At 40.1% G+C, this 72,089-nt stretch overlaps 1 protein-coding gene across 1 annotated transcript; it reads left to right on the forward strand.

The window, feature by feature from the left end:
- Positions 1 to 12,672: 12,672 nt before the first annotated feature.
- On the forward strand, positions 12,673 to 53,544 carry LOC141767635 (BMP/retinoic acid-inducible neural-specific protein 3-like). The gene is made up of 8 exons (XM_074635130.1): positions 12,673 to 13,031; positions 28,700 to 28,890; positions 31,477 to 31,667; positions 40,169 to 40,274; positions 40,506 to 40,742; positions 44,369 to 44,591; positions 50,566 to 50,908; positions 52,238 to 53,544. Exons 1-8 carry the CDS (start codon positions 12,814 to 12,816, stop codon positions 53,006 to 53,008), a joined length of 2,280 nt encoding a protein of 759 aa, XP_074491231.1. The 5' UTR covers positions 12,673 to 12,813; the 3' UTR covers positions 53,009 to 53,544.
- Positions 53,545 to 72,089: the final 18,545 nt, after the last annotated feature.

Consider the following 72,089-nt stretch of genomic DNA (forward strand, 5'->3'; position numbering starts at 1 on the left):
GCGTTATAGCAGCAGCCAATGTAAATAATAATTGTAAATATGTTTTCTTTGTTGTGTGGCTTCAATAAAACTTATTTACATACAAAGAGGATTATGAGAGATAAAAAAATATTGCAGCCAAAATGCAAATCATCCTAGTTTAAGTCAGACTTTACAGTGATTAAAGCAAGAAGTATTAAAAAAAAAAAAAAAAAGTTAATGTGCTTGAAATTATGGTTCCTGGTGTCCACTTATTAAAGCTCAATTTAGACTTGAAGACCATAGTATTTAAACATTTTTTGGAGATTAGATCTACAACATCTCCGAGATGCTCAAAAGTAAATCCAGCAGTCCACAAAACAACACCCACACACACCAACACTGTATACACACTTCCATTTGACCTTCCAAGCAGCAACCTAGCGCTGTCGTTCATGTACTATTGCTTCTTCATGTGTGACGCTTATATATGCATGTTTGTACATCGGTACATGTGTGCGTTCGTGATTGTGCGTGTAAGCGCTTACAAAAAGACATTTTTCTGTCTTTGATGTCTTCTTCCGAGGACACCGCGGGAGCTCATCCTTTGTATTTGTTTGTAAGACAGCCGGATGAGTGCAACTGGCAGTCATATTATAATTTTCACAAAGGCGGTGTTTTACCCGTGGCGCTGGTATGAGAGGTATTGTTGACAGTTGTAGGAGGGAAGATAACTGGGTTAATTAGGGCCAAAAACCTCATTAGTCAGCACGTAGGGGAAGATGTAAAGTTTATCAGTTCCTGTTTCCCTACTTTGAGGATGGTTTTGGGGTTGACTCGCAGACAAGTTACAAAGTGGATCTTAATTCTAATGTAGTGTTTTAATCAACGCCCCCCCCCCCGCCCCCACCTACCTCTGCAAAGTGTGCACCTTCCCTCCATCTCTACCATCATTTTCCTTCAAACGTGTTCAAAGATATCACAAAAAGAGACTCATTTCAATTTGCATTCTCACATTGCCAACAAAAAGGATCTGCTGCGGTGAGTGTTCCAATCACAGATATGCACTGCAAGAAACCAATCACACATGCATCCATCTACACACACACACACACACACACACACACACACACACACATACACGAGAATGAGGTAGGTGACCGTTACAGCTCTGGCATCCCACAATAAGCGAGCAGATGTTTAGGGTCTGAATGCTCCATTTTGTCCCGGTCTCCAATGAAAACGGCTGCTGAAATCCTTCAAGAAAGATTAGGCTTGGGGGTTCCCACATCTCATCAAGCTTACTGTATATCCTCCAAAAGACAGGGTGAGAGTCAGGATCCAACACTGCAGTCAGTAGCCAGTATAACTCCGGAGGGAACGTGTGATTCTGGCAGCCGCACCAAGTTAACAGGAAGTGCTGCAGAACGGCCTTTGAGATGTGTTCTGAAATTTTTGTGAAGACGGTTAAATCTTTTCATCTCCAATGCCACAGATTAGCAGAGAAGGCCAATAAAATTAGCTTGTTTCTGATGTTTCTCTTTAACAAAATCAATGGCGATATTAACTCAAAGTGGCAATTTGGTTAATTTAGCTCAAGAAGTCTGTGAATCAATCACATCGTTTCTTGAATAATGTCAAGAATATCAGCAATCATGGCGTCTATGAAATTATCTCATCCACTGAATGAATGACAAATTTGCAAACATTGTATTTAACTCCAGAGGCTGCCGATTCATAAGATTTCAACTCCAGTATCAGTTGAGGACCCAACATAAAAAAAACATCCTTCTTGATCGTTCAGAGAAAAAAGTGGAAAAACAAAGAGTTGTCATTTCACGCAGAGCTTCCAAACAGCCGCAGGACATGCCAGGCCCACACTGTGGACGTCATACCTTAATGTAACCACCAGTAGCGCTCGTAATGAAAAACACGCCTTTGATTCACTGTCTCATCATGCCTCAGGGAAGCACATTTCAAGATATGACTAAGTTATGAGCATATTCCTTTTTTGCTTGACTGGTGGTCTTCCAACACGGACTCCTGTTTTTCAATCTCAAGTTGGTTTGGTTCCTTGAACAAATGTATTTTGTTAAGTTGTCCGAATCTCATAGATATTACCGAGTCATACTGGGTCAAGTAGAAAATCGCTTGTCTTTGGTTAATAGAGAATGTCTTAAATCTCTTTCAGAGACCTTTATTTTAAAGGGGACATATAATGCTTATTTGCAGGTTCACAATTGTATTTGGGGTTTCTACTAGAACATATTTACTTGCTGTAATGCTCAAAAAACAGATTGTTTTTCTTATACTGTCTCTCTGAATATACCTGCATTCACCCTCTGTCTGAAACGCTCCAGTGCCTAGTTTTCTTTGATTGGCTTGTGAGAAAAATATGGTACACCTTAGGTAGCCAAATCTGAATGGCTTGTTGAATCACATTTTCTGATCTAGGCAGCCCACAAAAAACTGACTGGGATGTCTTATTTCACAGTTTGTGGGTTGGTAGGCACTCCAGATACACAAATGTATGCACAAGCACTATATGATATGTCCCCTTTTAACATGTTCTCATACAACAGTTTGCATGACGAAAAAGGTATTCCTCTTTTTTTCATTAATTTTCCTGCAAATGTCGAACAAAAAGGTCAATTTCTGTCTTCACATGAAACATTTTCCTTAGGTTTAGGCAAAAAAACTATGGTTAGGCTTGGGAAAAGATAAACTTGGTTATGTTTAGGCAACACACTTTTTAGTTGGGTTAAGGAAAATATTGTGGTTTGACTTAACATAATTCCGGAAGTGGCGTTACTTAAGTACGTAAGTTACGTGACAAGTACATCAACGTTGGTCTTCTGGTTCAACCTGATCTCACAGCAAGGCGTATAAATGCCACAACAATACACGGACATTCCGCGTGTCATGAGTACTCATTTTAGCATTTTCGAGTGTCATTTGTGCGTCTTGCAAAGGTCCACAGTTACGTTTAGGTAAGAAAATCACTAACTCAGGTTCAGGTAAGAAAACCACTTAGTTAGGGTAAGGGAAAAAGTCATGGTTGGGCTTAAAATAAATAATTAAACTAAGTAAAACATGTACGGAAACAACTACAGAAAACACGTCACAAACGTCAACAAAAACACATGACAATTATCACATGACAAATGTCACTAATGTAACTTACAAAACAAAACACGGGTCTCAAACTAGGGGTCTGCTTGTTAAAAGTCTGGCATTTGTTGGACACAACCACCTCTCCACCCGCCCATCATAAGAGGTGTTTCTCGCTTTTTATATTACGGCATTAATTCTTATCATTGCGTTTATTCGTGGATGTGTTTACATTGCAGTCAGTACATGATACATGGCGTACAAAAGACGCGGAAATCAAGAAAGGTGTTCTTATTGCACGCCAAACGCCTTTTGCATTATTGTGGCATTTATAAGCTTTTCCGTGCGAACGGGCTGTCTGGTTTCACATGGGACACGAACGCCGATCTCTTGGGTGAAAGTCTGGTATTTCTTAACCCACTTGTCCACCTCGACCTCTTGCCTTCGCGGCGTTTGCCGCTCTTTATATTTCTTGGTTCATGATTACGTGAATAACAACCAAATAGATTTCGTGGGATATACAGAAATTGCAGTGCATTACTTTTCGTAGGTATAGCTACGAAAGGTGTATGAGAATAGCCTGCCCCTTTAAAATGATTTGAGTGTATAAAACTGCTGTGTTCTAGTTAAAAACTAAATGGCATGAGGAGAAAACAGCAGGGTAACACAGCACTCGTTGCTCTGCCATTGAACTGGTGCGCCTTTTGGTCAAGTAATGACCAGACATTAAATCTTTACAGATGACAGGAGTCATCACAGCCGACTTGTTAAGCATTTTTTGCAGCTGAAGTATATGATATTCAGCGGTGCTTACTGAATATAGCCTGCCATTATGACGGGCAGTGGGCGTAAAAATGGTGTAGAGTTTGATCCACTGTTGGCTTTGCCTCACTCAAACGGCCATTTGTTTGACACCCTCCTTTCTCTATCGAACTGGCAGGACATAAAAACGACTTCCAAAGGGATATTCCATCCCCGCAGAAATAAACACGACCTTGTAGGTGTCGTCTAAATGATAAATAGCAATACCTGTGCTTTCTCTCTACTCAAAGAAATGTTGTACTTTGTTTCCTGCGCAAATTTGTTGGGGCATTTTGTTGAACATGTGAAAGAAAAATTGTCCATCATGGCTGAGGTGATTGTGCATGCGGGGACACATGCTGACTGTTTATTTCGCCCAGAGAGCCATTTCTAAACCGTGAGGGCCCCATAACGGATGTTTTCAAAAGCAGGAAAAGATGACAGCTCATACCATTTCTTTTTAAATTTGACTTAAAATTATGATTACCTTGGTGCTCTGAGAGTCTGGCAATGTTTTCGTAATCAGGAAGGAAATTATGGAAACATTGAAAACAAAGCAGTCAATTATGGTATAAATCAACATGGTTCATCAATAATTGTTAAAGGGCCGTTTTGATACCATGTGGTGCCTTTCACCGATATTATTCGTTGCATTTTTCCTGTTTCCAGGGAACGGAAGTCCTCACTACATTCGTGTGTGGGAAAATCTTTTCCCCCATCATTTGCACTCTGCTCACAATTCCATTGAGAGGACCTCACAGGAACAAACAGAGCTTTCATTTCATACAGAGGTTTCCAAACAGCCCCGGGTTATTGGTGGCCCACGTTGTGCAAAATCATATTTGAGTGGATTCACTGCAGCCTGGGCACTTGCCTCCCGCTCGGAGTGAAAATTCCTTCTTGTTGTATCACCCAACATTTGATTTGTTGTTACTAGATTATCTGAGGGCTTCCTGCCTCGAGGAGGAGGCATTTTCTAACATCGTTTGATGAAAAGCAATGTTTGCATGAGGTTGGAAATGTGACATAATGCCCTTGTAAGTGAAAATGCCATGTATCGGATATCTTCCAGGCAGCTGATAACAAAAGGCTTAGTGGATGGCTTTGTTTGGGCGATAATGTGATTATAAGGCTGGCGCAGACCTGTCGGAAAACAATGAATGCTTACAGACAGGACTTGTCATAGCAAGTTTGTAGAAAAAAACACCGATGTGAGTCAAAAGTGGTATTTGAGAATGCAGAGGAGGAAGAGAGTGGGTTGTTTGAGGAAGGAGAGACAAAAGCAAAAAAAAACAAAGGAGTGTGAGAGGAAGGAAAAGAGAGCGAGTGAGCAACAGGGAACAGAGAGTGTTCTACTGCATCAGCTTTTTGGACAGCTGCCTGTAGGATGATAGGATTAAAGAGTCTTTTAATATGACCTCTGTGCTCTATTTTGCTATTAACACACCGCACACTCCCCTCTGAGAGAGGTCACTCCATACACAACACGCATCATGTAAAGCAAGGCAGTGTTTCACCTATAACATCCAGTCAAAGTGGAAGAGGAGGGTAGTTTTACAGATTACAAAATATGCACTTGTAGCTGTTTTGAGGCCAATTTTACTGCAGCGTAGACACGTCGTCATACATTATCAAACAGCATTGTATTCCCAACCCTGATGCTTTAAGATAACAAGCCACTAGCCTAGTGTCAGATTTTGTCAAACCACACACAAAGGGCGACTCTGCTCGCTGTGCGGCCCCCTTGCTGCTGAAGGAATAAAAAGATAAAAAAGATGGAAGAATATGAGAGTAAAGCCGGAAATACAGCTCTTGTCTCCGTGCTTCTATTCAACACTGCTGGAATGAGATCACTAACTGCTAAAGGACTCATTTAACTTTAAGAAGTTAAAGTCTAGCTAAAGCAAAAAAAATAAATGTGTTCTGAGTTTGTCACACCGTGTCAATAAAATTAGGTTCCGAATCGTGAAAAATAAGCCAACTTGTTTTCAATTCCAGGGCGTTAAAGGTGTTTCGTACTGCCACACAAGTCACCCTTTAGTGCCGGTATGGAACGCACCGGGCATTTCCATTAACTATAATGTAAACCCATTTGCTGAAACACTGCGCTCCGAGTGCGCCGGGAGTGTGTTGACGTAGTAGAAAGAGCAAAAGAGACACAAACCGGGCGGGAGGGGAATGTGGATGGGTCCAACACAGAGCTTTCACCCAGGAGACCGCTGTTCGTGTCCCGTGTTCAGTGACATTTTCACAGTAATTCAGTGTCATTTTCACTGTATAAGTTTAGTAGTTTTAAGCCCAATCGTGTAGTTTTTTCCTAAACCTACCTATAGTGGTTTTGTTGTCTAATCCTAAAGTGATGCCAAGGCTAACTATAGTGGTGCCGAAAATAAAGTGACGCCAAAGGGGGCGTGACAAAGCATTGGTAGGTGACGAATTGGGATGAGAACATGTTGAATAAGCAGTATTTTCTGCTCTGAAACACTGGGGACGTGTTCATTGAAGGTGCTGGCGCAGGTGAGGGTTGATTGCATACGTACAATTACAGTATACAACACTTCTTGTTGGTCATCTTACTGCTGCGCGGTACTTAATGTTAATGTGTTACTCTATGGGCAGAGCATGCACATCAGAGACTTCCGCCAACAAAGCCAGCTGAATTCCGGTTTAGCCCTATGCTAACTTGAATAGAGATAAAATAATTAAATTGTGAGGCTCTTTTAAACTTTCCAATTATCAAATTATCAAATTCTGATGGTGAAACGACTTATTTTGCAGGGATCGTGATGCTCAAAACAATTTATCCACCATTTTACAGCCGCAACAATAGCGACAGTAGGCTACAGCAGAGCATATGATGTAAGCACAACTTAAGTAACGTGGTTGTGATTGGCCATTGAGCCTAGTCCTTCACTTTAAACTAAAACTTTAGGGCTTTTTTGACGGCCCACTGGAAGTGCTTCATCAAGCCAGGATTTCAGGCCGCCCAAAAAATCCAAAATTGACAAAAACAGTTAAATGGTTGTAATCTATAATTCACTAAAATGTAATTTCCAGTCTGTTTAGCAATTATTTTCTAACATTTATAGTGTGTTTAGAAATAAATCTCTGATTTAACTTTATCCGGACTTTAAGAAAAAATTGGGGAGATTTTCTCCGCTTCAGTGATGGGATCCTTGCCTCTATTTTACTGTTAGTAGCAGTGACATGAGATAAAGTGTAAGAACTGCACACTTGAAACTGGAGACTTTGATCTGAGTCAGACTTGAGGCAGGGACACACATTGTGATTATTTTGCATATAGTGTGACTCACTAGATGTAGACTGTGGGCATAAGCCTGCCATTGGCCGCATATTTTACACTACGCTATCTATTTTGCAAGTGCATCTTCGCTTGTGATTGGGTTTAAAGAAATACAAATAGAATATGAATGATAATATGTGCCAGACCTTTCTTTAGCGCTGATACAGCGCTGTGGAGATCAGGTCAGGTCAGGCTGTGCAAGACTGTTGTGTCGATGATGATTTGGCAGGATGACCATATTGGAGCCATCAACAGTCTGGACCCGTTGGTGTTGACAGTTGGGATGTAAAATGATATGGTGTTTGATTTTTATTTTTTATTACAATCATTGGCCTTCTGGTCAAGTCTCTGCCCATTCTTCCCAATAACATCTAAAAACGTGTGATTTTTACAACTGGAATCAGGACCAAGGGAAGGGTATAAAAAAGCAGGCCAAGCAAATGGTGAAGTAGTGGGGTGCAATAAGTGATAATTATTATGTGAGTTAATTCATGCTGCACTGAAAAGGCACATACACAAAGACTTTTTGAAGCACGTCCATTTCTGTTTTGGTACAGGAACAAGAGAGGTTTTGTGAGATGTGGGGGTATCACAGCTCCCTACTTTAACTCTAATCATTGAATACCTGTTGTCCTGTGTGTTGTCCTCCTTTCTGCCTGTCAAGAAATAAAAGCAATCTGTGTATGTTGGTGGAAAAAAAGTTCTTATGTGTGAGGAATGGGCGCCGGAAGCGGGGACCATTGGCCCCCCACTTTACGGCCCTGTCCCACTTTTGACAATACGTGCGTAAACGTGAGATTCATTCCCAATAAAAAAAAAAAAAAAAACATTTTGCAATCAGCCGAGCAGTTTGCTGTGGATCTTTATCCAATCATAATCAACCATTGTGTAGCCTCATTGAAATTAAATCAAAGTGACCTGACATCCAGCCCGCTACAGTTTCATAATGAAACTTTATAAACTCATTTCAGCGCTGCTGGTATGAGGTGTGTGGTCTTTGTTGGATTCAGTAAATTTAAAGTCTCTGCAGACTGAAGTTACACAAACGAGAATTTGAAGGCTGATGTGGACTTCACTGTTCTGACACTTTACACCCATTAGATTTAACTTGATAGCCAAAATATCTCAATCTCAATATCACAATTCAGCCAGTCTCCAGTTTTCACCATGTAAAAGCACTAAAGAGCTTTGTGCATATTGCTATGTCAGACCTGAAAACCTTGGATCGTGACTTGCGATTCGCTAAGGGGAACTCCCCCCGGTCTGTTTACAGGTCTTCTGCGGAGATCTGCTGCATATGTGAGGGAGCTGCAATCTCATCACTTGAGGCAGTTTATAATTTTTAGAAGTCTGTAGCCCGCTCCTTATGTCTGCTTGAGGCTAGAGGTTTGAGGCCACATGAGCTGCTACTAACACACCTGAATCTCCAACTAAAATGTTGCAGTCAAGTTACATTGTGGGTAATGCAAGTGCCAGGTTTTGAGAAGAAAGAGTGGAATAAAAAAATACGATATGGTTCTTCTGCATGAATTTCTAAATAGCTTTTTTTAGTCTGACAATGTTAAAACTAAACTAAGACTAAACTAGACAAAATAAAACAGCTCTGGTGAATATGCAAATTTTCACAAAACAAGACTCAGTCTAAACCGAGTATGGCTGGATCGTATATGGCCGATCTATGGTTTGTGTTGAGTTGTGGCTAAATTGCTATACAAATAGTCAGTGGTCATGTCTATCATGTTAAATCCAGCGCTACATGTCCACCAGGTCCGGCGAGGACACTAGTGGACGTGCTGTTCCACTCAACTGGCAGTTCAAATGGTGACGTACCCTATCGTTGAATGCACGTGATTGGCCCCTGGTATTCTGCTTGCTGTTTCAAACAAGAAACAACATGGCGGCCTGCTCGTAAACTTTCTGTTATTCAGTCTAAACAATCCACCAAAGTCAACTTCTGAAAATATTTTAAGCGAGAAATAGGCGATGCCACTGCTGAATCTTATTTCATTTTAGAACTAAATCGCCTAGTTTGACAACTTGGTCCAAGTTTGGTTAGCCCGACGCGTCGCGCTGGACAGGCTCATTTGCATAAGAGACTGTTCCCCGCCTTTTCATTTTGAAAGAGCAACGGCCAACGAGGAAACTCCAACTCTCGGCAGACCAATCGTGTAACTTCATCACTCAGTCACTCAGTCAGTGACAGACTTTTGCGTTTGTAGGGCTGGCCCTCTGCGGTCCAGCCAAAAACAGTAAACAGTAAAAACTAAACATATTGGCACTGAAATCCAATTATAATAGCACACTAAAACATAAACACATACAAATGCGCACACACTCTCCCACACACACACACAGAATGGGGTCAGGCAGGCCGAGTCTGGGGAGCGATGTCGGACTGAAATCAATTTCCAAATTGCTGGCTCATCTAGTCTTATTAAATCCACTAAATCAAAATCATCCAGAGAAAGACACAGTGATGAAGGTTAATTATTGAAAGTTTAAGCATGCATGGGGGAACGGAACGTATGATAGTATTTAATATTCCATTTTAAATCCGTTTCTGCTCTTTCTATCCACCTCCAGCTGCTGTGCGCTCCTCACCGTGCTGTCTGCTGCGTCGTCTGAGAGTAATGATTTTTTGAAACCCACGCACATGTGCACACGCCCACGCACACGGTCATATGGCTGAGTTAACTTGACAGATTGTCATCAGAATACTGTAATGGGACTCAAACCCCCCCCCCCCCCCCCCCCCCCCCCCCCCGGGCAGCGATTACACACTCTATTCACACTTAGAATCATAACTTCTACCAGTTTAGGAACAGTTGTTGGGCTATACTTTTATATGAGAATATCTATGTGAATCACATAGCGAGGCTGCAACGGAAATGTCTTTCATCCCTAATCAAGTCTGCAAAACTCTTTCCTTTTAACCCAAGTCCGTGTCCCGCATAGGAAAGTCCCAACTCACAGGAAGCGATGACTCATATCTAAAGTGAAATACTTTGTTCTAAAAAAACGAGCTAAATTGTTCTCTTTTATAGTACATCACAGCGCATTTAACTTTAAAGTGCTGTGATTTTCTTTTATTTGATGACTTGCAGTATTTCCCATCCAGCCCCTGAGAAAACCAATTTTAGTTTTAAAGATTCTGTTCTATCTGTTGCCTCCCTACGGCTCTCAAGATGGCGACAGCTGAGCCTGCAGCTAGAGGTGCCTACATGAAAACTCATTGATTTCTTGCGTTGTTACTGGTGTTATTCTGTTCTACATCGTGTTCTACAGTACAGTACTTCCACTGTTTAGATTCATAATTCATGGGTATTATGAATTTCAGCAACCTCATAGTCCGCCCAAAATGTGTACATGTCCCGCCCTGATCCTTATTAAAGCACTCTAGTGGAAATTATATTGCCCGCAATGAAATGCACTGCAGTTAAATCAGGTGGAGTTGAATTAAATGATATAGAGACGAGGAAGGAAGGGTGTGAACTTCCATCTGCCTCGGTTGAATTAACTTGCAAATGTACATCTGTTGTAATAACTTAGTTTAGGAGCAGATTAAAGTTGAGGACAAGGTCATTCCAAGGGCGTATCTGAACACTACTGTAGTGTGGCAGTAGTGTTCACAGATGAAGGTGCTTCTTATTAGCAGTACTAATACTAGTACTTGTTAACTTTTTTTATGTAACATCAAAATGATGCGAGGGAGAATTTCAACACAAATGCATTTCTGATATTACTCACAGCTGAAAACCTATTCATGGTTATTTAGTAGGCAGACTGCATTGTTTGGCCTTTGTTGTCTTGCAGAAAAGGGTTCTCACAGTCGATATTTGTAAGATATCTGGCACATGCCTAGACATATTCATCATGATGTCTTTAATGCAGGCACATTGCTGTCTGCTGTCTGAGCAATCATTTCCTGCTGCCTTCAAAACCCCCCGGGAGTCATCTGATCAGGTGGTTAACTGAGATATGTCAACTGGCACCAGAGGAAAATCATGATTTGTCATGACATGGAGTCTGATTTCTGGCATTGCTATATATTGCTTACATCATGTTCTAGAATAGTTCTACTATTTCCACCCATTCACTTTTGCCATAATTAGTTATTACCCGTGAATGTGGTTAGGTTGTGAGTGACATTGTGTGCACAATTGGTGACATTCTGCCTAAGTTGAGCACTTAAGGGCACAGTTTATGCATCCGTAAAATTTGCATCTTCACATCACAGGGGTTCAATTTTGGTGAAATTTGACAGGCGAAGTCGCAGCCTCAACCAATAGCAAAGAAGTGTATGTGGTTGACGTCACATTCAGCTTGAATATTGCCTCACACACCTGCATTTGCTCATGTGACAAGTCTAGGACTTGGTGGTTTGAGCTTGGGCTCCTCCTGTCCACATAATGAAGTGTGTTTCATCAAGACACTAAACCTCAATTTGCTCTCAATTAGTAGACCAGTGTTTGCATGGCATGGTCATATCAAAGTACAGCAATGTCATATTTTACATGGTCACAACCAAAAAACTAAAAAGATGACATATCTCAGAAAGTGTGAATCGTTACTTCAGTGTGCCCACAACTGCATTTTTTGTTTAATTTGTGGAAGCGTCGTCTTGTTTTGCCTAAAGCACGATTATGAAGACATTTTCAAAATCGGTCAAAGCTTTTGGCTGAAAAGTAGTTTTTTCTTTTCATACTTTATCTAGTATTTGGGCACATGGGACTACTGTTTTTGCGATAGACTCAATTATATTTTAGGAACAAAACAAAGAGAGGAAAATGGCTGTATCTCAGAAAAGCACAATCAAGTCTTTGGTATCTATGAATTCATAACAAGTTGAATGTCAAAGATATGCTCACATATGCAGCGTATAATAAATATTTCATATGGAAAACATTTAATAAGAAACAATTTTCTTAATTTTTCAGAAATCCTGACTCTGACTATTAATAAATGTGTGATTTTTTTTTATTTAAAAATTTCAAAGTTGTACTTTTAGATAGTTACCCAGAGTATGTCCGTACCAAATTTCAAGACTTCTGACCAATCAGAACAAATGTTGTGGCATGTGTCCTCATCATACTAAATATGGTCTTCAGGCACAAATGGGTTAGGTTGTGTCAAGGTTATTTTTTAGTGTAAGGTGAGAATAAAAAAAATATATATATATGAAGAAAAGAGCGAAAAGCAGCAAATCCTCACATTTAAGAAGCTAAAGCAAGGGAAGGTTTGCCATTTTCTTTGATAAATGACTCAAATGATCAATTCATTATCAACACCATTGCGAATTAACTGATCGTGTCACACGTCTGTGTAATGAAACCTTGTCATAAAGCATCTTTCTGACACATGGAGTTATTAAAGTTGTTGTTGTAAAGTTAAATAAATATTCTGAAAGGTTTCTGTTTTTCTGTGTCTGCCTTTTTACGCTGGATGTGGGTGTTTGTATGAATCCTTATCAGTGTGTTTGTGTTTTTTCGGTAGGTGCTCGGGGGGCGTTGAGGTGATGCAGGTCCCCCGGTCATCCCAGTGGAGGAGCCAGCTAATGACGAGTGGCTTTGGCTGCTGAACGTCTCCCCCCCGTCCCAACCATCACCACCTTCATCCCTCCCTCGCTCCCTCCATCTCTGATGGCTCTATGGGGCGTCGTCAGCCTCAGCCTTCACTGCTGGGTGTGTTTACGGTCCGCGGTAACAGCAGCGGCAACGGCTGGGCTCCCCAATGACAAGCCCGGGGGACCCCTGGACTGGCTCCTGTCTGATAAAGGGCCTTTCCACCACTCCCCAGAGTACATCGACTTTGTGGAGAAGAACCGGCAAGGCTTCTCCACCAGATACAAGATATACAGGTGAGTCATGGCAGCAGGATGAGGAGGCGCTTTACACTGTGTTTACTCCCTGCTATAAAACTACTATGCATGACAAATCTCCTAGCAGCCGCATATCAAACAGTCTCCACGGTTGTCCTTTAAAAAGATCGACCGTGTGTAAATAAAGGCCACATAGCCGACATAATACGATTATGTTGACGTGTTTATTTAGATTAGTGTAACTCACAAAGTCACAGTATTCTGTCCTGAGTCGCAGCCTGTACTCAAAAGCACTTACAGTAGAGCTGTAGAGTGACATTCAGCTCGTTTAACATGAACAAACAGTTTGTTGTTGATTTTAAGCATTAAACTTCAGTGGTGATGTGAAGATGCCAGCAGCCACTGCTGGAGTCGGATTCGTCACTCTAGGTGTGCTATCATGCTACTCAAGCGTGTTTAGAAGAAGGCAGTAAAACTAGCTGACTACATACTGGGTTTTGCCAGCACGCTGACATCGCAATCACAAAATAATCAGATGTACCAGTAGTTTTTTTGTTTTCACCGGCGTAGGTTTGTCTGTTAGCAGGATTACTCCAAAAGTTTGCGATGGATTTGAATGGAATGTTTTGGAGGGGTGGGGTGTAGCACAATGAACAATCCATTCGATTTTGGTGGCGATCCGGATCATGATCCGGATTCAGGATTTTTCAGGCTGAGCATTAAGACCACAAGGTATAAGACATGCGCAGCGTAAGTGATGACGCGTTAATGACAAATGACCCAGATACGCGTGTGGATGTGTGGCGAGACATCGGGGTGCGGGAGCTGCTGGCCGTCCGCGGTGACAAAGAAGAAAGCGGTAGATGACGGGATGAGAGTAGTGTAACGTTATACAGACATAACAAGGCTGTTGAGTGAGAGAGGCATCCACCGATACGGTACACGGAAACACACTGTGTTAATAATAAGCCGACCACCTCACAGTACCGCCAGCTGTGATCTGTTTTTAAAGTCACACACCTTGGCGGAGGTCTGAGCTCTCCGAGTGCCATTCTAGTTAAATTATATATCTGCAGGTTAAACAGCAAATAAATGAGCGATGTCTTTGAGCATTTTTTTACTCTAAGCTCATTTGCTTTCTTGCCAAGAGTGAGATGAGAAGATCAATACCGATCTTGTGTCCATACGGCAAATGTGAAGCGACTGCCGCCAGCCACTTAGCCTAGCATAAAGACTGGAAACCGGAAAACTAGCCTGACCTTTCTCGATCCAAAGCAAACGAAACTGATGCACCGATACCGATATCAGGCCGATACTGACTCAAATAGCTGGATCAGGTATGGGTGAGAATAGGGCCGATCTATTTAATTAAATTCTATTTTTATATTATCTACATTTTATATATGGAATTTTAACTCCTGCGTTAAAAAAGGTTTACACTCGTCAAGTTGCTAGTCCACAATTTATTATTAAAATAATGAATTAAAAACAATTAATTATCTGTGTATTTATTGGTCACATATTGTTTTACAAAAGTTAGGAAAACAATATTTAAGTAAAGCCCGATGTTGCCTTACACATAAAATAATGATCCCAGTCACTTCCACACAGCGAGGCATTCAGCTTATTAATTAAACACTGGTGGCGATACAAATGATTCAACATCGTTCTTGGATGTTGGAAGGGAGAGCTGCATGTTTTCATTAATTTGAATTAATACTGAATATTTCCTGCAAGGACCACAAACCTATTAACTGTCAGCTGTTGCATATTTTCAGATGTGAAGTAAAAGAAAATATAGATTTATAATTAATGTGAACCAGGAACTTCAGCGACGTCATTACCATCCAAAATACCGTATGTCCTTACCTGACCCTTATTAAAGCACTCTAGTGGAAAAGATATTGCTTGCAATGAAATACACGGCAATTAAATCAAGTGAAGTTGAATTAAATAATAGAGACAAGGAAGGAAGGGTGTGAACTTCCGTCTGCCTTGGTTGAATTAACTTGCAAATGTACATCTGTTGTAATATGTCAATTTAGGAATAAAAGTTGAGGACAAGGTCATTCCAAGGGCATTTTATCCTAACAATATGTTTGATAAGGTTATCTGAACATTACTATAGTGTAACAGTAGTCATCACAGCTGCAGGGGCTTTTTTTATTAGCGGTACATTTTGCTTTTTCTTGTTAACTTTTTATTTATTTATTTTCATTGTAACTTCAGAGGGATAAATTCAATACAACTGCATTTCTGATTGTGGTGCATACAGTGGACAGTATGCTTTATGAAAACCCCATTTATGATTATTTAGTATAGCAGACTGCATTGTTTGGCCAGTGTTGTCATGCAGGAAACGGTTCTCACAGCCGATGTTCTCAAGATATCTGGCACATGCCTCGACAGAATCACCATGATGTATTTAATACTGACACGTTGCTATCTGCCGGCTGTACATCACATCCCGCTGCCTTCCAAACCCCCAGGGAGTCACCTGATCAGGTGGTCAACTGAAATATGCTGATTAGCACCGGGAAAAAAATGAAGATTTGTCACGACAGCGACACAGTCTGAGGTATCGGCATGCGATCGAATTAGCGGAGATTGTGTCATGAATCATATCCGTCGTCATTTAGGAGGATGTTGTCCGGGCTTCTGGAAATAGACGAACAGGGTTCCTGACATCTATGGATCGGTGCAAGGATGCTTTATGGCTCCGGTGATCGGTTGCCGCGTTAGAGCGTTTTAATATTTCCTTCTCTGGCAAAAGGCAGCAATCCGTCGGAGCCGAGCTGCATGGGCGGCAAGATTAATAGTCTTATCATGTGGCCAAGTGATTAGTGAGCTCTTAGTACTTATTACTCTGCATTATCGCAGAATCCCTTGAGAGGCTTCTGTCAGCTGCAAAGTTGTGTTTGAGGCTCTCTAGATTACCACAATGCGGCATTGATTAATAGTGATGATATTAAAAGGAAAAACTAACCTAAAAAGTAAATAGCCAGTAAATCTTTCTAAATTGAATTCACTTGGATTCGGTCCCATTCGATTTCAGAAAGAAATCTGACGGAGACAGGAGGGATGCAGCTGTGGGTAAGCTTCTGCTTTTCTGTTTCGGCAAATAATAGCTGCGTTTCACTGCCTGTGTTGGTGGGGTGAAATGTGGTGACGGTTTTGGGAGCTCACACCTGGAGCTGCACTCATAAAAAATTCAGTAGGGCTGTTTTATTAAGGAAAGTGGGCCCACTGCAATGTTCTCCCAAGGGGGCCCAACTTCACAGCTATGCTCCTGCTGTGTAACAGAGGTACTTAATTTTCCAAATCAAGCTCTAACCCTCGTGTACAAACAAAGAGGAGGAAGCGATTCTCTGTGGCAGCGATTCCCAACCTTTCAGTCTTGTAAAAGGCAAAGAAATGACTACTCACCACTCAGACTGTTTCATTTGAATAACAGCAGAACGATACTTTCTACTTATTACAAATTTAGATGAGACACATCTGATTAAAGAATAACTAAACATGACTAAGAAAATAACCACGCACTCAATGCTGACCTTCAATGCTTGACAGTTTTCAATACTTGATGTTGCACACACACACACACACATCAAATATCAATGTCTACTTAAAAATAAAATAATTGATAACAGAACAAATGTAAATTTGTTAAATTAATCAACTGAGGCACAGAGATGATCAGATGTAATGATATTTCTGAAAAACAAAAGTTTACAAAGTGCTGTACAGAAAGTGGACACATAGATGGGATGAAATAAGCAAAGTGATGCAATTAAACACAATGACGATGACAAGTAATAAAATAGAAAAACAAGCGATTGGATTTACATTGTTGTTAATTGAACGCCCCGTGAGTTTCATACTGGTGCTAAAGGGTGCCTTTTGATATGGTGACGGTCGTGACAAAGCCTCGGTATTTGACGCCCTGGGAAAGAGAAAGGGCTGGAACTAGATACACGTTGAACTACATTCAGACAATCATTCCCGTTAAAATCTTTACAGCATAGACTGCCTTTACACCTTGCACTGAAATGCATTTCTTGATTGTATCGAGATATGATTTAACCTGATTACATTTACACCTGGTATTAATATGTGTCTCCAGTGTCCACATTGAGATCCTATTGAGATCCGATCACTCTGTCCAGCTTCCGAACGTCACAATGTCCTCTCGTTCATCGCTGGTTTGGAACAGTGGCTTGAGCTTATATATTTCCGCCAACGCAATTGTTGTATGCGGAATGAAAATACAAATGCATTTACACTTGTGTTCAATGTGGTCACAATGCGTCCCTGACCACCTCCGGAGATGGTTTGGCTGATCGGTTCTCAATGGTTGCATTTACACCTGTACACCTTTCATGTGGTCAAGCACTATCCGATAGCAATCCGATCAACCAAAACATAATTTAATACAAGGTGTAAAGGGGGTAAGAGTTGTTGAAGCTGCTATCAACACAAGTAATTGCTTTATACTTAAAATGAAGAACACTCAATTAAAAAGACTGCATAAAATCACCATGGGGGTTTAGAAATGAGTAAATTACAGTGCAGATAGTGTCAGCATGTCAATAAGCATCACGGTGCATTAACACATAATGAATTTAAACAATGGGACTCTAATAATTATTTGCAAATACTTTATCCTGCAAACCAGAGCATGTGGGACACCCCACCCGTTGAGTTTAACTTGATCAAAAGAAAGCAGCTTTCCTGTTTGATATAAGAGCCACTTCAAGCACAATGAACAACAGACGATTTCCTAAACCACAGGGGAGTCTGCAGGTGCTCTGAAGAGGGTTGAGGTGAGTGTTTTAGTGCAGACTCCCCCAGCGCTGCTTCTCAACATCCCACTGTTACATCCTCACTGATGTTCTTTGTCTCGTCTCCTCTCCCGAAATTCCCTCAGAGCTTTTGGCAAGTTGCTTCTAGTGGTAAATAGGCTGGTGAGGGAACAGTGATAAATTGTAGTTTTTCAACCTTAAGACACTTTCACTCGGCCTCTGTTTAAAATATTCCAAAAAGTATCGGTCTCTGCACAATTCATAAGAGACACATTAGACATTTTCCCTCGAATCAGCCCCATTAATTGCTGAGTTTTTACTTCTCATGTTCTCACTTTTATTCAATTTGTTAACGCGGCAGGCAACTGAAGGCAATTTCTCTGTAGTTAAGCTCTCGCTAAGGTTTGATTCAATATAGAGAGGATTGAAGTGTAAAAAAGAGGTGATGATTCCACTGTAAATAGTGGGAAGCCTCATTATGGTTTCCCTTTTTATCCTGACCTCAGGTTTTGAATAGCAATGTCAGTCTGTTGGTCGGTCTACCACTTTGGTCGAGACTGAAATATCTCATCAATTATCAAATAGATTGCCATGACATTTTGTACAGATGTTTATAGGTGTCTGTCTGTCTGTCAGTCTGTCTGTGGACAGATTTTGTCACCGCAAATGTGTAAGATACAGTCATGAAACTTACAGGTGTAGTTGATATTCAAATGAAGGCCAAGTTCAAAGATAGGTGTGGTCCAAGCCAAGGGCACCTGAAGAAGGGGGGTGTGGAAGTCAGGAAGGGCCCATTGCCCCCCCACTTAACACCCTTGGCCCGATTTGGCATCCTGGCTGTTTAGATCCCATAGAGTGCTTCAGAGATGACATATTTTTGTAGGCTAACTAGGAAATTAGCATCGCTTTGGGTTCCCTTGACAAAAAGTCAATGGGATTTTTCCATTGGGTTTGGGGTTATTGCAGAAAATAAGCTCTATGGCAAACAAACGTTTATGATACTTACACGTTTTGTTCAGCAAGATAATCCTCACAAATGAACACCACTTTTATGATTTTTGAAGTCTGAATGCATCGCCTGAAGTAAAAGGCTAACGTTACGCTATAGACGAACTACACCACGGTCGCATGATCATGAGTATACACAACGAGGCTGTAAAGGCGGACGAGTCGGCGTGATGACGTTTAGTAGACTCAATTAACCACTTGTTAGCGACCGCCTTTTTTTAAGTCACATTAAGGCTTCAAAATTCACAAGTGGGGTATTTATTAATATATTTTATGTCGTAGAACAAAATGTTAAAGCTTGTGTTAACCACAGACCTTATTTCAGGCATCTAACCAAAAAAAAACATTCATTTTCTATTGCAAGATGCTCTCCAGTTGATAAAGTTTATGAGATTTACGGGATACTAGTGCATGAATGGTAGTGTGACAGCATATTTATATAAAAAAAAAAAATCTGCTTTAACAAGAGCCACATTAGGTTCACTAGTTATGGAGCCAAAAAAAGGTACACAGACAAACAAAAGGTACACCTGCTAACATCATTGTCTCAGCAGTTTCTGTGCTGAATACTAAATGTTGTGTTTCTTATAATGAGAGGAACTTACATCAATAAGCGCAGTGGCCATCACTCAGGTCCAACAATAGAAACATGGACAGATAAATCTTAAGCTTGTGTTTGTTGTAAATGATCATTTTTGACTGTCCATTTTTGGTTGAGAGGCGCATCCCTTTGTGCAGAAAAAGAGGGCAGAGGTGATTGAAAGTGACAATGTTATTTTCTGGTCTGGTCTTCCTCTTGTGTATAGTCCAGATTTTTGTGAAATCCTAATAAATGCTCAATGACAGGAGAAGATGGATCACTAGAATCGATGCTTCGGGTTACAGTGTTTGAGCTACCTCAGCAATGATGGAGTAATGAATTCACACCACGTTAGCCCTCTACTTAATTTCCCTCCTTTCTTACTGATTGAATTTGAACAATTTTTTAGCAAGTCGTCTGAAGGAAATGAAAGGGGGTTTGTGTCTGTGTGTGTTTTGGCGATACACTGTTGAGCATACCCACTGCTTCCAGTGCAAACACAATGTGGGCCTTCCGCCTTAGCCACCTGTCCACAGGAAACACTGCCAATGGAAAGCAGCCATATTCACCAGGGTGAAGGCAGCAGTGTTGACATGCATTTGGCCGCGCGCTGAACATATTGCAATGGATAATGCATGTGATTATGTTTTATATGGGATAAGATTTCATTATAAACATAATTTGACTGCGAATGAACTATGTTCATTAAACATTATTAAACTGCTTAAAGATTAGGCTGCATGCCAGCGAATAAATGTGGATACAACAAGTAAAATAAGCACGTTATTTAAATCCTTAAGTAAAATACACATCTAAAAAAAATACAAGTAAAAGTTCTGCATTCAAAACCATACTTAAGTATCATCAGCTAAATGTATTAAGTATCAGGTGTAAAACATTTTTTTTCTGCATAAAAAAGGCCCCTGCAACATATGACATTATTATATTGTTACTAATGCATCAGGCTGTTTGAGGTGTAGCTTGTTTTATCTACTTCATATATAGTTAGGGTATAGTCCAGTGGTTCCCAACCTACTGTAGGGGTTGGACCCCGTCCAAAGGGTCACAAGATAAATCCGGGGTTTGTGAGATGATTAATGTGGTAGGAAAGAAGGAAAGTTCTGTTAAACACATTTGTATATATTTTGGACTTTTCTGCAATCTTTCCTGTTTTGTGAAGTATTTTATCATTTTACCTCTTTGGAGCTCTATACGGAATTCAGAGCATTTCTATTGCTTTAACACGTCTCTCAACATGGAGACGGCTTAGCTGGTAGCTGGCAGCTAACGGTGATAACAGCACGGACAGTAGAAAACAATGGCAACAGTGCTGACAGAGCTAACAGTGTTTACCTGGGAGGAACCAGAGGGTGGGCGCTACGCAGAGCGGCGGCCATTAGCTAGCCAGTGGGGCACCACAGGGTCATGTCTAAAACGTAAACCCAAATTGGGGAAAAGTGCAAAAACTCTCGCAAGATTTGCTGCCCGACGACCCATGCTAAACTTAACCATTCAAGGTCAATGTCTAACCTTAACCATTTGAGGTTAAAGCCTAAAGGCAACTGCCTTGCAAGAGTTTCGCAACTTGGGGGCTATCTTTTAGACACAAACTCACAACAGAGAGACTCACATGCACTTAAATGCACGAAAATGCAACAACTCAAACAACTTGGCAATGATAGCGTCCGACGTGTTAAACTGATGAAACTGATGTACCTTGACGAAAAAGAGCAATGGAATTGATAATAATAATGACTTGGCTGGTTGTGGGGAGGATTGGAGCCCCTAAAGTTAACTCTGTGGTGAAACCCATTTAATTTCCTCCTCTCCCTGCAGGACCAACCATTTGGCCTATCGGGGGTTTAAGATAAGACGGGGCTAGCTTATCACAGTCAACGATAACTGAAGAAACGAACGACGGCGGGGATTTGCGAATACTCTTTCTGTACCTGTTCTCTCCCCGCTTTCTCTCTCTCTCTCTCTCTCTCCCTCTCTCTTTTGCAACTCCATTCTTGTGTATTCCTCTTTTTCCACTGAATGTGCTGCGGCTTTGAACTAGTGCTTTCAAGCTGCAAAGCACAACTCAAGAGACACAGTGTCCCATTTGAAGAGGTCATTTATTTGTATGGAATGAAACGAGGTGAAGATTAATAGCTACACTAGATGTATCTGAGCAAGAGATTAGTCAAAGGCTTTGTCTGAATACTACAGTGTCAGCAAAAAGGTCAGCGGATACCACATATCCATTTAATATCATTATGTTTACTTCCCACACTCTGCCTACACTTTCTGCTTAATATTGGGTGAATCAGTCTCTTGGTTTGTGATTATGCAACTTGTGAAAATAAATTGAAATTGATGTGTTGCGATTCTTTGCCAACAGCTTATTCTAACTTTTGTGTGCAGCAGTTTGATTTCTCTGGGATTTACTCTTTGTATCATTCAAACATCTGGGTGTTTGAGCTGTCCTCATTACTCCTGGTTTAATGTGATATATACCCTTTCAAAAGGCCACACTCCCTCCATCCATCATCAGCAGCCAAGGTTGTTCAACCCGTTCTGATTACGGCAGTCAAGCTTTTATTTTGGAGAGAGAGAAAGGTGCAATGTTTGACTGATAATGCCGCTACATAAATTCACTGACTGTTTATTTTCTCCTCACACAATGTAATCTGACAAAAAGAATCCCCCAGTCAAGACAATAAATCATGTTCACGTCTACGTGGCTCCTTAGTGGTTTGGAGGTACACGTACGTAGAGACGGTCCTTTTGGTTGCTTTCTAAAAAGCATCAGGATGAAGCCCTTGAAAAAAACTTTTAAACAGAGTGCTCTTTAAAAAGGCAGACGGCTCTTTGAGGAACATTTTTACCCGTTCCTTTCTTCTCCTATAAGCATGATTATGTGAGTAATTTCCGGGGCAGTGCCAGGCGGATAGTAAAAATTGGCACCTCGCTCCTGTAGCCTCCCCGAGAAATTTCAAAGTAATCACAACCGATCTGTTATAATTAATGCTGTGATATCTGTCTGCGACTTCATGACTGTCTCTCTATGCATTCATTGCCATGCAGATTTGTGACAGAGGGAAAGTGCTTGCAAAAATAAATACAATCTCGCCAATGGCCTAATATCAGAGTTTTTTTAAACATCAAAGATAGTTATGGTCTTCAAACGGCGTCCTCCTTTTTGCAAGTACATATTTAATTAGTTACAGATGCTGAAAGGGGTTATTTCTCTGTAGGTGGGATATCTTATATGTTTAGCTAATTTTCCCTCCGCATCATGATTTCACATTAATATCAACCCACACATAAATAAACTGCCTTTACATTATCTAACTGTAGGCGAAACAGTTAGCAGCCCTGCTGCTCTTCTAATTAGGTACTTGAGGTATATGAGGCATCACTTTAGGAACGTATTAGTTTCCAGACATATAGAAAAGTAAACTGCTTCTTGGGAGTCAAATAAACTTTTTATAGGAAAACATCCCTTGGGTTTGTATGTCCTTTATGCTTCTGAAATGAAATGTCAAAGTCTTTTTACACTTCAAACACAAAGAACTCTATGAACACTATGTTGGAATAAGAAACTGTACTGGTCCCCTTTCGTAGTAAATTTAAGCCATTTACTGGCCTAAAGAAGTTGATTTCAATAATATTGTTTCTGAAAACCAGAAAGTAAAAGATAAAGGACAAGACACAGATGCCATACTGTGAGCAAAAGCTGTATTGAATCGTGAACATTGGTATTGCTATGGAGTCTCTTTTAATGGCATCTCTTCTCCATTTCTTCGAGGTCATGGCCTTTCTCTTCTGTCTGTTGGCCACACTGAATTCTGAAAAGACACATACGAATGTCCATATTATGTGCTGAAACTTTGTATATAATGGCTCTAACAGTAGGTATACTACAAAGGTACAGCACTAAAATTATGTTTGTGTATTATTAATAGGGCTGTCAAAGTTAACGCGATAATAAGGCGTAAACGCAAATTAGTTTTAACGCAACTAATTTCTTTAACGCATTAACGCAATCAAAAAATTAAAGCTAGAGTGAAGACTGGTATCATATGAAACTAAAAAACCTAAGGAATCCGTTGATATCAACCAGGTCATACTAGTTTGTTGCGAAAGGAGGTTAAAAAACGCTCCAAACATGAGCTAAATTTTGGCGAAGAAAAACTGTTGTGGCCATTTTCAAAGGGGTCCCTTGACCTCTAACCTCAAGATACGTGAATGAAAATGGGTTCTATGGGTACCCACGAGTCTCCCCTTTACTGACATGCCCACTTTATGATAATCACATGAAGTTTGGGGCCAATCAGTCAAGTCACTGCCACACTGTTGTTGTCTGTTGAGCTTGAGCTTGCCATGTTATGATTTAACCATATTGTTTTTTTATGCTAAATGCAGTACCTGTGAGGGACAATATTTGTCATTATTTTGTATTGCTAATTGATTTCCAATAAAACATATACATATATATATATACATATATTTGCATAAAGCAAGCATATTTGTCCATTCCCATATTGATAAGTGTATCAAATACTTGACAAATGTCCCTTTAAGGTACATTTTGAAAAAGTGCAATTAATTTGCAATTAATTTGATTAATCATGGACAATCATGCGATTTTAAATATTTTTCACAATACATATTTGTACTATAGGAAAGCACATTGTATACATATATATTTTTACCATTGTAAATGAATGACTTTAAAAATGACTGTGTGGTTGTCATTGTCAGATTTGACGGCGGTGTTTCCCTTGATACGCAAACAAAAAAACCTAACAAATTAGATTGAAAGTAACCTTGGAAACAGTAGTTGAAAAAACTATCCCTCTGCAAGGTGTATTTAGTTGCAATTCTGGAGCTTTAGATTGTATCCCACGACCTTCAGTAGATGGAGTGTGCCAGGTTATCAAGGAATTGTAGACATTCAAATTTTAATTTTTCTGAACGCCTTAAGATCCTCTCGTTCATGTTTTGCTCAAAAGTTGAAACTGTAGTTGACAAAACAATCTCACCTCAAGGTGAAAAAATGCTTAAAAATCTATTCTGATCTACAGTATAGCCTATAGTGTTAAAATCGAAGTAGGTGGAAATACATAGCATCACGTTTCATATGACATATTCAGGGCCTTTCACCTCAAAGCAGTGGTACATATTTGGAAGTCCTGAGCTGAATGATCACTTCCGAGAGCATGTTTTCTGTAAAGCAAGCCGGTTTGACCTTGCATTCTTGATCTTGTGCTTAGTCATAAAGAGTTCGGCTGTTGGTTCTTTTATCCAATTTCTTATGACAGCAGGTGGTCAGTGGTCAGAGTACAACTCGTAGCCTTGCCTGCTCAGGGCAAGTGGAAGCACTGTCTTTCATCGAAATTAGTTCATTGAACTTTTCATTCAGAGGTACTGAGCTAAATGACCTGGCATTGTAGCTTACTGGGTACACGTGCAGGCAACTACTGGCAACTGTGTGTGTGGTTAAGGATATCTGTGAGCAAGAAAAAATTAAGGAAACAAAGGACAGAGCCTTTACAAGGTGAATGACTATCACTCTAAAAGTAATGTTAACAGTTTCCATGGTTCCCATTATATCTCTATCAGCCTGTTGTAGGTAAGGCAAGTTTACCACATTCACTGGTAATATTGCTTGTTTAGCCACGCTAGTGGCCTGGCACTAAGGATCTTTCAGTCTCTCAGTCCACTACTTTGGTCAAGAGTGATCTATCTCAAGAGAATGAATCACACTGACTTTAGAGATCCCTTGACTTTCACTGTAGTGCCACCAGCAGGTCAAAGTTTTAATTTATCCTAAGACATTTTTCCATGATTTTATTTGTTTTCCTCCAGCCCCACCATGAGTTTGACATTTGCTGTTTTGAGTGAAATGTCTCCACGACTGTGGGACGGATTGCCGTGAAGGACGGATTTTAATTGCTTTGGTCATACCTCAACTTTTCCACTAGTGCTGTCATCAGGTCAAAATTTCAATTTGTGGATATTTTGGCTAATGACCAAATATTTGCAAAACGAATGACCATCCTGTCAACGTCAGCTGCACTTTGTGTTAAGTTAGAAAATGTTAGCATGATAACATAACATAACTAAACTAAGATGGTAACCATGGCAAACATTATACCTGGTAAACGTCAGCATGATGGCAATGACATTGCTAGCATTGTCATTTCTCCCAAGGCCTAAATACAGCCTCATAGAGCTCCTAGGATGCCTGTAGACTTGTGTAGTATCTCAACTCTTAACATTGTATGTCAGAGCTCACAGCTCAGCCTCCCAAGAGAAAGTTTCTGATTTAGTTTTATCTTTCCTTTTGCTCCTTTGGTGATTAACGTCATACTCATGAGGCTTCTTCAAAGCTTTGCAGTCATTAGTGTCTTGGATCAAAACTGAAATGATAAAATGAGTTACTTTCTGCTATCAACGTTACCGAGAGGGTGCCGATGTACTTTGTCTTCCAATTCTAGCTGCCATAAAAGCAACATTATGTTGGCCAGAGAGTAATAAATAGTGGTTTGCCATTTAAATGTCTACGATTAATCTTGTTCTGAATCAAGACAACAAATGAGGAGGATTTTTTTTATTGTATTTCAGCAAACTAAACTGCAATATATTGAGATTCTAAAACAGTAATTCAGCTTACTTCTTTCAAATGACTTATTCGACTTTGCAGAGCTATTCAGATGAAGGATGCCATCCACATCTCTCTTCTCAACAACACAATATCCTCAGCCTAAAATATGTACTGTTTTGCAGGCAAACAAAACACATGTAAGTCTAATTTTCAATTCATAGCATGCTCTCGCTGTTAAGCTCAGTGTGGAACTGCAAGTCAAGCAGTACACAAAATGACACTTCACATGGAAATCTTCCACTAAACACCTTGAACTTTTTGGAAGTGGAATAACTTTGTGTATGAGTCGAGTCTGCCAATTGTAGCATCAGTTCAAAGAGCTTTCCCTTGAGGAAATGTTCGACAAAAACTACTAAAGAGAATGCATGCAGGGTGGAAGGTTGGTCTTTACTGATTGAACATCCGTATCCTTTGATTCCTTGAGTGTTGCTCCGGTTCAGCTTGCCATGCTGCCTTTGACATATCTATTTTTTTTTTCCTTTCTCATAATGTATGTGTTTTTACATGAAAGTAGAAAGTCACAGTAGCCTAAAAGCTGTGAGAGGGAGATAGGCAGGAAGAAAGTTTACAAAGCTTTATTAAAATTCAGCTCCCTCCCTGCTGCCAGGACTTTCATCGTGTTATCCCGTCAAAAACAGACGCTTGGTCAGTGTCTCTCGGCGTCTGATACTGACTCACTGAGGCCCCCTTTAGTGTCTGTAGGTCAGAAGGCTTTCAACTAACTCCAATTTTAACCCGTCCTCGTCATTATTAGACGGTGAAAACAACTGATGTAGTATAGAGAGCGAGAAAGTGTGTGTATGGCGGATGGGGGTGGCGGTCAAACAAACACAGGACTTTCACCTTTGAGACTGCTGTTTATGTCCCAAGTGAAAACAAGTCAATGTTGACTTATGTTGCCATAGTTTTTGCTACATAACTTACTTACTAAACGAATGGTTATGTAATAAACCGACTTATTTTACGTAACAAACTTATTTTAACCCAAACCACAATATTTTCCTAATCCTAACCAGGTAATTTTTTGCCTACAAACCTAAGTAATTACTTGTGTTACCTAAAAACCAAACCAAGTACTTATGTTGCCTAAAAACCTAACCAAGTACTTTTGTTGCCTAAACCTAACCAAGTACCTTTGTTGCCTAAACCTAACCAAATACTTTTGTTGCCTAAACCAACCAAGTACTTCTGTTGCCTAAAAACCTAACCAAATACTTTTGTTGCTTAATCCTAACCAAGTATTTTTGTTGCCTAAACATAACCAAGTACTTTTGTTATATAAGTAAACCTAAAAACTAAGTAATACTACGTTGGAAGTTTATTTTGAAAATAAACTGTATGCATGTAATGAGCAGAAACTGTACATTTCCTTAGAACAGAGAAGTTTATTTTGAAAGAAACATAGAAGAAGCAGAAACATACTCATCTTCCCTGAAACGTTCATAAATGATGCTAGTGGGGTACCTAGAGTGTCCTAGTTTGAAGCTTAGGGCCACTGACCAAACGTCAGTATTTGACAAGTTGGAAGTGAGACTGTGTTGCGTTATCATCTCAAAGCTGTCAAACATGTGATGCAATAAAATATGAACATGTCCAGATATGTTATAATCAATGAAGCATTAGGGATTCATATAAACACAGCATATACGCTCCACTTATGGTTGTGGTTAGACATACTATTTGTAAGGACATGAAAAGCAACACAGGCTGAGTCTTTTGTTCACACTGCTTTCATTTGTATGACATTTTTTGCTCCCACTTTGTTTCTCTCATTACAGAAGACATTCTCTATTTGAGCAATGGGGCTATTTCTTGTACTACCTTCTACTTTATTCATTTCGATGTATATCTCTGTCATGATGGGCTATTACGGAAAACATCTGTCAGCTGTGTAGTAGAAGCACGTTTCCGTCCCAGGTGACAATCATGGTTTCAAAATGATGCCAGTTTTTTTTCTTTTTTCTTTTTTTCTCCATCGTCTCACTACCTTTTTTCTCTTCTTCTCATTCTCTCGGTCTTTCTCCATCAATTCACTTTCACTTTAGTTCAGGCTCTGTCGGCATGGTCGAGGGATTCCTTACATTGCAAAAGCGCAGAGTGACATAATGAATTAAAGTCTCTCTCTCTCTCTCTTTCTCTGTCTCTCTTGTAGCCATTTATTCTGCTTACGTACTCAGCTTTAGGCAAATGATGTACCAGTATGATGTCGCTATATTAGAAGCAGAGAAGGTGAATTTGCCCTCTGCAGGCTACTCTTAGCACTATGGCTGACATAATGATTATTTTCATACTGAATTAATTTGGTGATTATTTTCTGATTAATTGCTTCATCATTTAGTTAATGCAATGTCCAAATTCTGGGAAAATCAAATAGAAAATGTGAAGAGCTGAAGAATGATGCTTTAAAATTGCTTGTTTAGTTCAACCAACAGTCCAAAACCAAAGATATTCATTTTATAATGATATAAAAAGGGAGAAAGCAGCAAATCTTCACGTTAAAGAAGCTGAAACCAGTGAATGCCAGGCAGAGTAACTGTTAAAATGTTTTATTACTTTTCTGTTAATAGACTGGACTTATTATTTTGGTTTGTCTGCACTCTTAACCGAACTCCAATATTAATGCAGTATATACTGTACTTATAGTAATTTGTTTTTTTTCCAGGGAGTTTGGGAGATGGAAGGTGAACAACTTGGCAGTGGAAAGGAGAGATTTCTTAGAGTCTTCGTTACCTCTGACTCCTGAGTTCGTCAGGAACATTCGACTCCTGGGCCGCAGGCCCAACACCCAGCTGATCACTGACAATCTGATCAGGAAGTATGGGACCCACTTCCTGTTGTCAGCTACACTGGGAGGTAAACGGAAAACAGCTGTTTTAGTGAATGATTACATCACATGGTTTTAGATGTCTTTATAATGGTAACTAATTGAACACTTGGAATAAATTGCTGACTCCACCAGTATTTTGTTTATTCACTAACCCATGTGCCCCCTTGTTTTCCATTTCAAGCCTTGCATTCTAGCTCAACATGTATGCAATTTCCAATAACTTTGTAACAATGGGTCCTTGATTTCAGACAGACTTAGAAAAAAGCAGTTTTCTCATTGTAAGCGAGCATCCGTCAATTTCACAAGATTAAAACGTTACCGTTGCTGGCAGATTTTCTCATCTGTAGCCAGTTAGATAACTACGAGAAGATGAAAACTGTCTTCGGTGGATTTTGTAAAATTCAGCTGGATTGATTGAAAAATGAGAACCCTGCAACAATGGCTACGTAGATGATGATCATGCTAACTTAATACTGAAAGTATGCAAAAAAGGCTGAAGTTAGTGTTCATATGATCCGGGTAAAATCAGCTGATGAAATTAAGGAGAAGTATTCTTGTTGTATCCCAGTATTGAGCGTATTAGCCTAAGTATTGCAGTGTAGCAGTATGTGAGGAAATGTGCTTTTTGGACATCTCTCCCAGATGATATAGGCTTTAGTCAAGTATTTGTGTTGATAAAAGCTTTTAGAGTTTACTCCCCTAGGCGTTGCATATGGCAAACAGATGGACATGGCACAATAATTCAGTCACAGTAAGTAACTGAATAACACATCACAGCGAAATAATATGCCACTGGCGGCACAGATATCGCTCTTCAGAGATATATACGGTATGAATACATGTAAAAGCCTGTGTACTGTAAACCCGCCACTGCCAGTCACAGTCACCCCCCATTTTTTGGTTTTCTGCGGTGTGATGAATGGACAAGCATTAATGGTCCTCCGAGTGAAGAAAAAGAAAGGGAAAAAAAACTAATTTAAGATGCCAGAGAGGTCCCAAGCAAGTCTTGCAAAGCCGATTTGCTTTTACAGAGCAACACGTGTCAATTATTTTAGACCTGACTTCTGGCTCAGAAAAGGTCACTGTTGTGAGTGGCTGCATATAATGCAAACCCCACCAGCTGCTCGAGCTGATGCAGCCGCTCTCGCTGGCTCCCAGCCAGCACTTAGTGGTATGAAGAGAGGAGAATGAGGAGAGTTTGCCTTGGATTGTTGCCAGAGATATGCCTCTGTGGTGAATGGATTGCCTCTGTGTTCGGAAACATATGGACTTAATGAAATTAATAAATAGATTGTGATATCAAGAGGGTGCCCTTCAGCAGCTGAGCAAGAAAGGCAGTGGGCAGGAAAAATGGCCCTGAGACATTAACACTGCATTATGATGAGGAATATGATGTGCAGTTGTCTTGGAGACTCTCAAGCAAAGAGTGGGCCCCTTGATTTATGAAGTGTTGATTGCTATGATCCGTGGCTACTGACACAGGGTGACATGGCTTCTCCTAATTGTGGTCAAGTGTCGTTGTACTTCAGAGGATCCTGTATGGCTGCTCTTACGCTTTTAACCACCTGGACTATAGTGGAGGTGTCTCTCCTGGGGCAGAGCAGGTGGCAGGTTTTAAAATTATGGCAAAGTGTTAAATTGTAGATTAATTGGGATTAATTAAATTATGTTCCCATACAACAGAACTGCATTGTTAATTACGTTTCAAGGGAAGTGTATTTTGTCACTGATTACGTTTGTTTTTGACATATCACGGTGATGTGGATGGGTCAACAAACACTGGACTTTCGCCCAGGAGACTGGCGTTTGTCTCCCATGTGAAACTAAAAGTCAAATTTTTTTCATTTTATTTATAAGACCTTTTTTAATTAAATTAAATTAAATAATTGTAATTGTATTATTATTATATATATATTTAAATTAATACATCCACAGAGCTTTTAGAAAAGAAAAGTCTTTTCATGAAATTATTATGATTGTAAATTAATCATTTAAAAAAATTTGGGGTAGGTCCAAAATGAATGTTTTTTTTTATCTCTGTTGAAGATATCTGACGTTTGGTTCACACTTCTAACCAGCCAATAATAGAACTACGTTGGTATCATGTGGTACCTCTGGGTCGTCAGTGTGGAAAAAATGAATGTTATCAATGTTATCAAAAGCACCTTTAAACATAATGTTTTTTTTTACCAAACCTAACCAAGTTGTTTTGTTGTTTTGTTGTTTTTTTGTTATGTTTCAATTCACAACATTAACCACGCAACTGTAATTTTAAAAATTAGTTTAATGGGAACGTAATTTTGTAGGAGACAGGGTTGCAAATGCAGACATTCAAACCTCATTTACAGAAAATCCAAGTGAAAAAGGTTTGACATAGTTGGCAAGCTGTTTGATTGACAAGTGATTTGTGGGAAATGCAGCATATAAACACCTCAGCAATGAGTGCTTAGCACCAACGATAGAGACAAACACCTAAAGTCACTTAAACACTTTAGATATTAACTCTTTGATTTTCTGTCACAGAAGCACCTCAGCCTTCAGAAAAGCCCTTAATAGCAATAGATAATGTGCACACCCTATCCCTCTTTTTTAAATGTCATGTTTCTGTGCAGGAGAAGAGGCCTTAACGATATTTGTGGACAAGAGGAAACTGAGTAAGAAAGCAGAGGTGAGCGATTACTCGGGGAACTCCTCCACTGTGACTCTGGAAGCTCTGCACCAGCTGGCTGCCTCCTACTTCATCGACAGGGAGAGCACTCTGCGCAAGCTGCACCACATCCAGATCGCCTCCACTGCCATCAAGGTAATGCCTTCCTATCTCTATTGTTGAGTTCTTGGGGCACGCTCGTGGGCTAATGCATTGATTATCAAAGATTCAATCTCCTTTAATCTTCCATCAGCCCAAAATAAAGTCATTATGTATGACAATAAGCTGAGATGGTAAAAAGCTAGAAGGCTGGTTGTCTTGGCGGATTACTCTCTTCTTTGGCAACCTTTTTGTTGCACAAAATGCCTTAAACTGTTTTCCTATGTTTGCATACTAATTTAGCAAATTACTTTTTGGACATTCTGGTATTAAAACATCCTATATCTACAGTGACCACCGGAGACATATGGCCCACTCACTTTCAAAGTAGACTTCACATAGACTTTAAATAAGCAAAGTAGCTAAATTAAAGCAAAATTGGGATGTAATAAAGCAGAGTATAGTTGATCAAATTACACTTGAGTTGATATTACCATATATATATATATATATATATATATATAAAACAAAACAAAAAAAAAGCAACATATATGATCTTCACAAACAGGAAAAAAACATGTATTTTCTCTAACAGCAGAGAGCAAGTGCTTTATTCTAACAATCCAGGAATCAACATAAGACCTTGTGCTCCTGTCTCTGTTGTTGTCTTTTGTTATAAAGCGACAGCAAAGCTTTGATTGTAAACATGCACAAAATCACGCTACATGATTTCTGGGTTTAAGGATTTAAGATTTACCTCTTACTGCCAACTGGAGCTGCTAACGTGGGAATCTGCCCAGAAGCCTCTTATGAAACCCCTCTTTGAATGAAAGCAAAGCACAAAGCTGGAAGTGATGCGATATGAGATTATGTCCCATACAGTGCCTGAATTGGCTCGGTTCTCACCAGTACTGAGTACCAGCAATTCAGATTTGTGTCCACATGTGTACCTTTACTTCTTATTGCTTACCACCACATCCTGGTGAGTCTAGGTGTGCACCCCTGAACGCATGCGTAACGGTGTCTTAATGCTGAGAAAACAGGGCTGACAGTGCCTTTGGTATTCCTTCTCTTTATCCAATATAGGCCAACAGATATCATGTTTTGAGTTGGTTTTACTGTATCATACATGCAATATTTATATTTGTGTACAATTTGATTTGTATAATAAAAAATGTTAATTAACCAAATATACATGTATGTACAAACTGTGGAAATGTATGTTGTGTGTAGGCCTAATATATAATGAAATGCATGCAAAAAAATAATTTGAAGTAAAATGTGTTACCAAGATATACTTATAAATATAAAAATATTCAGGACATATGTGATGATCATGTAATGCAACATCTGAAGGTACTGACACCTTTCGTCCAATTCAGGCACTGGTTGCACACTAACTATATGAGAACTATAACAGAAACATTCAGATATATGATGCCTTTGTCACTGTCAAATTTGTAAATAGCAGAGTGTGGAGAACAACCATGGTACAGTAAATGCACCAGATTTAATGTTTCACTGCAGTCCACCGGAAATGATATGGACATTATGACAATATTGAAAGAGTCAAGAGACAGTTTGGTTTTGTGTCTGATAACAAAATTGCAATGCAATTCCTAGCGGATACTAATACAGACATTAAATATAAAAGTTCAAATTCGTAGCTATACCTACAAAAAGTAATGCACTGTAATTTATATATCCCAATAAATCAATTTGTATGTAATCCTTGTAATGATGAACCAGGAAGTATAAAAAGCGACAATCGTCACGTAGGAAAGTGGTTTGGGTGGGACGAGTGGGTCAAAAGAACAGACTTTTGCCCAGGAGACCAGTGTTCGTGTCCCATGTGAAACCAGAAGGCGACGTTGATTTATTTGTCATATAACTTAGGTACTTAAAGGACCAGTGTGTAACATTTAGGGGGATCTATTGGCAGCAATGGAATATAATATTAACTAGAATGGCACTCGGAGAGCGCAGACTTCCGCCCGCATCGTAAAACACTTCATTCAAACTGGACAGACACAAAATAAAACTCACCTAAACTGTCGTCGTTACTCTTTCCTACACCAAGTGTGCTTTGGATGAACTGAACTGTAATTTCATCGAGTTTAATGTGAAAAAATGGCAAATATATAGTTGTGCGCCCCCCCCCCCCCCCCCCCCGTTCTTTCTCTGAAGGAAAGAGGCGGGGTCATGCGGAGTAATCCTGCTAACAGACAAACAAACAAACCAACGGCGGTGAAAACATAACCTCCTACCTAAGCCTTTGGCCTTGGCAGAGGTAACTATGTTTTCTTTAGTGTATAATCCCCTGAAAAAAGGAATTGTTGTGTTTCCGTTACCTTAGAATGAGCTGTTTATATCTACATAGGGTGCGGTTACACTCTCGACGGAGTCCGCCATTTTGCACAACAGTAGCCCAGAACGGACAACACTGTTTGCTTTTCCTACCTGGGCCAGAGTCGATAACGTTACTCGGTCCCGTCGCCACCACTCTCTCTCTCTCTCTCTTGCTTCACCACTCAATTCGCACGTCCACACATGAGAAGTTGTAATCTGCAACCTCAGCGCTATGTACTGCCAGATCCTACACGCTGATCCTTTAAGTAACGCCACTTCCATAGTTATTCTAACCCAAATCAAAAAAAAATTCCCTAAACCTAATTAAGTAGTTTTGTTGCCTAAACTTAACCATGTTGATTCCTGTGAAGATGGAAGACAGAAGAACAAATTGAAATTGACACGTGTTGCTGGACATTCATAGGGAAACGCACAAAATATGAGGAATAACTTTTCAAAAGATACCATACAAACTGTTATAAGAATACATTGCACTTTTCATTTGAAACAATCACAGATTCAAACTTCAATTTCAAGCTGAACTATGTTTGTTGCCTTCAGGTCAAATTTGCAAAGTAGAAAACTGCCCCTCTCAAAGTCATACATGTTAATGATTTCCTTGTTTTAATACAATGATAACGGCGATGATAATACAGTGGAAGATGATAGCTATTACCAGCCTGCTTGTGCTGACATATGATCTCCAGCCACCGTGAGCACATCAACTCTGGAGGAAGCTTCGTGATGAGCACATATGGTGAGGGGGAGATAAATGAATCTTGTGAAAAAAAACAGCTCGTGACAGGTGTCTGCCTCCGGTTGTCACCTTCAGGCAGCATGGGGTTAATAGGGCTACGGAGCTGAGGATGACCCTCCTTTCAGCCTTTTTTTTTCATTCCTCGGAACACAGCGGTAGTCGGGCCTGTGAAGTGTGGCTTGCTCTGCTGTAGCAGAACATGAATCAGACTCCCTGTACTTATATCAAAGCTCTGTCCTCTCGCTACATTGTGTTCAGGGAGGGTTGGGTATTTCTTTTGCAGCTAAGGTGGGCGCATCAGAGGTGCAGAGGCAGATACTTTTGTCTGTTTCATTTCTTGGGAATTAGGTTTTTTTTCTGTAGCTACAGAGGGGAAGAGAAGAAGAGAGAGTGTGCTTTCATGCTCCAAAGGCAGTCATCTGGCGTGACTGACAGGTAGGAAGTGGAAAGAGGAGAGATTCACCTCCATCACCGGCAGAAAAGGGAGTCCAAGTAGCGATACATTCCTCCACACTTGCGCGCCGTTTCCACAGGGCGTTGACCCACACAGCGGCGGAACAGATACAGCTAAGCACTCCTCTGCATGAATTTGAAATCAAACAAGTTGAGGAAAGAATGAGAGAGGGCTGGCGAGGCAAAGACCCCCCTGCTGTCTACCGTGCACAGGAGAAATTGAAGCTCATTTTGGAGGAAAAGCCTGTTACTGTTGTGGTGTGCTGCGGAAATTTGGGCTCTCTTAAAGAAGTCACGGCCCAGAGCAGAGGCTGTGATCAGGTCGGCTTGTTTGTACAATGAGTAATGACTCCGGTCGTTTTGAAAGCGCCGGGGATCATTTTTGTTGCGATTTGAGAATTTCATAGGCTGAATCGATGGCGACATCCCCGTCTAACTCAGGCCATATTTGCCTGTCTGTACACAGTGATGAACAAACAACTTGAACAAGGAAACAGCAGGAGTCTCCGGTTTCGTGTTTCCATCTCGAGGGCAGCCTCTCAATCGTATTGTGTTCTCATTATGGTAGAGAAATACATTTTAGTGTCCCCCGTCTGACTCGATCGATCGCTGTCTGGGACTATCACAGAGTGGATAGACGGCGAATTTGATCATCTATGATCACACTCAGACCAAACTTTAATTTTACAGCATATTACTGGCATAGGGACAACAAATAGAAAATAAAAAAGGTAGCGTAAAACTGCCACAGCAATATATTTCGGACAGAAAAACACTTACCAAATCAATCCTCCACATACTGACACACATAAATGAAATAAATTCAAGACTTAAAGCTGCATTAAACATTGAATCGAATGAATGAGGGGGTTGCTATAGTGATTATCACCGACTCTCTGCAGCTTTTTGTACTATTCCCTGATGTTTCCTGTGTTCCCCTGTCTCTTTATCTCTGTGGCTGTATTAAAAAATGCATACTATACTAGTAGTATGTACTGGTTTGGCCAAAATGTAGCATGTAGTATGCAAACTAAAGCAAAATCACCAGTATGCCAAAAATACCCAGATGTAGTACTGATTTGAATAAAATCTTCAATACGCATCAGACCAGTCTCCCTTGCCTATTGTATCCCACAATGCAAAGCGCTAGAACAGTACATGCTACGTTTAAAACAGCAACTAAAAACGGCTTGTTATTTTTTACATTTTTCATATCTATTTCATCACTAAATTAACTTCTGAAAATGTTTGAGGCGAGAAATCTACTGTGTAACTTTTGAATACTGGCAGTTCTACAATATTAGATGCAAGCAATGTTTTATATTTAAAGTCTTCCCTCGTTGATGATCCTATTTGTCTTACTTCACCATGAGTTAGAATAAATTGTTTAAGGGGTGGTGGAGCTAAGCCATGCAGTATTTAGTAGTATAAGTTGTATTTTTCGATGATATTGCAATAATGGTACAAGTTATTTTTTTTTGTCGAGCTTGTTTAACAGCTAAAGGCTGGTCTAGCATACTGCAAAATAAATTGCTTTAACTGTTTCACACTGTGTACTACTGAGGAATGCAGTATGTACTGTATACTACTTTCATCAGTCGTATGTAGTAGTCGGTTTCGAATACAGCCTATGGTTATGTTTTGTCAGTGTGTGCCGTTGTGGGCGTACCTTCCCATCTCCTGGCTCCTTGCTCTGCTCATCACACTCACCTGTCTGCAATCAGTCTCGGCGTCTCGAGATAACCTCTGTTATGATTTGAAGCTATATAAAAATAAATTTAATTTAATTTAATTGAATCAGCTCATCAAGCTCACCTGCTTCTCATCAGCTCACCAACATGTAGTAAATCTACCTCGGCTCTTCAAACACTGGCCAGATTGTTGTTTTCACCTCAGTGGTATACATATATATATTCATTCAAATCGATCGCAGACTTTTGGAGTAATCCTGCTAACAGACAAACAAACCAACAAACCAACAAACCAACGCCAGTGAAAACGTAACCTCCTTACTAGGCATTCGGCCTTGGCGGAGGTTTCAAAGGAACCATATTTTCTCCTGGAATATGGTTGCGGTTTTAAACATTTGAAAACACGTGGTAAACATTGTACATTGAAACAAAACAAAACAAAAAAACTCAACAAAACTACTTTTTTTTTAAATGCTTTTGATGTTTTATGTAAAGTGCTTTAAATTGCCTTGTTGCTGAAATGTGCTATATAAATGAACTTGCCTCGCATTGCCTTGCCTTACTAAGTTTAGGAAGAAAAACATCATGGTTTGGCTTAAAATGACAATGACATTGAAACTAAACAAAAAAAAAATGCAACAAAACTACTTGGTTAGCTGTAGTAAAAAAAACAGCATGGTTTGACTTAAAATTACTATGTTTGTTATTTCATTAAGCCAAGGAGATAAATTAAAATAGGTGAATGGTGACTTCTAGTCCCCAACCTCCTACCGACACAGACTTCCAATGGATTCACATTCTCCGTCATCAGTCTCATAACCTCATCTGTTGCAATGAAAACTATTTTTTTCGGTTCTTATGAATGCTTGCACACCCCTGCAGAACATTTGTGCGAGGAAAATCATATCCGGACAAACTCAATTTCAACGTATTTCCGCCTGCGGAAATACATGTTTGGGGTTATAAATACATGATATACATGTGCTTGTGAGTGTGTATTTTTGGAACAATGTTTGTTTTCGGGTTTACGGACTGTCAAACAAATGGGTTTTTTGGTCCAATGGAAAAATGTTTGGACTATTGGTGTTTCGGAATAACAATGGGCCATCCCCCTCTCATCACCCATTAATGTACCACAAACACTAATAACTCAACAACCAAATAAAGGACAATATATGGCTTGAGATCGTCCAGCCGCTGGGATACGTTGAAGAACTTGCAAGATCTGATATGCACTTGCTAATGTTATATGTTGGTCACAGAACGGGGCCCTATACGCCCTAAAGCATACCCTGCTTTATCGTCTATTTTAGTTTAAATGGGTCCGTAATTTACTGAATGCTGTATTGAAGAAGACTTGAAACTAACGATTTAGACCATAAACTCATGTTTACAATGTTTACTGAGGTAATAAATCAAGTGAGAAGTAGGGTCATTTTCTCATAGACTTCTATACAATCTGACTTATTTTGCAACCAGAGGAGTCGCCGCCTGCTGGCTGTTAGAAAGAATGCAAGTTAAAGGCACTTCCTCTTTGGCTCCACTTCAGAATTGGAGGTTGCCGCTTGCTAGCCGACCATATAACATCATTTTCAGCTTAGTGATTGGATGTTTCTTACCACAATACACTTTGGGAGTGTTGGTAAACTTCTACCTTTTATTGCATGTACACACGCTTATAGCTTTGAACTTTTTATTAAATAAAAATATATTTTCTAAAGCAGTTCTTCAAGTTTTGTACCAATGATTCACTGAGAGAGTCTCATGCCCACGCAGTCCCCGAAGTGCTCCGAATGACACCAAACATTGTCAATGCAGTAAACAAATTGCAAAATAACTTATATAAATATATTATAAATAATAATTTTATAGCACGGCAGTGTGTTTACTGCCCTCTAGTGGCACTAAATTATGTAACGTGCTCCATTAAGTTGGATCACATTTCAAGTCCTCTGGTAGGCTCTTTCAAGAACCAGGTACATAAATAGTAAAAATGTTTTTTTCTCCTCCAGTATGTGCTAAAGGTTTGGTGTAATTCCAGAATATTTCAGCCTTTAGAATGAGTCATCCGCAGTATGTGTCGATGATCAAAATGTTCTCCTTCCTGTGCTTCTCTTGCTCCCACTCTGCTGTTTGAATGACTCTGTGAAATACTTTTAGCACTGTAGCACCGGGACTAAAAGCTCACAATATAAAATAAAAAGGAAAATATACCAAAGAACAGACCCTAGCACAAAGCTCCAGCTTTTGCTCCATTCCCTTAAACAGGCATGTGCTAAGATACAGGTGGCCAATAATGTCCTATTAAGTATTTTTAATATACCAGAATGTATCTACAGTGAATAGCAGCTGCTATGCAAAGCGGAAATTGAATGCTCTGCTCATCAGTCAATGTTTTGCCGTATGGCATATCATATGGCATATCAAATAAACCCTTATAAGGATTCAATATTCATGTGGTCTGAAAACCAGGGTTGTGTATCATTTCCTCACATTCATATCAGCATTAAAATCCCTCACGAGGGAAACAAGGGATTTATAATGTGATATGAATATTATTGTCGAAGAATTGCACTCAAATGATCTTCATTTCCCTTTTCGCATTCATAGAGGATATTTATTCTTCCTCTCACAAACCCCTTTCTTCTGGATTAGGCTTTTGATTAAAGAGCCCCATACTGAGTTTTCACTTCCCTGCAGCAACGGCCTCATATGAGTTCCCAAGCCCTTCAGCCCTCTATGATTGTGTTACTGATCGACTGACCCTCATTGTCTCGCCTCATCCATCTGTCACTTTACACCAACTGTCCTCCGACAGGCCTGACCAGGACAAATCGCCGAACAAAATATGGTTGTCCCAGAACCACAAAGAGAGAAAAATGAGAATCAGTTAGATGCTCTCCGACGTGTCACTGCAAGAGAAAGGAGAGTGTTGAAATAAGATCTCTCCTTGCAAATGAACTGAAAAGGGGATGCTTTGCTAGAGCGGCTTTGTGGCAAAGGTCAATCGAAATGTCTTCAATCAGCGGCGAGACAAAAAAAGAATCGTGTAGCGTTCTCGCAGATAAATGAGTGCAGAGAAGCACTCGAACTGCAATTTAGAGGAATCTAAATGAGCTTAGCCCAGTTTTCTTTCACATTCACAAGTCCAATCGATTATGTAGAAAGTACTTAATTCAAACGGAACAGAGAAGGCCATTTATGTTATGCGAGGCACATTTTCTTTGGCTCCCCTCAAACCAATTTTTTATCTGAGAATCTTGTGTATCGAGAATTTATAAATTAGCTTCTTGTTTGTTGTTGCCCAGGTGACAGAGACCCGCACAGGTCCTCTTGGATGCAGTAACTATGACAACCTCGACTCTGTTAGCTCTGTGCTGGTTCAGAGCCCTGAGAATAAAGTCCAGCTGCAAGGTTTGTATGATTTTTTTGTGATTGATGTAATGTGATATGTTTTTAAAGATCAAACTGAAGCATGCACATGGGATAAATATCAGTACAAGTTTGGCAGACAAATATACAGATTTTTAGAATTTATTGAGTAAGTTACAAGCTCAGTCAGCTCTGTATTACCACTACACTTTCACGGTCACTCCCCAAGTGCTCAATTCGATGACGGTACTAAATCCAGCTTGCTATTTACAGGCTTGCAGGTGATCCTTCCAGACTACTTGAGAGAAAGCTTTGTGCAGGCTGCTCTCAGCTACATAGCTTGTAATGGAGAGGGTGAATTTGTCTGCAAGGATAACGACTGCTGGTGCCATTGTGACCACAAGTTCCCAGAGTGCAACTGTCCCTATATGGACATCCAAGCCATGGAGGACAGCCTGGAGAGGATCACAGAAACATGGGGGATTCTCTATAAAGAGTTTGAGGAATCAGGTAAGAAAGCCCTCTACTAAAATAATGGATTTCTGCTCCCTTTTCATGTTGCATGCCTCATCCTACATGAAGGGGAATCAAACTTTTAGAGTATAAATCATTCATATGAGAGGGAGTGAAGATGAAATCAAGTGTTTTATCTGCACCGTTAAATCTGACTGAGGTTCCTATATGCAGGTCCCTCCCTGTTCTATGATTTATAGGTGAACTATAATAGCTGGCTGTGAATCCTGGGTCCTTGAACACTATCTGCATAAAGAAAATTAACAGTGCAACAGGCCTGGATTAAAAAAAAATCAACAGCTTCCGGTAGTTTACAATATGTCTAGAGCAGATTAATCAGCCGTAAAAGCCATTCATTGCCAGTCCAGCTTTTCAAATCACCGGGGAAACAGAGTTTGAGCAGAAGCTCTTAGCATAATGTTTGGTTATTATTGCTCTGCTTGGTCACCCTGTCTTGGTGATTATTACTCAGGTGAAATCAAAATGGCTGTCCCTTTTTTTTCCGCTCCTCAGATTTGGCTGAAATATCCTAAGTGCAATTACTTTTAAAGTTTATGTTTTAATAGCTGGGTGTGAAGTGAGGGCAGGAGCGTGCCCAGAATGCAGACACCTGCAGGAGTCATAAATGTGTCCTTCAGCGAGGGATATCACAGATTTCTAGCTGGCTGCTTTATCAGCAGAGGAAGATGCCAGGAAGTGTTCTGAAAAAGATCAAATAGTGACTCCTCCCTAGTCCCAATGCTATTGTTAACCTTGAATCAAATGGTGACAAAGCAGGATGTAACAGCATCAGAAACCCAAACGGTCACCTGTTGGTTTAGGCAGGACTTTATGTAGCTGATTGTTATAATATGTGGCTTTTGCTTCACACTTAACATAATTCACTTATTTCATGTGCAATTTAGGGGACGATGATGAAGTGAAGATGATGAATTTGACAAAAGTCGTCATTTTTCAAATGAAATGTTTCTTTAAACTGAAACTTTCTTTTTTCTGAAATAGAAATATATAACACATATAGAACCAGCCCGGTCTCACCAATGGCGTATGTCACGGATAAACGTGAATATGATACACTTACAGCCGAGAATATAAAGTGAGAGAGACTGCTTATGGTCGGCAGGAGGTGGATGGGTCCAACAAACACAGGACATTCAACCAGGAGACCGGCGTTCGTGTCCCAAAGTGTTGAGTTATTTTCAAGTTACGTTAGTGACATTTGTGACGAGTTTTCTGAACTCTTTACATATTTACATATTTTACTTAGTTACAGACTTATTTTAAGCCCAACCATAACATTTTTCCTAAAACCTAAGTGGTTTTGTTGCCTAAACCTAACTGCTAATGCTGCCATAGTTTTGTGGCCTAAACATAACCACAACCATTCCCTGGTAAAGGTATACATGACACACAACAAGCCTAAAATGCATTATCATGACACGTGGGATGTCTTTAAAATATCATGCTATTTATACGCCTACCCATGCGATCAGGTTTTATAAAACAAAATGGTGCAATGTAAAAGGAGAAAAAAGTGCATAATGGAGGTTCACATTTAAGAAGATAAATGATGGCCATGGTATTTTCACTCCTGGTACAGTTTGTTGCAGTAGTACTTCTGTATCAGCAAGGCTATATTTAGCATTTTTTAACAATAATACATCACATTCAAAATAATTGATACGTTTGCAAAGCTTACTCTGTATCATAACACCAAAGTTCCTATAAAACATTTTGTTTTCTGCCTCAAAGTGGTCCCTCTTGTGTCTTTTATTATCTTGTCATACTGAATGCTTTTGGTTTCCTATTTTGCTTGATCAAAATGTTATGTTTGAGTTGACTTTTTCAAAGCGCCACCTGCCAGATGCTCTGTCCAAATTCAAGGTACTCCACATTCCTATCCCAAATAGAACAGGCTGCCAAGGTCTGTCCAATTCAAAAGGCTCCTTCAAAAGCAACTGGAAAATACAGACATCTTTTGCCTCTAACTGGAGGACACAACCGGTGCATCCTCTGCATTTTATAGCATCACACAATCCAATGTGCACTTGTCAATTGTTTAATGGAGCGTTGAGGTGATCCTTGCCAAGTTGTAAAGTCAAGAAATATCACATGACCACATTGTATTTACAAGGTATTTCAGGTAGCTGTCATTGACTAGTAAATATGAAAGCAGGGAGTTACTAATGGAGGCCAAGCATACACTTAAAATGTGTTCTTGTTAACAGCCAAGGCATGTTGGACACAAATAAATGGACACAGGACAGAAAAAAAAGTAAGGCCATATGGCAATATTTACTGTTAACATAGTACACTAGTTGCCAGTTGTCCATATGTTGAAGTAAAATGTTAAAGCTCATACTGTATAATCTGGTATCAATAGATAACCCATCTCATGGGAAGGCATAAAAATAGCACAACATTACAAGGACATTCCACGTCAACCCGTTCTCACTCCCAATTACCGCAGTCAGTTAGGTAAGTGCCCCACAGCATCGGAAGACGAGGCATTGAGGCACCCTTTAGCAACAGTATGTGACAAACCAGGCTTTCAACTAACTCCAATATAAACCCACCCGTGGCGTTATTTGACGGTTAGAGCAAGTAGTATTAATAGCATGAGAGTCTAAGGCCTGGCGGGAGGTGTGGTGGATGGGTCAAACGTACAACCTTTCAAGCAGGAGACCACTCTTCGTGTCCCGTGTGAAACTGAAAGTAACGTTGACTTATTTTGTTACGTCAGTCTTTAGTCACGTATGTCGTTTAGTATCGTCAGCCATGTGAGTCACATGAGTCGCTGGTCTGTGACATCAACCACAACCGCTTCCAAACCCTAACTAAGTGGTTGTGTTGCCTAAGCCTTACTTCCTGTGAAAATGAAAGTTTATTTTTAAAAGACACTATGCATGTAACAAGCATATATTGACACGCTGTCACTGGTCCATCCAAAAGTAAGAGGGGTATCCCGTGTTTTGGTCTGCAATGCCGAGGGACATTGAACAAGCGGAGGTATTTAACGAGTCACGAGGATGCATTTCAGGCTTTTCGTGTGTCATTTGTATGCCACGTACAACAAAACTTCAGTAACAACCACTTAGTTAGGTTTATGAAAAACTTCATGGTTGGGCTTAAAATTAGTACGTAAACTAGGTGAAATATGTATAAAAGCAACGTAACACAAATACAAAAAAAAAACGTCACCAACCCCACTAATGTAACTTAAACCACCAGTCTCAAACACCGGTCTCCTGGTCGAAAGTCTCCTGTCCCACCCAACATAAGCAGTCTTTCTTACTTTTTAGTCTACGTCACTAGCTCTGAGCGTAGCATATTTACACGGATGCGCTTACATTACACTCAATACAGACTAAATGGCATACAAATGACATGCTAAAAGCAAGAACGGCGTTCTTATTGCACACCAAAGGCCTTGCAAATTATCATGTCATTTTTATTCAACTGGGCTGCAATAGATCAACATTTGTCACGGTAATACTTAATGTTGCATGCAGAATAGAGGATTATGGATGCTCATAGTCCCCTTGGAAATAAGCATGGCGATGCTGTATTGATGATAACATTATAAGATGTCCCCTTTGTATGTGTCTTTTCTGTGGTTACAGATGAATTCAAGGCCTTCTATTCGAGGCTGCCCCAGACCTATTTCCTGAACGTGTCAAGCATCCAACACTTGTGGTCAATGGACAACTTGTTTCAGTGGCGATATGAGCAGCTGGAGAACAGCATGCGGGTCCTCTCCAGTAGAGCCCAGAGAGTCATCTTCAAGCTCTTCAGTCTGAGTAAAAGATGCCACCGACAGCCCCAAGTCCGCCTACCAAGAAAACGGTGAGCACAGCCGCTGAAACACACATCTTGTGCGTGTGTGTTAACCATGTATGTCTGATACTTTTTTGTACAATTTGACAAAGCTTTAAGGGTAACTTTGATTCTGAGTAAACCTACTGCAGCTAACATTTTTTTTTTTAAAAAGCAGTGTCTTTTTGTAATGTAGTTCTCTTTTTGTACATCCTTCCCTTTCTGTGTGATGTATACCCCCAGGAGGTTCTGCCATGTTTTGCCCAAAGCTGTAGATCAAGACACAGGCTGCAGTTCTTTCTATAGACTAACCCAGCGACTTACAGTAGGTGGGAGTAAACAAGCTGCCATTGCTGTGATGGTATTGCACTTGTATGTATGTAAAGGATTTAATTTTTATCTCTTTTGTACAGCTTTCGCCAATAAAAATGTGCATCCTACACGTTGAAATGCAGCGAAATAACATTAAACAAGCCATATATTTGTATTATCAAAGAGCTTTATACCTTTTCAACCATATTCATCCCAGTTTTTAGAGATGCACATCTTTTCATCTCACAGATCAACACAAGTGACCTTACCTGGCTTACTTTACTTTTATCAGCTGCTCCAACCGTAAACTTCAACTTCAGAAATCGACAAGTCTGTGCTCCATGAAATCTTTATTGGGCTTCATGAAATGTTCATGTAATCATGAAATCTTCATTTTTTTTTCATTAGACTTCATTGGACCAGATTCTCATTGGTTCCAAGGCTGCAAAGAAGAAAATCTCACTTTTACAATTCAATCCAGTTTTGCTACAATTTTTATAGCTTTCTTCAGCCTTTGCTGCTGAGAGATGACAGTCATTATGCATCAATGCCGGCGACAGCTGTGGACAGACATTTTCGGGTTGTTCGTCTGCCAGTTTGTACCATTCTTGTGAACGTGATATCGCAGGATCACCTTGAGGAAATGTCTTCAAATTTGGCACAAGTGTTCACTTGGACTCAAGGATGAACTGATTCGATTTTGATGGTCAAAAGTCCCTGCGACCTGACGTCCGTCCCATTCTCGTGAACACAATGGCTACATTCCAAATCGCATACTTTTTATTTTTATTTTTAGTACATACTGCAGCTGCCCTTATAAAGTATGTACTGTTGCATGCAGTATGTTTACAATTGGGACATACTACTTTGCCATGACATTTCCCCTTGAACTTTTTACCCTTTTGCTCATATATCTGCTATGCAGAGGATTGTAGGTCAGAATAGCCAGAAAAGCATGCTGGCTTGCATACTGCAAAATGCGACCAGATGTAGTAGGACATCCTGGTATATTTGGCATACTTCGTTTGACATACTACGTATTGGGACATACTAAATATTTTTCTGGCGTACTAGTATGCTAGTATGGGTATTAGAATGCACAGAATATCTCAGGAACACCTCGTGGGATTTCTTCAAATTTGGCACAACCTCCACTTGGACGCAATGATTAACTGATTATAATTTGGTTGTTAAAGGTCAAGGATACTGTGACCTCACCAACATGTGTTGTCCATAACTCAAGAATGCAAATGCTAATTATGACAATTTCACACAAACATATTTTATCCAGACATGGATGTAAACTGCAAATTGATTGGTTGGTGGAGACATAGAATCGCGAGGCAGTAATTCTGGTTATTCACGTGCCAAGAAGAGGTCACTTGTCAGAAAAAATATATAGTTGACATAGGTCATTTTAAGTGTTTGACCAATGCTGGTGAGGACAGCTTCCAAATTTTTAGACTACTGTTTTAAGACTGAATAAAATTCATATTCACTCAGGCTACCTTTCTCCGTCAGAGGAGCTGATTGCCGAAGGTGATGAATCCGGCCATTACTGTCAGTCACACAGCGCTCGGATCGACTGAGCTTCCACAGTAATGGCGGCGATGCTAGAGAGCACAACACATAAATCAACCGGCAGATTAATCTATACAGTGCACTCTGTTCAATGTCCTCTCTCTCTCTCTCTCTCTCTCTCTCTCTCTCTCTCTCTCTCTCTCTCTCTCTCTCTCTCTCTCTCTCTCTCTCTCTCTCTCTCTCTCTCTCTCTCTCTCTCTCTCTCTCTCTCTCTCTCTCTCCGATTTCTTTTCTTCTTCTTTCTTCTCTCTGTCTCAGCCCTAATCTGTGTCGCCCTCTCAACAACATTGCCAAAAGACACATTAATCACTGATCTATGCAGCTGATATTCTCGCCCACTCTTCAGGAAGAAGAGTGGGAGCGTCATCGCCCTCATCCAGGCAGTGTTTATCTATGTTATTACCGCTGCGTCAACTATGAAGCTTTCCCTTTCTTTTCTGTCCTCACAGAAATCTCCATACTCAGTGGAGAGACATTGAGAATGGGATGTTTGTCAGTTTTGCCTGGGAGAGAAACGGAAGCTCTCGAAAAACCCCTCACTCTCCCTTTAACATCCTGTTTGAGGCACTTGAGATAGATGAGAGATATATGATTGATTTCGCTTCCTGGGGGCTACTTTTTCCTCCGCGCTGACAATTATGAGCGAATAAGCCAGTCGGAGCTGCAGTCAGCTTGGCTTTTTATTAGCAGGGTAATGATAAGACTGCGCTGCAGACTTTATGCTCAAACTTTTTGCCATTAGGCATAATGATGCACATTGTCATTCAAGTGATGCTTTCAGTACTTCTGCTTTAATCTGCTAAGAAAATGCCTTTCTTGTGTGTAGGCTTCTCCCCAAAAAAAGGTGGCGGGTTTTTCATGTACGGTACGTTCTTGAATGCTTCACTGGAGGAGTCCTCTCATCTTTGTTTGACTACTAAGAGAGTGCAATTAAGACGTGACTCTAAAAATGTTGAATAGCTTTTTAATTAACTTGTCAAGGGATTCAGCAGATCAGACCAATTTCATCTTTGCAGCCTCACACTGTTTCAATTACATGAGTTCGTACAGAGGAAAAATGTCCAGAAGGCATGATTATTGCATGTGATGAACACTGGTCTTTTCTTCCTTTACATTGTTCATATTTATTAGTTTTGATCGACTAATTGACTGGTTTTGCAACTTTCTGTTAATAGCATACAGTTCCTCTTACAAAACATAATAGTAAAGGTTCTATAAGTACAATTATGCTTTTTGGGGGAGCTACTACTGCAGATCTGACTATAAAATTACAAGAAGGTAAAAACAGTATAAGACATTGCATGATGAAGATGTTGATTGGAGTAATGATTCATTTTTATAAAAGTCTATTCATTCTCATTATTCACCATCACTTGCACAAAACAGATGACAATGGAGTAAAGATTGCAAGATAAAAGCAAAAAAAAATGTATGAACATTTTATAAAGGATATAAAAAGAAATAAAGGAAAATATAATGATTACAGCAGTAAGTTAAGGTGTACCTCGGCTTGTTCATAACTTATAGGCTGTGGCCAAATATGCTGATGCCCCTGTCCACATACTAATCTACACTATTTGTTTGGTTTTCACAGTTTGCCCCTTTATTCCAATTAAGGTTGAATCTTAATGCTATAGCATATAATAGTATTTTAGACAAAAGTGTGCTTCCAACTTTGTGGAAACTGTCTGGGCAATGCACAAAGACGGGTCCATAAAATAGTTATTTTCCCATTTTGGAGTGGCCTGCACAGAGCCCTGACCTCAAACCTATCCAACACCTTTTGGCATGAACAGGAATACAGACTGTGAGCCAGGCATTATCGCCACAACATCAGTATTAGACTTCACTAATGCTCTTGGGAGCAAAACACTGCAGACCAGGTTCCAAAATCTTAAAGAAAGCCTGAAACCAGAAGAGTGCAGGCTGTGATAGCAGCAGATTAATGCCACTGGATTGAGAATGACATGTTGAAATATCTCATCTGGGTGTCGACATACTTTTGGCCAATTATTGTACATTACTTGAAGCAAAGCTCTATAGTTAAGTACATATGGTCTTGGGTCATGGAATCGAATATTTTTAATTTAAAAGTCCACCAATCTCCAGGAAGTCCCTTCATCGTTTTTAAGTCACTGAGTTTTCCCTTTATTAAAAAAAAATATTTTCGGCAGAAACAGAGCTTGAGTGTCCTTTGAATCACTGGCTGAGAGTTGTTTTTATAGTTTTTAAAGCAGCAACTATATTTTTGGCTGATTTACATTTTCAGTGTTGCCTGCTCCTTTTTAAAGCGGCACAGAAGTTGGAAGACACTGTGATTTACAGCAGTGGTTTGGAGGAAAAGTTGCAGGGAGCTGGAAAGGCTGCACATAATCACACCAGGGAACTAACAGTACAGCTGCAGTCTTGTCTTGGTGACTGCTTAGCTCTGCCGAAGCTGTCGGAGGTGAAATGCCTTGCCCACAGGTAGCGCGTGATGGAAAGGAAGAGCCCGTTCGGATCATTTCCCATGACCGCTTTTTCCTTTAGGGGGGTTTTGATATTCAAATCAGTGATTTTCTGAACTCCGACTTGCTTCCAACTGCCAAGCACACAATACGATTGGGATACAGAGGAAGGATGCCCCAAATGTAATCCAGCAAACATTTTCAGATTAGCATAAAGTTTACCACAATACACCCTCATCAAAGAAAAAGCTTTTTTTTTCTGAAAGGAAAGCCAGCGGTATGCACTGTGCATTCCTTCTCTTCAGCAAGCACAGAGGATAAGAGGCATAAAGGGATCACAGTCAAGAAAGTGCTACAGACGGGAATCAAACTCCGGCCCACATGGGGGAATTATATGTATGTCTGAGAGTCAGTTACCCTACGGCTGCAGCGCACTTCTAATATTTATGTCACAAACTGATCAAAGATAACTTTATCTCTCTCTCAACTGTCTCTCGCTTTCTCTTCCTTTTCAAACACCGATGTTTGTGCTCATATTCTTCACACGTGTAACCTCCACTCATCGGGCACTTTATAACTACAAAAAAAACTGGTATATACTCCACAGGGATGTCAGGCCAGCCTGACTCAATAGCATGGGGAGATTTCTGCAATATTTATACAATCTTGAGACCGTTGTCCTGCTGAAAATATCCAACTGAAAAAGGGTAGACTGGGGATTGACTTGGTAAGCAAGAGTTGGCCGTGACATTGAACAGCCTGTTCGCACGAAAAGGCGTAGGAATGTCACGATAATGTGCAAGGCATTTAGCGTACAATAAGAACGTCTTTCTTGCATTTGGCGTGTAATTTGTACGCAATGTAGTCTGTACTGACTGCAATGTAAACGATCTGCGGAAATATGCCACGCTCAGAGCTAGTGACGTACAATAAAAAGCAACCGCTTATAGCGGGCGGTAGTAGAGGTGGATGGGTCCAATGAACAGGACTTTCCTAAATGTTTTTCCTAAACCTAACTAAGTGGTTTTGTTGCTTAACCCTAAGTGAGTGGTTTTGTGGCATCAACCTAACTGTGGACATTACTGTACTTTTGTTGCATGGCGTACAAATGACATGTAAAAATCCTAAAATTTGTCTTCATGACAGAATGTCCGTGTAATGTTGTGCTATTTACAGTATACGCCTTTCTGTGAGACCTGATTGCATTGGAATACAACTTGAAACCTTTTAATACCGATAAATCCTAGAGGGATTGGAGGAGTGACCTAAGTAATTTGGTTGAAATTTGTTGTGGATGTCTGTGTTATAAACAGTATACTATTCTGTAGTCCAAAAATGCATTGAAATATAATGACCGAAATGCTGTTGAAGTAATGGTTATGTAACTTAGATAGATATATTTATATATAAAAACTCTCTCAAAGAGATCTTTTGACCTCACCTAAACCATCCTTACTTGAATCCTCTCGGGCCTCTCTGCATTATGCTGATTATGCTTTCTAATTTTTTAATGAGCAAGCTGTCTGCACATCCAGACAGGTGTCCCAGACCTAATAAAGCAGCTACCTATTAAACCAGCTCATCCTATAAGCTCTGTTCAATAACCACTGCCTCTCTCTCTCTCTCTCTCTCCTCCTTCTGTTTTTCTGCCTTCCCTGGTGCAGGCCTCAGTCCTACTGGCTGAATCATTTGCAGTCCCTCCTGTATTGCTCAGAGAACAACCAGGTCGGTGCATTCTCCGAGGAGCTCCACAGCTGCAGCTGCCGATACGAACACAGCCCCTGTCAGCTGCCGCCACCCTGCTCTGTCGGGGAGGGCTCGCTCTGCGCGACGTGCGCACCGGACAACCACACCCGCTGCGGGAGCTGCAACCCGGGCTTCGCCCTGACACAGGGGGCCTGCAGGTCCATGGTGGCGGACTCAACGGAGAACTACCTGGGATTCGAGACAGACCTCCAGGATTTGGAGCTGGGCTACCTACTGCAGAGAGCTGACCGCAGGCTAGAGGTAGTTTTTCTTTTTAGCCTTTTGTTTAATCAGGTCAGCCTAACCACGAAGCTGAGCTGTCTTTCACAGCAGTATCCTGGGGAAGATATACTCTTTCATGGGAGCCACTCAGCATTACAAAGTCTTGCCCTTCTGGCTACTGAGAAACTTCATAGCTTACCCATGTTTTATCCTTGCATTTATTGAAACACATTTTAGATGTTCTGTAGGCAGCTTGTGGGTTCCTTAATTAAAATAGAGACTAAAATACAAAACCAATTCAGATTTTGTAGTGATTTGTAGCTATAGGCATTTTTTGACAAAACATTGTTTGACAAAACCTGGTTTTAGCAGAGTTGCATACTATACAATCACATGTAACCTATTTTTTTTTTGCCTCAACATAATACTACTTTATATAAATACAAATAGGTGAGCTTGAAGGGGCATTCTTGACTTTGGAAACTCAATACATCTTCTGCCTTCCTTAGTGGATGGAGTTGCTCTAAACAATGATGTTAGAATGTTTGTGGTGCCCAGAAAGACTTAATTTTTTAACATGGCCCGCAACTACAATTATGTCTAAGATATGCTACATACTGTACCTCATAACCACAATGTGCCTGTTTCGACTTGAGCCCATAAACTGTATATAAAGATGGATGACGCGTCTCTACTTCTCCTCCCACTGTACAGAAGTGAATAATTTGGAGACAGAGTCTGCGCAGTAGTGATCAGGGGGTGGAGCCGCGGTATCAAGGTCACTCGCCCAAACCAATCTCAAGCCGAGCACGGCTGCAGCTTGTCTGCGAGAGAGACTCGCAGCTGTCAATCATGATGTCTCACCCCCTTTTTATAGCATCAAATAACTAATTAAAACCATACTTATCAGAACACAATGAACACTTCAACATAAATCAGCGTGATAAGAACTACCAAAAATGACAGAAGCCATGTTTGGGAAAAATATTATTTGACCTGTACTGTGACTTTAGAGTTTGACCCATGTCCCATCCCCTAACATGGAGGGGGCGGAAATTATGACCTATACTGCAGCCAGCCACCAGGGGGCGATCAAGATGTTTTGGCTTCACTTTTGGGGAGCTGTCATGTCGTCCATTTTTATATAAAGTTTATGCTTGAGCCAGGCACTGTAATACCATGTTATCCCCCTTCTGCGATAAGAAACACCTCACAAAATGTATCGAGTATTCCACAGCCAATTTATTGAAGCTCAAACAATCAATTTCAATCTCGCTTTTATGTTGGTACAATTACAAGTTTTCTCTCTGTATGTACTCACTGTGTTCATGAGTGTGGCAACGTCCTTCATGTCTGTGTGTCTGACAGGTCCACGCAATCTTCATCAGCAATGACATGCGACTCAACAGCTGGTTCGACCCGTCATGGAGAAAGAGGATGCTGCTGACACTGAAGAGCAACAAGTACAAGTCCAACATGGTCCACATGCTACTGGGAGTATCCCTCCAGATCTGCCTTACAAAGAACAGCACCCTGGAGCCTGTCCTCACTCTCTATATCAACCCCTTCGGAGGGAGCCACTCGGAGAGCTGGTACATCCCTGTCAATGAGAACAGTTATCCAGACTGGCAGGCCAAAAAGCTGGACCTGCCCTTCGAGTGTTACAACTGGACTCTGACGCTTGGCAACAAGTGGAAGACGTTCTTTGAAACCATTCACATCTACCTTCGGAGCAGGATAAAGACTCAAGATGGAGTGAATGACAGCATGTATTACGAGCCTTTAGAAATTACAGATCCTGCTCGGAACCTGGGCTACATGAAGATCAACAGCATCCAGGTCTTTGGCTACAGCATGCACTTTGACCCGGAGGCAATCCGTGACTTGATTCTGCAGCTGGACTACCCGTACACCCAAGGGTCCCAGGACACTGCAATGCTTCAGCTCTTGGAAATACGAGACCGGGTGAACCGGTTGTCCCCTCCCGGTCAACAGAGGTTGGACCTGTTTGCTTGTCTCCTGCGGCACCGGCTCAAACTGACTGCCAGCGAGGTGGTTCGCATCCACGCCTCCTTACAGGCCTTCAGCTCACGTCTGCCCAATTCAATGGATTACGAGACCACCAAGTTGTGCAGTTAACAGCTGCTTGAAGGGAGATCTGGACTGTACACAGACTCAAGGAGAACTCCTTGACATCAGAATGGTGCCCATTGTGGTACAGTTGTGCTCTGTCTCTATGGATTACCCAAATGTGGTAAATCAGGAGAGAGTCAGCTGTGGACAGCTGAAGAATGTACTCATCTGGTTGTTTTGGTTTCTGTTTTGTGGCAACTACTTTCAGTGCTCTATCATAAAGAATGAGGTGGACCAGCGAGAAAACGCACAACCGTTTCACAAGAACAAACTCAACAAAAAGTATTCTGCAGTACAAACTCTAATACCGCTACATAAAACTTGAACCATCCTGTTTCAATATGACTCTGCTCATTTATACTGTAAGTACCAATGCCAAATGAATGGACATTTTATGGTAAAAATGGTAAAGTCTGTTTGTTTGTAACTTTTATATGTTCCTTTGCTTCAGTGACAGTGCACTTTCCATGAAGACCAGAATACAGTGGTGTCAGTCAAGATTTTGTAGATAAATTGATATTAAAAGATTATGTTAAAACAGATTCCAGCTGTTGGAATATTTTTCTTGATACTAACGTTCTTCTTATTCTAAAATGCACTTTCGACAAATTAGAGTCAGCATGAATGAATTGGATGAATTGATTGTAACGACTCCGCAGTCGTTTTTTTTTTTTTTTTTTTTCTGCATTTACTTTCATATGTCACAACATTTTCTGCTCACCTCACTTACCAGAAATCCACCAAGGGAAATATGTTCAAAGCACAAACACCCAAAAATGTAAAGAGTTGAGGATTGATTAAAACATTCAAACTAGCAGGTCAAACAAACAAGGTAAAATGTGCTTTTCAAGCATCAATCTATAAACTGCCAGTCATCTTGGTAGGGTTACTGTAAAAATGAGACCATGGTGGATACAGTGAATGGCCTTCATTTGACTGTATTGGTATTAATCTGAAAGTGATTTGACATTTCCGATGGACAACATTAGGTTCTATTGCAAGGGAACCTATAACCGTATTTCCACCAAGCAGTCCAGTTCAGTTCAGTTCGTTACACATTAGAACAGTTTATTTTTGCGTTTCCTTTTGCAAAAGGTTTGAATGATACCAATAGAACCACTTTATTCTCGGTACCACCTCGATCAAGGTTCCAAGCGAGCTGAGCCAATACTAAAAGGTGGAGTTGAAACACTGCAGACCACTGTTTGATCAGAGAGAATCATCACAAGCGCAACACGGGATGTCCTGCACAAAAGTGGCATTTTTAATTAGCCAAGCTGCCATAAATAGACACCACGATTTTTAACTTACTTGACCTAGATGAAAAAAAAAAAAAACAGCAGCTCACAAAACTACGCCATAGTCCACGCCAGATACACTATGCCGTACAATTGATGAAGTGCAGACCTTCCCCAGTTTGGTTGCCCTGTCCCGTTGAAGATGATGTCACGGCAGTTCCACGCGCCATCGCTACAGCGATCAGCTGAGGATCTCGCCTACATTGAGGGGGTACTATCCGCAGTGGAAACACGGCATAGAGAAAAGGACCTGGCAGCAAAAGTGAGTCAAGTCGAGTCAAGCAGATCCGTAACATGCAGTGGGAACACGGCATATTTGTTCGCCCTCTCTTTAAGAACAAACAGAGAGAAAAGAAAGTCCTTGTTTAAGTTTAAAAACTGTATGTGATCTATATTGTGACAAATTAGTGTAATATAGAAACTATGCAGTTTGAATAGTAAAAATAATCTGTGTATAATTCACAGTTTACTTAGAATTTTACTCTTTAACTCTTTAAAGCCATCAAGCAATTTTTTTTCTTTTTGAGAAGTGGTGCACGACACAAAATGCAGTATGGAAGCGAGAAAAGGGCCACAGCAAATGATTTGAGACCAGGTTTCAGAGTATTTTGCAAGTAACATCCTAACATTGTGTTGTAGCCACGTTTTCCATGTGATGGAACAGATGCATTGCATTTTAACCAGTGCAGCTGTGTACACCAGCTGTGTTGTGGCTCGTGCCTCACTCTCGCTATGTAACTGTGACCTCGAGCTTTTTTCAACACTTTCAACATTATTTTTTGTTATGAGTTACATAAACAGATATGTCTGTGTATTGGGCTGTGAGCTCTGTCAAACACATCTTGAGTGCACAGCAGTACTTGGGCTGAAAAGATCCAGTGCAGACACTGACAGAGGACAGCAGCTGCTGCTATTGTGCTGCTGACGAGCTGCTTCGGTTGCACGGCCAGTTTAGACAAGGTGATGGGACCAAATACCAATTAAGCTCAGGCAGCACACAGCACTTTCTGTCCAGCCCAACTGCACAGCAGCTCAACAAACTATTGTTAAATTGTGCCAGCAAGACAATGTGTGTGGTTGTGTCAGTGTGGGGGAGACACTCTGTGAAGAAAAAGAAGCAAACGAGAGCTACTTTAAGTATATTTTTTTTCCTAATGTTTAAGCATGCCCACAATCTTGTCCTAACCCTTACCAATTTTTTCGTTGCCTGACCTCAATAACACACTGACTATAGGTAACCATAACTACCAGATCTACCAGAATACCATTTTATTTGCCAGATCCACAATCTTTGCACAAATGTGTATATTTAACCATAACTTTACCGCACTGTAGTTGCCATACACCAATATTTTAGGGATAACCAATGGCTGAGGTGCATTAAGACAGTTTTACATTATCTTTGGCTTCATCACCCACTCTCGTCAATTCAAAGAGAATGTTGGTATACAGTAGGCTACCAGTGTTTGGTGATGAGACACAATGCTGCACTTGGAACACTCCGACCTGAACAGCTGTGAAATAAAAGAGGTCAAAGGCCACCACTATTGGTACCAAAAGAGCGGCCTGTTCTCATTCCCAGGGCATCCAATACCAAGGTTTTGTCATGACCGTTGGTGTGTGATACCGCCGCACAAGCCACTCTTTAACACTAGTATGAGACGGACCAGGCGTTCCATTAAGTTTAAAGAGTGAAACGACACATTAAGGGCAGGAAAAAGGGGAGATGGATGGGTCCAACAAACACAAGGCTTTCATCCAGGAGGCCGCAGTTCAAGTCTTGCGTGTTAAGTTTCACTTTCACGTCACGATCAGCTGTTCGTTCGTGTCCTGTGTTCACAACATTCAGTTTCATTTTCGATTTACCAGTTTTAAGCCCGACCATTTTGTGTATTTCTAAACCTAACTAAGTGGTTTTGTTGCCTAAACCTAAAGTGAGCCAAGGGTAACCAATTTATAATGGCTTTGATGCCAGAAATAAAGTGACGTCAAGGGGCTTGACAAAGCGGCCGTTTGTGACGAGTTGGTTGAATATGTTGAAAAGAAAGCTTTTCAGAGGTTAAATGTGTGCAATTCCACTAGCAAGTAAGCTAACTAACTAGTTCAATGCTCAAGCCAGACTGTCTTCCAGTGTGCCTTTATGGCTTATGATGCCTGTAAATGGTGCAGTTGGAAGCTTCACCCTCGATACTCTGGGACAGGCTTGGAGGACTGAAAGTGAACACAATGAAGTCAAAATAACTTTATGAACCCCTGCAATTGATATATGAACTTAAAAAAAAATATCACTTGTCCAGAATTTTGCATGAATGTTTTGCAAGTGATTGAAGCATACTGTTACTGAGAACTGTACTAATTGAGTAAGGGTGCAGTTGTAACAGCCAGGCTCAGCTGTGTGGGTTCTGTTTCAGTCATAGGCAAGCTCCAGCTTTCTTAACATTAATTATATTAATACATCCAGATTAATAATGGTTTATTCATGGCAAAGAGATACACACACATGGATTTTTTGGGTTCAGTCACTGATCAAACACTGTTGTGCCTCTGTACTTTAGGTCAACGATTCTGTCTGCATTATTAATGTCAGGTAAAACCTCTAATCTCTTAACATGCACGTGCCTTAGTGACACTACAGACCAAAGGGATGTCAAGCACCTCTGAAGGTTAACAGCCATCACCTCAATTTGTCTGTTCCTCCCATCAACTCAAACCCATGTCAAAAGCTACGTTGGACGATGGGCTGTACATGGATGAGTAGTGTTTGATGAGATGTGTGAGCGCTGGAATGTATTTCCAAATGTCAGCTCGTCTTTTCCTGGATACAGCCGTGTCAATTACGAGGGGGGAATGAGTGCTGCTCCAAAGCATGAAAAGAGCAAGTCAGAAAGAATGAGCGACAGGTTGTGTTTGTGAGTCTGTGGTGACTTTGTTTCAACTTTGAGGTCATTAAAAATCCAAAAATGGTGTCTCACGGCTGGTTAGCAAACACTTTTATAACTCTGTGCACAGGAGGCGAAGGGATCACAACACAGGAAACTGCAGGAGTAAAACGCTTTACTCATCTTCACCGAAAAATTAATTAGACATCCGCACAGTCTGAGTAATTAGGGATATGGATGGTGTTTTTCAAAGAAAAATGGAAATGGGGGACTGAAAAATAATTCTGCCCTCTCTACAGTACGTGTTCCTCCTCCAGCAAAATAAAAAAGATCCCAAGGTAGCATACCCATAATTATGATGTTTAACAGCACTCTGCTCATTGTGCAATTACCAGACTCAGTTTTTAAAACCCCGTCCTGCAGACACAGCTAGCCATAATACATTACCGTGAGCTTGTAAATAGCTAAATGTTTTATTCCACCAGTGTCTCAATGCAGCCTCCCTTATGACTTATGCGAGTGGGTGGCAAGAGGCGAGCACTGATTACAGAAGCTCTGACCTTTAATAGTCTGTCAATCAAAGGTATCAGAGGCAAGAAAAGCTCATCCACTGTAGTCCTGTTTGATTCAATTCTCTGGTTGTGATTTGCTGTTTTTGTTTGTTTTTTGTTTTTTTTTCCATTCCATTGAGTGAGCCTTAAGGGAATGTTACCCAAAGGCAGATTATTTATACCAATGATGACCTTGGACAGGTTGAATCAACATTTATGGAAATGAAAAACTCTCATTCGAAGATGGAAACCAAACAAAGCCAGGCAAGTTAATTTGGAGAACACTGCAGAACATTTCACGTAACCTCAGGAAAAGTGAAGGAAATAAGATAGCATAGGCTTTGCTTGAATTAAAACCAATTTCAAACATACCGAAACAAACTCAGACCACTTGGAAGTTTGTTCTAGATCTGTTTAGCATTGTAGCTAAACGCATATTTACCATATTTGTATTGAATTGTGTGAACAACAAAGAGACCAATGGCCTCTGACCTCAGAGGTCTGGTGAGTCTATATCCCTGCAGAAGATCTGTATGTAGTTTAGTTATTTAAAAATGAGTAGCCACATTTTAAAATATATGTTTTGACACACTGGAATCCAGAGCAGATATAAGAAAGTATCATGTTAATCCATCCTTGTAGAGCGATAAAGGCGCGGATTAGTTTTTCAAAAACTCGTTTGGACATGAATTTGTGTGAAACTTTGTATATATTAAGTAAATAATAGGTTGACTTTGTTATTGTTTTGATGTCATTGTAGGTTCAAATTTAGATCTGAATCCATGACAACACCAAGATGTATGATTTGAGTTTCACTTTGCATTTTAACAGAGAGCAAAGATGAGCACTAACTTTCGTTTTTGGTTGGATTTTGTGGTTGACTTAACGCATCTGTCAGTAAGCCTTTATTGTGTGCAATAACTTTATTTTCAAGATTCATATAGGCAACCCTTACAAACAACATTTATATACTGTACTATTAATTTGCAATATGCAGCAAATGTGTTGCGAGAGGAACCCAATTATATATTTCTTATCAACGTAATGAGGAAATATTTGTTGCAGTCAAGCCACAGAATGTTGATGCTGAATATATCTGTAAAATGTTTGCTGATGACATATTGCTATTTTACTACAATATCCACTTCTAGCACCTATGGCATGACACTTCTTCATGGTTATGTACAGGCACTCATAGAAATTAGTATAGGTTAGGTAAAGACATCAGGAATGATGAAAGAGAGACTTGCCTTAAGGCATTTTGGTACATCAATTCATTGAGTTGTTCAATACATTTCCAGGGGTCCTTGGAACCACTGTCAACATTTGGCAGATTCTAACACTGATTTGGCCAATGTGCTTCCATTGAAACTCCAGAGCTTTATTGAACCACACAGCACTTTTTCACAGTGTGTTTGAAGATTGAAGGAGTGAAAATGAACTAATTTGGTGATACACTTATGTAAATTTGAAGGTTCATTTAAAATGTCATCTTAGAACAGCGAGCAGGAGCTGTCAGCTAAGACTGTCAATGTTAACGCGATAATAACACGTTAACGCAAATTAGTTTTAACACCACTGATTTCTTTAATGCATTAACACGATTGTTCTTTCGGAGGTTGTAGCGGGCTAAGTTTTAAAACTTGAATTTATATACTGGTATCATATGTCGCGAAGGACCTTAAATAATGATCCAAACGTGCGCTTAATTTTGGCGAGGAAAAACTGTCATGGCCATTTTCAAAGGGGTCCCTTAACCGCTGACCTCATGATACGTGCATGAAAATGGGTTCTATGGGTACCCACGAGTCTCCCCTTTACAGACATCCCCACTTTATGATAACCACATGCAGTTTGGGGCAAGTCATAGTCAAGTCAGCACACTGACACACTGACAGCTGTTGACTGAATATTGGGCTTGAGTTTGCCATGTTATGACTTGAGCATAATTACCTTTAAGGGTTTCTGAACTATATTTGTCATTGTTTTGTGTTGTTAATTTATTTATAACAATAAATATATACACACATTTGCATAGAGCAAAACTATTTGTCCACTCCCATGTTGATAAGAGTACTGTATTACATTATTCTCCCTTTAAATTACATTTGGAATAGATACAAAAATGTGTGATTCATTTGCAATTAATTGTGATGAATCATGAACAATCCTGCGATTAATCGCAATGCAATATTTTAATCGATTGACAGCCCTAGTATTAACGTTGAACTACCCCTTTATAATTACATTTTATGTAAAAACAAAGGGTTGGACTGTGGTATTCTGTCCTTTTGGTGCAATTTATATCTAGCTCAGTCAGGTTGCGTCTGCTTTCACATCTGTCAATTTGTTTTCTGCATTAATTCACGCTCACATTTGTACAATTATGGATGCTTACACTTATTATGACAACTCAAAGAGATCATTAATCCCTGAGTGGAGCTTAGTCCTAGGCCTGTTTTGTCAGTTGACGGACTCAGAAAATCAACAAACATATCAGTACATGATGATACCCAAGTCCTGACTACACCCATTCCAGAAAAAAAAAAAAAATTCTGCTTGTCCAAATCTATACCTCTTGTATTGTATTTTTGCAAGGAGCTTGAATGTCAATGACAATATGGATGTACATTGTACTGTAGCAAAGTGTATGGCTCCAGCTTCCATACAGACCAAACTTTTCCTCCCTGGGGACAAGACAGTGGAACGAAACAGAGAACAGGAGGAGGAGGCAAAAGGTAACTGTCGCCTGCCAATAAATCAATACGCAGCTTTATTACTTCAGAGAACAAAAGGCTCTGCACTGAGATCGATCGCACCGCCGAAGAGCCTCCGTTAAGAAAAATAAATAAATAAAATTCTCCTGGCATTTGGCTGCTTCATCCCCACGACCAGATCAGCATCAATTTATTACTGATGTGATGGTTTCCGCCTGATGTGTTTTTGTATAAGCACAAATCAATCCGGAGTTTATTAGCCACTATGATGCATTGTAAAATGACATTACTGAGGGTGCCAGATGAATGCCATTCATTAGGAAGTAAGGCTGCATCGACTGTGGATGTGCAGAGAATTAGAGAGAGAAAGATGGTTTGAAAGAAAAAAAAGTTTGGTTGTTGGGGGTGAACTTATAATTAATACTGAAAAACATAATAATAAATTAAACATAGAATACATTACTAGATATATGAATTATGGTATAACTATCATTTCTAGGAGGAAAATCACCCAAAAAAAATCTTCATTTGAACATTCGAGATTCAAGTAAGACAATTTAAAAAACAGGATTCAAAATGTTACTAAAAGTGCATAAGTATTATTACAAAAAATTTTACTAGTATCAGATTAGTACTCATTTTGGGCAGTGACCCACTGTATTATTGGATCTCTGATGCATTAACAAGTAAGCAGCATTTCAGTGCTGTAGCTGGTCGTGGTAGAGCTAATTTAATTTATTATGAACTATTAGATAAACTGCTTATGCATAGCAAGACTGGCTTTCAAATAACCTATTTATGACTATTCAAGTATTTATTTAAAATCGAACATGTACAGTCATTTCAGAAGTTAAGACTCTAGTGCACCTGTAGTTTTCATTCTGCTCAGTTATTTTTTAATAAATTAATCACTTTTATTTATTTAGCACATTTCATATGACTGGCATAGCCTCCTTGTGCCTCAGATTAAAAACCCCAAAAAAGGCAAACATCATATATGACATAAACATATCAAATAAGAGCATGAAATATAATAATATATTACATATATACAACATATAAGATAATAAGGTATCACAGTAAAAGGGAAATACAATAAAATTTATTATTATTATTATTATTATTATTAAAATGGGATAATAACAATAATAATATGTATTCATTTATTTATTACATGTAAACACAATATGTGTTTTTAGAAAACACCATTTGTCCTTGTAAGTCAAAGCATACAGAGTGGAGGAAAGGATTAATCAGCATGGAGGATGAGAGACTGGCTTGGACACTGCTTCTGCTTTCATTCATTATGGAAATATTCTTTCAGACGTCACCCACAACATCGTAACGAACACTGTTCAGACAGCCCAACAGAACACACAACGCCTGACTTGAAGTGACGCTCACAAGTCATCAAAAGCACATTGTGTGCTCATTTTCGAGCATTATCATTAATGATTACTGCAGCATATGCTACATACAGTGCTGCGTGCAAGGGCCACTGGGTTTAGTACTGCTGGGGAAGCTGCATGGCAATCTAACACAATGTTGTAATCACAATGTACCATACAGGCTTTATCCTAATGTGTAATATTTCACTCTTATATTACGTAATGCATATAAAGCTCATGCAGTGGAGAGAAATTAGAAGGTTGCATATACGTAAAGAGATATTTTTCTGGTCTTTTCGCTGTGTCTGTGACGAGGACGGGGAATCAACAGAGCTCACATCTGATTAGATTTGATGAACCCTGTTGGATCGAGGACTAAGTGGAACACCAGGACATTTGCATTGAGTCCCCAGAGTCCACGTGGCAGTGAATACAGAAAATACAACAAGGAGGGGGTGGAGGGAGAGAAAAAGAGAGGAGTTTTTCCGGCATTTTCATCCCGATAAATTATAGATTGCATTCAATACTCCGGAATAAACTCTGTGTTTGTTTTCACCGCCGTGCATCAATGCAAGTGATTGTCAATAATCAGACTTTAATATTAATACGCAGACCCTTCTGGTCTGCAAACACGCATTTAGAGACGAAGATGAAAGACACACGACAAGGCACACAAGAATGCGGCCGGGCTTAATGGGATAATTGGATGTGAAACTGTCATTCCACCTGGTGAGTGACTGTTTGTGAGGCGAGCGGCTAGACGGCAACAAAAAAACCAACCTAATCAGTCCGGCCCACTGAGAGCCATTTTATGCCGCAACATCAATTACAAAAGAATTGCTTTAGGGATCCTCTGGCCAGGCTTTCAATGCATCACTTATTAGACAATCCTTTGCAGTGACATGTACTCATCAGAGGACTGAGGCACCGGCGCTAGACAAGGTCATTTATGAATTATTTGGAATTGTGTCACATTTTTTTATAAATATGCTGCTCCACAGTCAATGTCTGAGTCTGTCTATGTGTTTAAGGGAGTGGAGTGTGAAATCAGCACTTTTCTTCTCTGGATAACTGAGGCCATGCAGTGCTGCTTATCTACTTATGCTCATCAAACATCAGACTAAATAATGCAAATTCTGTCCAAATGCAGGAGTTTGAATGGGGCTCATCATGCAATATTTCATGAAGGTAATGAAGGGAGGAATACCACCCACACGTCTTGTATAAAAGGGGAAATCAGCTGTGAAAAGAGTTTGATGAAAATTAAATGCCTATTCATTTTTCAAACTATTGGTAGGTATGCATCTTACAGTAATTATACCATTGCTGATGTCACAGCCATTTCTGTACAGTATGATGGGAGTCATTTTTCTGACAGTGGTGGGAGAAGTATTCACATCTTTTAACGATACGGAATTTAGAGCATATCTATAATTGGTGGTTGCCTCCACACGGTCATTAGCTAGCCAGTTGGACGCAGTTTGATTAAAAAAAAATATATATATATATATTTTTTTTTTATTAAACTGCGTTCAAAAATCAATAACATTATTCTCAGATCCACTGAGATGATTATGTGATTGTATTGGGTTTTCCGGGTCGATTATCACAAATCTAAACTTCATGTAATGATAAGCCACTATTTATTCCCCTCAGTCATGCAAAGCTGTCGTGTAGTAATCACACAAAATGTAATGTTACTGCAGAGGGAGATAGGTTGGAGAGGGGGAAAGAGGTGCAATGCCATAATTGCAACAAATCACATGATTAATTAAAACAGAGGTTGAAATGCAACAAATCTCCATTTACAGCATTTGTGTATGGTTTTGAATGAGCAGAGATACTTCTCTATGTAAATAAAAGATAGAAAAGTGCTAATCCAATCACTTCAGAGGCAAACAGGTCTTAACATCCTTAAGAATGATGATTCAAGAATAGGCAAGTTCATAAAAAAGCGATACTTATGTGTGTTTGTTTGAAAAAGCTCCCCGTCCAATAACACACACTCCAAATCAAATCCCGAGCAGCCTGGAGTGCAGTGAAATGATCATTAGGAGCCTCAGCGTCACTTGAAGTGTCGCAGTTGACGCGTGCAGGATGCTGCTCCTCGCAACCTCGTGGTGATATGCGTCAGCAATCAGAGAGAGAATATGCGTACCAAACAGCCGGGATAATTAAGGTTGAACCAACAAACATAATCAACACACCAATCAGGCTGTATTGTGGCAAACAACTCTGCCTGAAGAAGCCTGTGTTCATTTTCTGCATCCAAGTGGTTGGTGGTGAGAACATACGTTGCCTGCATTCAAATTAGTATTTTGCAATAAAGAAACCTCATACATGAAATATTTAGTCTTTTTTTCGTAAACTTAGTCAGCGTTGTCCAAACCATATAGGCATATATGACAAAAATAAGTACAACCAAAAAGTCAACATTATGACGAATGCACTGCAGTACACTAATCAAATGGAGGAGCTGTTATCCCACCTGCAATCTCCTACTTAGTTGGGTTTAGGCAACAAACTATTTGGTCACGATAAGTAAAAAAACATCATGATTGAAAAAAGTGAACATTCGGTCACACGATTGGTGTTTGTGTTTTTTTTTTTTGTTTCGTAAATAAGTGTATCTTGAGTTAAAGAGGACCTATTATGCTTATTTTCAGGTTCATACTTGTATATTGGGATACTACTATAACATGTTTGCATGCTTTAATTTTCAGAAAACACTATACTTTTCTAATGCCAGCTGTGCTGCAGCACCTCTTTTCACGCTCTGTCTGAAACACTCTGTTTGAGCTTAAATGTATTTGTTTAGGGGCGGTTCGATCCCCGGCTCCTACGGTCACTTGTCGAAGTGTCCTTGAGCAAGACACTTAACCCCAAATTGCTCCCGAAGGCTGTGCCATTGATGTGTGAGTGAGTATTTAGAGTAGATCCTGAGGGCAAGTTGGCACGTTGCATGGCAGCCTCCATCATCAGTGTATGAATGTATGTGTGAATGGGTGAATGTTGACAAGTATTGTAAACCGCTTTAAGTGGTCGGAAGACTAACAAAGCGCTTTATAAATGCAAACCCATTTACCATTAGGTTAAGGTTACTCTCTCGCTGAAGATTATTGGGTGTAATCACTCTTTTAAACAAACTATGCACCAATTGAATGCTTCCCAATTTGTACAAAATTGTACAATGGCTTGTCTTTTACTGGAAAAAAAATGTTTTGGGTATGTGGTGTATTCTCACAATCAATACACACAATCTGCTTAATTTTTGATTGTGCTATTGACTGACACTATTGTTTCAAAATACAATGCGCAAAAGACAATGAGGAGTTACTATTACATGTAAAATAGAAAAAAATAAAAAAGTAATTGTGGTAAATTTCAGATTGTGGTGAGACAGCTCAATAAAGATTGTGGAAAACAACAACAACAACCAAAGTAATAAGCCTTGAGAAAAAATATTTTGTCACTCTGAAGTTACAGTTTGCTTTACATCCATTGGTGTGCGTGTTTTGGGTAATTTCCTCTATGTATACATGGTGAAGTACACTTATTTATTGTATACTATTTGCAAAAACAGTCAAAAAAGTACAGTGCATAATGTATGCACATTTTATATAGTATGGAATTGAGACACCGCTACCATGACAATACGTATACAGCTCATGCCCTATACTACTGGTAGTAGGATCGAATTGGGACACACTGTGTCTGGTGTCACCATGGAGGTCCAAAGAAGAAATGGATTATATAGTATAGTTTCTAAAAATAACAAAAAAGGACTAAAAGCAGAGCTAACCTGAACCATATTGTGAGTGAGTCTGTAGGTCAGAAAATCTGATGAAGCCTTGCTGCCCAAACCTCCACACGGTTGCCAAAGGGTGTGTTAAATTACCTGACAGCCTTCTATATATCATCTCATGCACTGTGTTGTCCCCTCCCAACCCTGCACTGATGGGGGAAAAAAGCCAGTACTGCTATGATGAAAAATACAGACCCATACAGTAGATTAGACAACACATTTGTCTCTGACATCAAAATGAATAAAACTGGTGAAGCAGAATTTAAGAAAGTGCAAACATTCGGATGCAAAAGAGCGAGTTCAAGTAAAGAGTTTTCCTCCTGCTCCTAATCTTTCTTTTCTTACGGCTTTAATGACTTTTTCTTCTTCTCTTGCAGAGGCATGAAATTCTGTAAAATAATGATGAGGCAGGGAAGCCTCGGCTTTAATTAAGGAATGCTATCATTGTAATCATTTCTTTTCATAAACAAGAGTTAAAAGCTGTAAAAAGGCGCTTTGGAGAGAGAGGGATATATTATTGATTGAAGGGAGAGATAAGAAATTAATGACCCATGTGTCCCAGATTGAATAATCAATTTCAATTAATATCAATTTCACAGTGCAGCTGCTCGGTAACAGTTCCTCAGATCTGCTTTGGCGCCGTTCATTTTTCAAGCTCTCGGGGAGAACACATCCATAGAGGGAGTGCAGAGACTGTGCAGGGGGGAATCAGCCGAAGCACCTCCCGGGGGCAGAAGGCGTATAGGTCTTTGATCCTGCTCCTCCACAGGTAGTTAATGCGAGTCCCATTGACCTCTAACTCAAACCACCCGTTGTTTTATCTTCAGATGAGGGAAATATCAACAACACGTATAGAGTGCTACAGGAATGAGTCCTAAAACCTAGATATGAGTTAGTATTTTAGCACTTCCAGCTCCTTCCAGTTCCTTCGTCTGGAAGTCGATGGGTTTTTAGTTTAGATTTTAATTTAGATGCTTGAAATTACGTCTGTGGTTAACACAAGCTTAAAGCTTCAGTAGGTAACACGTTTTTGGCATCATTGGGCAAAAATTCCATTATAGTATTTTAGCATATTGTAATTCAAGTGTTCTGAGAGAAAACTAGACTCCTGCACCTCCTCATGGCTCTGTTTTCAGGCTTTAAAATAATCTAGCCAATGACGGAAGACTTTGGCTAATCACAGGTCATTTCAGAGAGAGCGTTCCTATTGAGCGTTCCTATTGGTTGTGCTCCGGCTGGTGGGCGGTGCTTGGTATTAACTCGTCTGTCCTCAACACGGCTACCTGGTCACAAACTTTCTCATTTTACAGCTAAACAGTACAATTCAAGATATTTCTGAAAACATTTGAGGCGAGAAATAGGCATAACAGTAACAGAATACTGATTCATATTTGATCAGCACTGCATAACTTGACCGTTTTATTAGACTTTGCTAGTGATTGACAGGGGGCTCATAGACAGAAGCTGGACAGCAGACTCAAGATCAGCTCTGACTGGTTGTTTTCCTCCGGTCTGTGAAATCTTGCAGATGCCATTAGGAGCACCGGAGGACACTGGAGGACGACACAGAGGCACATGATTTTTTCAGATTACCTGTCTCATGCACTACTGAAAATAACCTTTTTTAATCATATTTGCTCCATTTCTACCCACTACAGCTTCAAGATATTTTAACTTTTTGCCCACGATATAAAATACGACAGTAAAAATCCCACTCGTGATTTTTGAAGCTTTTATGTTTCTTAAAAAAGGCATTTGCTAACAAGTGGCTAGGTGAGACTACTGAACGTCATCACACTGACTCATCCGCCTTTACAGCCTCGTTGTGTCTACTTGAGCTCATGGGACTCTGGTTGTAGTTCGTTTATAGCCCAACGTTAGCTTTTTACTTCTGCCAATTGCAATTACCCTTAAAAATCATTAAAGTGGTGTTCATTTGTGAAGATTATCTTGCTGAACAAACCTTGTAAGTATCAAAAACATTTGTTTGCCACAGAGCTTATTTTCTGCAATAATCCAAAATCCAATGGAAAAATCACATTTGTTTTTTTATCGAGGGAACCCAGGGTGATGTTAACTTCCTGGTTGGCCTACAAAAATACGTCATCCCTGGAGTACTCTAAAGACACCACATTTTGCTCCTCCTGGTAGAGCAGAGAGCAAGAAATTGGAAGAGCTGGGTGAGAGAACTCAGTGTTCCTATTCGGCCTTGAATGCATCGCAAAACCATCCATCATTGGAGTCTTATTCGAAATGACAATGATGAGGTGCTCCAATATGTGTGTGTATATGCGTGCATCTGTGCATGCATACATGCCGCAGAGAGGTAACAATCTCCCCCGAGAAGTGCAAGTGATATTTTGATTCCAAATTGAATGGATGGGCTGATTGCGCCGCAAGAGCAGAATAGTGACATCTCAATAGGCATGCCCTTATCAGGAAAATAATAAGGCTATTTTCACGAGCAAAATTAGATGCGCGGACTTGTCAGATAAGAGAGAGAAAAAAAAGTCTGAACCAATTGAACCAAAGAAGAGGCCTATTAGAGAGGTTCAATTTGCATATATTGCATGTCAGACATATTGGCAAAAATGTCAAAAACTAAATAAAAAAAAAGCCCTTCTAGTGTATCTGCTGAAATTGCTCCTTGATCAGAGTGAATGAATTTGACAGAGCGGTGACGTTATGGGTATCTGGCGGAAATAAATCATTGCCGAGACATTTATCAGACGTAGCAGCAGTGCTGCAAGTTGCTCTCCCCGATTGGTTTGACCAGGAGGGCAGTGAGTGGAAAAAGGCCATACTTCAATGCAATTTGCACCAATTTCTATTTTCTTAAAATCTATTCTGACATGTACAAATCTAGAAATTATGTGGTGCAGAAAATATGCAGTGTTAGATCATGTTTACAGAAGCCCTAAACTGATATGATTCAACATTTATTTATTTTTTCAATACCGTTATCTCAAGATCATGAGATAATTATGTTGTTAACTCAAGAAAACAAGCTTTGGTATGTCGAGATAATGAGATAATTAAGTCGTTATCACGAGGAAACAAAAGGTCGTTAATGTTTTGGTTACATAAACCGACAGTAAATGCATTCAAACGGCCCTGATCAAGCTGACAGTGATGGAGATGGCAAAGTTAGCGGAATGATACTCGGTGTGACTACGTCCAGTTTTCAAAATAAGGTGTTAGGCAACACATTTTTCATCTGAAAATAATCCATTTAATTTTAAACAGTATATACCCTTCCTGTGTCCTTTATAATTTAAAAAGAAAATACCACAAAATTGTGAGCGTCATGTCTTTAATCTTTGATTTTTGGGTTGCAATTTTTGTTTTATGAGTAATTCCTGACAATGACTGATACATTTGAGGTGTAGACATCTCTGTACCTGCAGTGTAACATATTTTTGATTGGCCCCGGTGCAAACTTTTTTCTTGGGCCCTCGCCCCAAACACAAGCACACGCTAATGCGCACACATGCACGTACTAACACAACCACTCCAGACGATTGCAAAGCTGACAGTTGCTCTGCCACCATAGAGAGGCTCACCATGCAACTCCAATCCTGCAAACCAGCCTTATAGATCAGCATCATGGACAGCAGCCGGAGTTCCAAATGCTAATTTATCAGCCTTGCCCTGGACTCAGCAGCCAAATGTTATCACAGACACATATTTCAGAAGGTGCACATTTAAAAAAAAAAAAAAAAAATTTGAATCATGTCCATTTAGGGCTTCCATACATTTTTAAATCTATAAATCGCATACGAAAGAGAGTTTTACACAGAATCAATTCAAGTGCCTCTCTGCCTCCTGCAATCGTCCATCCCACCACTTAACTGGCTTTGGATGAATTGCTAAATTGGCCAAAGCCCATCATGCTGCAGTACTAATCGGCTCATCTCCTCATTCCAGCGTTCTGCAGCCTAAGAACTGGCTTCCTCTGCACAGATGAGGTTTGATCTGAAGTTTCCCAAAAGTCATCTTAGGGGTTAACTTTTAAAGTGCATGAAGAAGAGACGTCTGACGGATCAGCCCTGTCTCAGACTGCTCTGAATCGCCTGGCAGATCCCTGTCAACCTCTCTTTGAGATGCGAGCCAGAGGGCCCCTAATGTCAAGCGCCTTCGACACTTAAAGACAAATGACGCTCTCAGCCCCACACTCCAGAATATTACAACGCCACAGATGGATGTACGGCGGACCAGTGCCTGCACAGACACACAGGGATCTAAATAGAGCTGTTATCATCATCGCCATCATCATCGCCATCATCACGTTCTCGTCCGCTGATTCCACAAAGCCAGCGTGGGGTGGTTAGAAAGCCTTATCGCTTGCTCAGGCTCCAACGCCTTTCAAAAACGTACAAGCATTAATTAAGAATCCATTATGAGCCCAAATCCATCAGAAATGTGGACATTATGCAGAGTGACACCCCATTATGCGAGCCTACGTTGTGTTTTGTATGCAAGAGTTGTCACAATTTCTTGTGGGTTTATGTAAAAAGAGCAGCAAAGCCATCTGTTTGGTAGAGATCCAGGACGCGGAGTGAATACTGATAAGGACGCCAGTGTTCTCTGTAATGTGTCAGGCTCGCAGCTCCATCGGATAAGCACGAGCAGCAGGTTATCACGCAACGTTATGTCATAACTATCAATCTGACGCAAACAGGTACGGCGTTTTGTCTTTCTGCTGGGAATCCCGCCTTTTCTTACATGACAAATCCAGCGAAATTGCAGCACATTTGCTCTACAGGGAGTAATTTTCACGAGCATTGTAACGCTTTCAAGCCCTGTAATTTCCACACAAAGTTATTGCAGGCCTCACAATGCAACTTTCATGATTTCCCCGGTACCTGTGTGGGCACAGTATTCACAGTCAGGTGTCAGACAGCGAGGGATGCGAGTCGAGATGTGAACTTTTGCTTCAAATATCCATTCACAGACCGATCCTTTTCTTTATTTTAACAGGGTGAATCACTGGATCTTGTCCAGCTTTGAGTCTTTATATAATGGAGTCTGGTCTTCTGAAAAGAGCAAGGTTGTTTTGAATGTGTGAGATCAGAGCCGTCAGCAAATTTGGAATTTGTTCAGGATTTCTTAATGTGGAGCTTTAATTTCAAGGTCACGGCTTTGTAAAGGATGCCGGTCGGATCATGTTGAATAAAGAGCCATCAGAACGTGTCAAAGGTCATCGGGATCAGACCTTGGATAGGACTTTGCTAAGTTAATTTGGGTTGATTATATATACATCACCTTCGAATCTGAATAGTTACTGATTGAGTCATAAATAAATCAGCGGAGAGGTCAAATGAAAGGCGCGCGGCTCCTTTTTTAAGGTTGCACAGCTCTTTCTAATCTTCATCTTCAGCCTTCATACCAAAATCAAACAGGGAGCAGAAAAACGACAGAGAAACAAGATTCATCTCAAATCCCTCTAAGCCTTTATCGAATAAATGCTCACTCACAATGAACCCGGCGCGCTGGAACAGAAAAACAAGGACTTCACACACACACACACACACACACACACACACACACACACACACACACACACACACACACACACACAGCTCAAATCTGCAAAGAAAAGAAGGGAAATAACAGCCCTGCAGATGTTCATGTATACATACAGAATTATAGGGCTGCAACTAATGATTAATTTCATCTTATTTTTTTGGTTTGATTAATTTTAATAGTTTGATCTATAAAATGTTAACAGAAAATAAAAGTAAAAGTGAAATCTTTATTTACTTATTTTTGTCAGATCAACAGTCCAAACCCTCACAATTGAGAAGCTGAAGCTGCAAATGTTGTCATTTTGGCTTAAAGGTGAACTCCACCATTCTCCAAGATCAATGTCCTGGGCAGCTCGCGGACAGAGTAGTTTAATATTGTCTGTTGCTTAGACTACCAATTTTTAATGGAAAGCCTGAGTTATGAACTGACGGCATGGAGGTGCTAACGTTCTCTACACATGATCAGTAGCAGGAGTTGTGGCCGTTGCAAGGTTGGGGGGAAACTGTCATATTCTGTCTCTCTGTCCCTCCCTCCAGCCACATTCCCACTTCCTCAAGTCATTCTCTACCTGATGCCCTCCTGTCCCAGTCACCTCACTCCCACATCCAGACACTCCCACCTCCCTCGCAATAGCCTAACCTCTTTCCCTCCAGTCCCTGTCACCTGACCTTCCACGCCCACCTGCTCACCTATTCCCACATTCCTCATCAGTCATGCCGCCCTTTTCCACTCACTTCTTGCCTGTTTTTCAAAGTTCCTTGATGCATTCTTGCCTTGTGTTTTTGCTTTCAAGCTTACCTGAACCTTAACATGTACCAGCCTGTTTGCCTGTAGCCTATATATATATATATATGTATATATATATATATACCTTCACTTTGGCATTAAATCACTGAGATAATCCTGTCTGCCTGCTTTGT

The sequence above is a fragment of the Sebastes fasciatus genome, chromosome 5 (genome assembly GCF_043250625.1).
Source record: "Sebastes fasciatus isolate fSebFas1 chromosome 5, fSebFas1.pri, whole genome shotgun sequence".
In the NCBI taxonomy this organism is placed as follows: domain Eukaryota; kingdom Metazoa; phylum Chordata; class Actinopteri; order Perciformes; family Sebastidae; genus Sebastes; species Sebastes fasciatus.

Bases quoted from the DNA above. Each gene is read 5' to 3' on its own strand.
- LOC141767635 (XM_074635130.1), top strand. From the start codon at position 12,814: ATGGCTCTATGGGGCGTCGTCAGCCTCAGCCTTCACTGCTGGGTGTGT. The intron at 40,275-40,505 runs GTTTGTATGATT...TGCTATTTACAG, and splicing joins GAATAAAGTCCAGCTGCAAG to GCTTGCAGGTGATCCTTCCA. The intron at 40,743-44,368 runs GTAAGAAAGCCC...CTGTGGTTACAG, and splicing joins TAAAGAGTTTGAGGAATCAG to ATGAATTCAAGGCCTTCTAT.